We start from the raw sequence: 72,089 nt of genomic DNA on the forward strand, positions 1-72,089 counted from the left end.
GGCATCCAAATAAATAACTTCCCTGTCAATGTCTATTTTTTTGGCCGCCCCTTAAAGTGTATCTACTCAAACAAGAGGGCCATGATGGCGCTAAAACGCTCACCTAAGCAAACTCTGATAAAGCATTAATAAAAATGTTGCAATTTAAATGTTTCTTTACTGATGACAATGCCATGTTTTTTTATTTGTAAAGGGTCAAGTGAAGAATCTACCTGTAATGTTTCATTGTATTTGGCCTGGTAGTTTCAGAGATTTTTTTTTAAAGCAAAACAGTAAGTCGGCCATTTTGTTGTTGTTGTGGATGAATCTCAATGCCTTGTTGTATTTTTGTAGGGGGTCATGCAATGAAGCTTCCTGTAAAGTTTCAGTGAATTTGGCCTGGTAGTTTCAGAGGAGATGTTTTTTAAAGCAAAACAGGAAGTTTGCCAGATTGTTGTTGTTGTTCATTAATCGCAACCCCTTGTTGTATTTTAGTAAAAGGTAAACCAAGGAAGCTTCCTGTAAAGTTTCATTGAATTTGGACTGGTAGTTTCAGAGATGTTTTTTTAAAGCAAAACAGGAAGTCAGCCATTTTGTTGTTGTTGTTGTTGATCAATCGTGACCCCTTGTTGCATTTTTTGTAGAGGGTCACCTAAGGAAGCTTCCTGTAAAGTTTCATTGAATTTAAACGGGTAATTTCAGAGGAGATGTTTTTTAAAACAAAACAGAATGTCAGCCATTTTGTTGTTGTTGTTGATCAATTGTGACCTCTTGTTGTATTTTTGTAGAGGGTCACCCAAGGAAGCTTCCTGTACAGTTTCATTGAATTTGGACTAGTAGTTTTAGAAGAGATGTTTTTTTCATTTTTAGCAAAACAGGAAGTTGGCCATTTTGTTGATGTTGTTGTTGTTGTTGATCAATCGTGACCCCTTGTTGTATTTTTCTAGAGAGTCACCATTATGAGGAAGCTTCCTGTAAAGTTTCATTGAATTTGGAGTGGAGCTTCAGAGGAGATGTTTTTTTAAAGCAAAACAGGAAGTCAGCCATTTTGTTGTTGTTCCTGTTGTTGTTGATCAATCGTGACCCCTTGTTGTATATTTGTAGAGGGTCACCATTATGAGGAAGTTTCCTGTAAAGTTTCATTGAATTTGGACTAATAGTTTCGGAGGAGATGCTTTTTAAAGCAAAACAGAAAGTCGGCCATTTTGTTGTTGTTGTTAATCAATCGTGACCCCTTGTTGTATTTTTGTAGAGGGACACCCAAGGAAGCTTCCTGTGAAGTTTCATTGAATTTGGCCAGGTAGTTTCTGAGGAGATGTTTTTTAAGCAATTGTGGACGGACGGACGGACGGACGGACGGACGATGGACAAAGACTGATCACAATAGCTCATCTTGAGCACTTCTTGCTCTGGTGAGCTAAAATAATTGATAAATTAATTTATATTGGCCTCATCACAAACTACATGGGTTGTGTATAACTGAACTATTATCTCCTTTTTCTGAAGGACGAAGTAACTGAAAAGCCCAGTCTACGTGAAATCCATTTATAAGCCCTTAGTTAAACGCTGAAGGTTTAGGATTGTCAGAAATCTAGTGTATCAAGCCTTCAGATTTTACCTTAAAGCTGCACTCTCATAGATATACTGTTTTTACAACTTTTTCATTTTTTGTCTTGGAAAGAGCAAAATTTTTGCGTAGATATCTGGAAACCAAAGATTGCTGACAAAATATCAGTTCGCAGATTTTCATATTTCCGTTCGAAAATTTATGGCTTAAACCGTTACTAACGGTGTAAGAAAAATTCATAAAACATCAATTTTTGAGCTTAAATATAAAAATCTTAGATCTAATTTTTAGTAAGCAGTCTTATATAACTGGTTTCCATGCACAAATTGGCTGGTTCCAAGACAAAAAATAAAAAAGTTGTCAAAACGTTCAATCTGTGAGAGGGCAGCTTTAATGGGCCTTTGAATCTGATTATTCCAAAAAAACTGATCCTTCAAAAAACATTTTGCACAGACTTAAAAAGCCAATTTGGCAATCAAGTGATACATTTTTGCATTTTTGATTACAGAAATGAACATTAAATCAACCTTTAAGAATTTTGTAGCCAGTCTACCAGGCTGTTTCCAATCACCGTGGTAACTGAAGTGGAATCGTGCACACTGCCGATTCTGAAAAATCGCCCACATCACTGCTCATCCTTGTTGAATCCCCACAGCAGTATTTCTTCTATGATCGAATACAGGAATAATAAACTGTTTGGAACGAAATATTGTTATCCCTACTCAAGTTGTATCTTATATATTCTTCACAAACCAGTCATTCACGAAAGTCACAGTAAGCACTTTGATAACTACATTTTTACTTTACACTTTAACACCTGAAAATGGTTTTTAGTCATGAATGTAATAAATGTAAATAGGATTTATTCATGATCTTTGTACTTAAAAGTTTCCGTATAAATTCCAATATTTTCTTATATAAATCCAAGCATATGCCCCATTTTATTTTCAAGATCTAGGGTTATGAGTAAAACAATCTCAGGTCTAAGACTCACATTCAGAAAAGCATTTTTATTAAATTTCAAAGAATCATTTTTATTCTATTCATTTAACAAAAAAAAACATAGGTAATTGCGCAATTTAGAATAGTACAGTCGAATCCAGTTGGCTCGAATTCCTCGTTGGCTCAAAATAGAAGTAAAGGACCGATTTCTTTATACTGAAGGTAAAAAATCCTGCTTCAGGCTCAAATTTTTCGAGGCTCGAGGCATTTTCCCTGGTCCCTGGGAGTTTGATCGAGCCAATGGGGTTTGACTGTACTGATATTCTTCAAATTTCACTAGAAGGAATGTTACAATGAAATGCAGATTTTTGCAGTTTTGCCACTTCAGTCTGAGCTAAGACTTGGAATCTATTTTCTTTTATCTGGACCAATAATGAACAATTTCCAAAGTCAATGTAGTTTGACAATCAACACAATTCATAATTAACTGTCACCATGCAGGCATGGACAAGATTCCTCATTTTTCAAGCCACTGGTTTGCGAAAATGTTCTACTGGAGCACAGGATTAGTTGTAATCCAAAAGAAATTTGTGCCAATAATGAAAGCCAACCATGTGGACAATTAGCTCTGGCACTAATATACATGCCAGACCAACCGTAAACTCTCGACTAAAACTTGCCATTAATTTGGCCTCAATATTGAATAAGTAGAACGCAAGCAACATAAAGCAAATGCCAACACTTTTCTGTTTTTTCTCTCAGTAAAACAAGGTTTTAAAGGCATATGATACAATTGCAAGATAAAAAGAAAATTGTCAAAAACTTGCATCAAAATTGACATTGTGTACAACGCATTGAATCTTACTTACTGATATATCACATCGCTTACGGCACATATATCTTACGTAGTTTCTGTGAATTTTTCCAATTTGAAATTTATGGAGGTAGTCTACAACATAAATCCAAGTAAGTTTAAAAAAAGTGTCGGTATATTTATCTTTACTCATAAAAAGGAATCATTTAAAGTGGGAAACTATTATGCCCAGATATTCAAGATTGGTCTAAGAATGAAATACACCAATATACCAAAAAGAAAGATAACTCTTGAAATTGACCACCAAAGACAAGTTAGCTATTAGCTCCCTTTGCAGACAGCCTGAGCCATTTATAATGGCCGGCCGTTGTACATGTAGAATACAGTCAAAGTGTGAAAATAGCCCCGCAACCAGTACATGTATGTAGAATACTGTCAAAGTGTGAAAATAGCCCCGCAACCAGAGTTTTACATGGAATTATTTTATTTCAAGAATTCTCAACCATCATAAAAACATTCCTGTGAAATTTGGCTGTAATTGGTGAGTGGTTTAGGAGGAAAAGTTGTTTGAAGGAAAATGTTGATTACGGACGGACAAGGGACACGCACAGTACCCTTTCACAACTAGGGGTGGGTATTGCTCAGATTTTTTTCGATACGATACATATTGCAATATGGAGTTGGCGATACATGATACTTATTGTCGATACAATACAGCAATACTTATAGTACAAAATTGTTTAAATAAATAGTTCCAACACTTTTTTTAGTTTTAGAAAAAACATAAAACATGTGAAAAAAAATCAACAACAAAGAATGTGGTTTTGTTACACAAAACAACAAAATACTTCTTGTATCAAATGATACCAGAAAAAAGTAATTAAACTGTGAATATATAAACTAACAAGTCTTTTCTTTAACCTTTACATGACCATGCAGAACGGTTATGTTAAATTGACGAATATTTGTAGACAGTTAAAAATATTATCTAATTTGCCTGGCCAGTTCTATTGCCGCACTGGTAAAATAAACTTTTGTCTTCATCATGACTTATGGTTCAATGCCGCCATGTAAATTTATTTGTGAAAATGAGTTAACAATCATGATTAAACAGGCCTGTCAGCATGTAAGTCATATAACTCTACTAGCTACTTCTGTATTACAAATATTGCAAAAGGTCTTTATATAGTTTGAATTAATGTAGAGATTATTTTAGTTTTTGAGTTATGGTCAAGGTTAAATATTTTCTCACCAACAAGGACATCGACACAATATCTGACAATACATCGTGAGGCACCATGGGGTCACCTAGTGAGGCACCATGGAGTCACCGTCGTGAGGCACCATGGAGTCACCGTCGTGCGGCACCATGGGGTCAGTCATGAGGCACCATGGAGTCACCGTCGTGAGGCACCATGGAGTCACCGTCGTGAGGCACCATGGGGTCACCGTCGTGAGGCACCATGGAGTCACCGTCGTGAGGCACCATGGAGTCACCGTTGTGAGGCACCATGGGGTCAGTCATGAGGCACCATGGAGTCACTGTCGTGAGGCACCATGGAGTCACCGTCGTGAGGCACCATGGAGTCACCGTCGTGAGGCACCATGGAGTCACCGTCGTGAGGCAACATGGGGTCACCGTCGTGAGGCAACATGGGGTCACCATCGTGAGGCACCATGGGGTCACCGTCGTGAGGCACCATGGGGTCACCGTCATGAGGCACCATGGAGTCACCGTCGTGAGGCACCATGGGGTTACCCTCGTGAGGCAACAAAATTTAGTATTATTGCAAAAGGTTCAATGAAATACCAAGCTTATTCGTACATTGGAAACTTTAAAATAAAGGAAGCTTAAAATTAGATATCCTACGGCATTGTTATGGGATCTTCTTGCTTGGTACCCAAAACATTTGAACTTAAAACTGATGTTGTTATAGCATTCAGTACATTTTGGAGTTGTCTAAGTGATATTGAAAAATAAGGAGTCAAACAATTTCAAAATAAAAAAAAACATTTTTTTTTTCATATTAATTGATTAGGAATACATTTTAAGATTCAAATCTGTTAGTGAAGTTTTATATAAAGGTTATTTTTCTCATAATGATAATTAATTTTCTTAGATCCATTAAGTACAACATTTGAGATAACATTAAGGCATCAATTGCAGAAATTACAATAACACCTACTTAAACATGATTTCCAAACTTGGCATTGCATTTCAATATCAAAATTTAGCAAGACCCAAAAGAGCCGTCAATTTTCCCAAACAATTGTTCAATATTTCCCTGCACAGAAACTAAAGGAGCAAATAATCAAACAGACAATAAAAAAGCTCAATTGTATTACACTGTAGCTGTTTGATTGATTAACTCGTTTCATCCCTAAGTAGTTTAAGGCCTAAAAAAGAAAAACATTTGGTTGGGGTTGACCCGACCCTACATACAAAATAGGGGCTGACCCTACCGTTTTTATAATCAGCTGGTAAAAAAATAAACATAAATCAATAAATAAATGTGTTTTAATTAATAAGGCCTAAAAAAAAAAATGTTTGGTTAGGGTTACATCCTTTTCAAAAATAGGTAGGTAGGTAGGCTTTTTTTTTTTAATTATTAGGCTTTATATATTATTAAAAATGTGCCTGTCAAAAGAAATAAAAAAACACACAAAAAAACTCAAGGGACATAATTTGTATTAAGGGTTAAAATGGAGTTATGTTTCTTGTTGTAAGATGGTCGTAAATAATTTTGAATTTTAATAAGTGCATTGAATGAAAGGTATAGAAGTTTTTTTTTATTAAAATCCCAACTTGCCCTTAACTTTTACTTGCCTAAAACTTTAACCTAAGTCAATCAAGGATATGGAGGTATATGTTACCTCATTGGATGATGGTCCTGAACAATTGTGTGAAGTATTAAGTCAATTGAATAAAGGGTATAGAAGTTATTAATAAATATCCCAACCTGCCCTAAAACTTTAACCTAAGTCCAATAGTCAATCAAGGGCCATAATTTGAATAAAAGATAATATGGAGTTATCTAACCTCATCATGTGATGGCCCTTAACAACTGTGTGAAGTATTAAGTCAATTGAATGAATGGTATTGGAGTTTTAAGTGAAAATCCCAACTTGCCCTAAAACTTAAACCTAAGACAATCAGGGGCCATAACTTGTATTAAGGATAATATGGAGTTATGTAACCTCATTGTGTGATGGTCCTGAACAACTGTGTGAAGTATTAAGTCAATTGAATAAAGGGTATAGAAGTTATTAATAAATATCCCAACCTGCCCTAAAACTTTAACCTAAGTCCAATAGTCAATCAAGGGCCATAATTTGAATAAAAGATAATATGGAGTTATCTAACCTCATCATGTGATGGTCCTGAACAACTGTGTGAAGTATTAGGTCAATTGAATGAATGGTATTGGAGTTTTAAGTGAAAATCCCAACTTAAAACTTTAACCTAAGACAATCAGGGGCCATAACTTGTATTAAGGATAATATGGAGTTATGTAACCTCATTGTGTGATGGTCCTGAACAACTGTGTGAAGTATTAAGTCAATTGAATAAAGGGTATAGAAGTTATTTATAAATATCCCAACCTGCCCTAAAACTTTAACCTGAGTTTCATAGTCAATCAGGGGCCATAATCTGTGTAAAGAGTAATATGGAGTTATCTAACCTCATCATGTGATGGCCCTGAACAACTGTGTGAAGTATTAACTCAATTGAATGAAAGGTATTGGACTTATAAGTGAAAATCCCAACTTGCCCTAAAACTTTAACCGGACACCGACGCCGACAACGAAGCCGACGCCGGGGCGAGTAGAATAGCCCACCTATTCTTCGAATAGTCGAGCTAATAAATAGCCTACTTACACAAACTGTTTTTGGAAAAGATGTTATCTTACCAAATCATATCAGTTCAAATGGTCAAGACTTTTCTACGCTAATAACTTTTCTGTACATGTATTAGAGGCCTGTAACAGATCTTTAACAGTGTGCGAAACTAACCTTTTTTACCTGGTAGCCAATGGGGTTTACAGACTTTGAAATTTCTGAAGCCCAAGCCAGATTTACAGCCCATCAGATTACAGAAAAAAGCATCTTGAGCATCTTACATAGTTAAAAACAAGGAATGATATGATGATATGACATAATTATGTCTGGGAGTAGGATTGTTACTGGTCCCAGCAAGTGTACAATTTTTTATTTTATTTTGTATGAATGCAAGTATGATGGTCCAGGTGTGGTCCTGTGTTGCCAGGGGGCAGGGCAGCTAGTGAAGCAGGAGGGTGTCAGTCCAGCAACATGTGCTGCTTGTGACATGATTTTATTTAGGCCAACAAAAACAAAAAACCTTTGTTTTCGGTAACCCGACCAACCCTATTTTTTCCTCTCCAACCCTAATCTTTTTTTAGGCATAATAGTAAAAAATCAAAATTAAATATATTGTCGTTATTTTCGTTGTATGTCTGTCTCTGTTCCAGGAGAATAAACTTTCTTTCCTTATTATGTATTACCGATACGCTTTGTCAACAGGGAAACAAAATGGCAGAGTTCGGCGATCCCTGTCCGATATCTTCAAATTGGCAAACGCATGTGTTGGTCCCAGGTTTTTTTTCGGTATTTTGGGAATATGACCTATACCCGTGGTATTGGGAATTTTCGCGCCAATTTTGCAAAAATTGGGAAATTCTTCATAAATAATTACAAAGGATAAAATTTATAGAATATTAAAATGAATAGCTTTGGTATTTTCAACATAATACTCACTTACTAGATGTTATCACCTTATATTGTTTAAGCACTTGTTTTAACTCTTTGAAATAGTCAAATTGTTTACCCCCTTTATTAATATTTTTATGAGACGCTGTCATATAATAAAAGTACTTCATAGAAAATTATTTTTAATAGAAGACAATTTGATGGGCTTAAATTGGATACAAAATCTGCTTTCTATTAAAAATAGTCAGACTTTTTATGCAATTGATAAAAAGCAAATGAATATTTTTTGTAAAATTTCATCAAGTTGTTTCCTTTTGTCATTCATCAAAAATTAAGTCCACCATCATTATAAATAAATAAAGACTTGTTAATTTCTGACCGAGTTGTCTACTTTCAGTTTCACTTCTCAGTTCTGTCATATTCCGATATTGGCAATGAAGGTCAAGGTCATGTATGTGAGGCATGATAAAGAACAGCATTGTCTATTAGTAATTTTAATCCCCTTCTGCACCGAATAATCTACTGTCAACTTAAAATTATTAATCCTTTTGTTTACAATAACACATGTTTTTAACACAATGTGAAGAACTCTTTAATTTGTTACATGCTCTCTGATTGGATGGAAAATAAAGTTCAACCAATGAAAATCCACCTTTCACCACTGATCATTGTATGTCTCTGTGAATAGACGCTTGCATGCAGGGGAAATAACTGTGTTGTTTATATTTTCATTGTCAATTTTCTCATTTTTTCTTTCGTCTTTTTTGGATCTCCAGATTGGGAATTTTTATCGGAAATTGGGAAAAAAAGATACTTTTTGCCATTGGGAACATGACCGAATACCGGCTATAAAAATTGCCGAAAAAAAACCCTGGGTCCGAACACGTGGTTGATCACAGGAGACACATTTTGCTGTCTTTATAATGAAGATTTTTAGGCAATAGTTCGCGGTGTTATTTATCCATGTCCAAAATAGAACTTACTTTTTTTACATAAGGCTTTGCGTATATCATGCAGGCTTCTTACGATTAGGCTTTGCGAATTCATGCAAGCTTAACTGCGAGGTTCACATTTCATAAAACATTACATTAATTTATCTGCAGTTATCAATGGTTATTTATTTCGCCTTATTTAAGTCCCATCCACTGGAAACAAAAACCTGCGAAAGTTAAAACAACACATTTATAGGAATGTGTCGGCTGCAGATCGAACAGTACAATTTGTGACGTCAGAGCACGAGTGGTAATAAGATCAAAGGCGGGTGACTATGGTTTGTATTTAAATTGGTCGGTCGGATACCATATGATACCATTTGATTGCCAGGATTTTGTCTAGGCTGGTAAGAAAATACCATATGATCGAAAAAATATAATAATCAATACTCGTCGTCTGGGAATCTTAAAACAATGACCGAGATGTTTGAATGCACTTCGATTATGAATGAAACTTTGATTGTTACGAGAATAATGATAAATTATAAATAATAAAATACGTTAAATAAATCCGTATCCGCGTTTAGTTGTTCTATTATTAACCTACCTCTACATAAGAGAGCTCACAGTTGACAAGAAAATTCAAGCAAATTAACAAATTTAGTTGATAAATGACTGTTTCGCTAGAACATCATCATAGATTTGTAGAAATTGAAGTGCTGGATTTGTTATGAAAACTGATTGCATCTTATATAAAGGAGTATTGTATAAAACAAACACTAAATTTCATGGGCAAAATTGGCGAGAAAATATGGTAGTTGAAGGTAAGGAAATGATTTCAGACATTAACCCTTTAGCACATAGACAAGTGGCCAGATTACACCTCCCAGTCAATAGCCATCTTACTGATAAGCAGTCCTTATCTGTATAGGTACTTTTCTGGATATTTGAAAATGAGAAAATGAATACAGCAGTATGACCTTAAAATCAATGTTACTCCAAATAATTGTGTCCAAATCTTTTTTATGTGAATACATTTTTTATAGATAATTAAATTATCTAATAAATGGTGTCAATGATGAAATATTACATTATTTTATTTCAGCTGTGAATGTATTTTCAAGATGGAATTGTAACATTTCTTTGAAATGTCATAATTGCATTAAAGCAAAGGGTAATAAAATGCTGGGATCAATCTAATTTTTATTACCCCTATCATAAAAAAGACCCATCTGGATTAAAAAGCCGACAATTTATGTTCTTGTGTATAATACACAGAAATATGTCAGGAATATCCGGTGTCATCCAGCTGAGAGATCCAGTCCAAGGTGTCTGTTTAACTTTATTACCCCCTCATAAAATTGTTTACAAAAAAGAAAGCTGATAAATGATTTTCCGGTATGAATAAAAAGATCTAGATCAAACAAAACATGACTTATTTTACAGCCAAAACTATGATGGACATTATATCAGCTTCACAGAAAATTTACCCATCATTTTCTCATTTACTAATTGTTTCTTTTGTTTGTAAACAAAATATTACCTTTAAGTAAATATAATCTCAATTGATTTTAATGGTAAACTGAACTGACGTAATATATTTAATGATTTACGCATCAATGAATTTGGGGGAAATTCCATACAGTACTCAGCTCGTGGTCTTATTACGTCACAATGGGATATCACACCTGCAATTGGGAGCATAAACACCTTCTCAATTTAGCAGACGATATTTTCAAGGGAAAATCAATACACAAAAGGTTAAACTTTAATTTTATAAACATCCGGGATATTGTTTACAAAAAGAAAGATGCAAAATTGAAATATTGAAATGACCCTATTGAAATATGCGGGCCATGCGTTTACATCCAGTAATGGATACGGTCGGCCAGATGCGTATACATCTGCTAATGAGCTATGTCGGCCTATCTCGTATACATGCGCTAAAGGGTTAAACATTGCTGTTTTTTTCTGACTTTTTGTTAATTATGGAAAGCTTAGATATAATATAATTGATTTGATGCAACGGAATTTTGCATGAAATGGAAACTGTAAAAAAAAAGTCCCGACCGACCGACCCTATTTTTTTCCACCATGTTACCAGAAACAGGTTTTGTTTTTTTTGGCCTTACATCTATTTCATATTTTTTCGGTAACTAAATATTCTTGAGTTTATTTGAAAAAAAAAATAATCATCCACACTTCAATATCTTTCTAGTCACACATCAAAAAACATATAGAGATGATATGTATTGCAATATGATTTCCGTCAAAATAATTATTTTTAAGCAGTAAAGCATAAAGCTTTGCTTGACAAGGGAGATCACTGCAACAGGAAACATCAGGGACAATTAGTTTAAAATAATAGACGTGTTATACGGGATTCTTCCAATCCCTAACGTCTAAACGGGAATTTGCAAAAAACGGGGGTGTTTTAAAAATATTGAAATTGTTTTAAGTGAAGTATTTTATGGTTGAAATTGATCATAAAGAGTTATATTCATATTTTACCATGTAAGTGAAATGTTATTTTGCACTAAACAAGCATTTAATGCATTAAAACAAGTTGTTTACCTTTCCAATAAAACGAAAATTGACTGACACAGACAACAATTATGCAAAGGGGAACAATTCGATACAATCGTAATAGCTCGGCCTCCTCCGACAAAGCTTCGAGATAGACCTTGTTATACAACCGTAACAACTCGGCCATGGCCGAAATGTTCCGAGCAATTTAAAACTGTGCCCTAAAGCCTTGCAGGTGCCCTTCATGTATATATCGTTATGTTTGAAAAGAATGAAACGAAAAAAAGCCGTCAAACTCATAATTATAAGTTGGATATTTATTTTTTGTGTACGGAACTAATATAAAATAACATTATCTGGTAATATTTCTTGTTTTTATGATATTTTATAGACGCTATATGCTTTAACCCGGAATCCTGATCGGAACAACTACCCACTTTTGATACTAAACAATTTGTACGTGAAGGATTTGCCATATCAAAAATCTAAAAAAAATCCGTCAACGTACAATTATTTGGACTACAGGGACAATGAGAGATTATCTGGAAGTCGGTCAACAGTTTTGAGGTAAACATTCTCCTAACAATTTTTTATCCAACAAGTGCAATGATTTCATCGCCAGTCGGGCTATCTTAATATATAATCAAAATTAATATCACCAACGTTGGAAAATAAACAGGGGTGGATGTTAGTCCACCTAAATGGCCGTCAACCAGTCTTTTGACAATTTTTAGACTATGGCAGACTGGTTACAGGGATACACATGAAATGTCAAAATAATAAAAAAGTATCCCTGATCGCTCATTATTGTAGCTAGGGTGGATGTAAGATTTGACGTTAGAGGGGGTGTTACTTAGGGGGGTAAGCTTTTGACTTGCACCCCTGATACTCCAGTTAGAACCGTAATTGAAATATAAAGTAAACTTGGACAATTAAAGGGGGAGGGGTCTCACCCTGCACCCCCCCTCTGGATCAGCTAGTGATAAATACTATACATGCCAGCTATCGATAAATACTGTACATGTTAAATAGCCCCTAAAATCGTTTTAATTTCATGCTGGAAAGGGATAAATATTCAGGACATCAATTAAGCATTAAGTATTCTCCACCACTAAGTCAAGAGTAAGCGGGATGAAGTATGAATACACGAGAATTCACCATCAAGGACTAAAAATAGGCGAAACTTTTGGGGGGAAGACCTCCCCTTCTGCCGTTCAGTTAACTCCATTAAATAACTATATTTCCAGGAGGAGCGTATGTGAGTGAATAGAAAATACATTGATACAACTAATTACATTTGCCCAGTGTGATAAATGCATACTTACACCTATATATTTAAAGTCAAGCACTCAGCAGTCAGCATCACCACGTTGCTGCATCTGACAAGTGGCGGGAAATGGGTACAGGATTTTTATATCGAATTAACGTTCGATCAGACTCGAGTCAGAGTGGACAATTTCCTACGCAGTGACCTCCCTTACTTTATATTTCATCATAGACTGTAACTCATCCCGTTGGGTGTCTTGCTGGGATGAAAAAATACAACAACATTGGCCGATACAGATAAAAAACAACACAAAGCTTGTTCTAGTAATTATATACTTTAATCATTAAATGAACGTATCTTTCACACACGAATAGGCTATAGGCAATCAATAAATCAATAAATAAATCAATAAATAAATCAATAAATAAATAAATAAATAAATAAATAAATAAATAAATAAATAAATAAATAAATAAATAAATAAATAAAAAGATAAATAGAAAGATAAATAAATACAATAATTTAATAAATAAATAAATAAATAAATAAATAAATAAATAAATAAATAAATACTAAAAAAAATAATCAATCAATCAATCAATCAATCAATCGATCAATCAATCAATCAAATTAATAAATAAACAAATAAATCATTCAAAAGATCAATCAATCAAATAAATAAATAAACAAATCAATAAATCAAATCAATCAAATCAATAAATCAATCAAACAATCAAACAATCAACTAGAACTTTGCTCAAAGGGGCATTTTATGCTCTGACGAGTTCATTTGTTTACATTGACGGTTAAAAGAATGAATAACTGGTTAAGGTCTCTTTAGCTAGAACCTAAAACAAGACCATGTTTAATCATCATTTCATTACTTAATCTCATCCAAATTAATATGTGGTTATACACTTTAAGAACGTCACACTGAACTATAAGTTCAAAACACATATATAGACGGCCGTAAACAGTGAGCAATGTCTCGACTTCCACAGTGTTATTAACGTGTGGTCTATCGAAACCACTCGACCGATCTATAACGTTGATGCATGACAACGCGCAAAAGTTGACCAATCAACGGTCACTAAAATAAAGAATGTTTATTCATGTAGTCCAATCGGCTTGTCACTTGATTAAATATTATTTTTTAAGTTGTCCAATCCACGTGTCTTTTTTAAAAGTTACTGGTTTAAGTTGTCTAATCCATATTTATCAACTAATCTAAATTACTTTTTAAGTGATTGTCTAATCCACGTTTCAAGTGATTTGCAAACTCATTGTTAAAACAATTCAATCCACGTGTCGATAATTAAATTGTACTCATTTTAGCTGCCCAATTAATGTTTCAATACATTAAACTACCTGTTTAAGCTGGCATCTCCACGTGACGATAATTAAATTCTACTAGTTTAAGTTGTCAAATTCATGTGTCAGTAAACTTAACACTAATTGTTTTAACCTATCCACGTGTCGATAGTAAAACACACACTGTTCAAGCTGTTCAATTCAATTCATGTGTCATTTAAATTAAAGTCTGCTTGTTTAATCCACGTGCACATATATTAAGGAGATCTTCTTTAAAGAAAATGTTTAATTTAAGATTTACTAATTAAAAGACTTCTTGTTTAAGATGTCTATTTCACGAAAACCTAAACGAAACATAGGCCACAACATTCACGTGTCACGGTGACCTTGGTAAACGGATCACATGTCAGAGTCCGACGTTGTCCAATTCACGTGTCATTTGGCACACGGCGCACGGCTCACAGAACAGCGTACTCAAGAAATCCCCGACGATTGATCCCTATAAATATAGAACAAAATGTGTCGATATCAGAAACATTAGTTCATTGGCGGGGACACACCAGCATTCGGAACCCCTCGGCCATTTTCTATCAAAAACAACCTCGGACGTATATGGACGATTTACAATGTCAGATATCTGTACACTTTAACTACGCTGCAAACAGATCGCGTAGTAATTTTAATTTAGCAGTAAAACATAATGACTTAACTCTTGGGAATCTTAATTATTTTTGCATTAATACACCTCACTGGCAATCAATTTAAACTTAGGTATACAATTACAAGCTAAAACACTGCATTTAATTAAACCTAAAATTTTACGAACTACTTCTACAGATGTACCGGCATACATCCCAGGTTGTTTTCGATAGAAAATTGCCGAGGAGTTCCGAATGACAAAAAAGATGTTAGGCGCTATTCTTTCTTTTTCATGTACATGTCACAATGATCTTAAGTGATTTAAACCTCTCTTTTAAATCTCTGTAGCACCATGGCATAAAATACCACAGTGGGTTGATGACGAAGGCTCATTTAAGTCATAATAAATCAGTTCAAGTGGCCAAAATCATATTTTACACACACTTGAACATGTATATCATCAATATAATACATTGCGTAAAATGAAATTTGACAAAAGTTCAACTGATTTATTATGACTTTAATGAGGCTGTCATCAAGCGTCTGTGTAAAATACTGACACTTAAGCAGCTAGTTTGCTTCTCACCAATGCGCCCTAGTGTAATTCTAAATGTGAATTTGCGAAGTACACTCAAGTACAGATACAGTAACTTACATCGTCGGCTATACCCGGTACACTATAACGCTCTACTTCTTTGAGCTACTAGTGCAAAGTAATCGGAACTAGGAGCGCCGCAATGCGACGGAACCAGGTTTTCCATACGGGGACAAAGAAATGATAGCAATTTAATTTAGTGTATGGGTCAGAAAAAAGCAGCAGCCTTCCTCTTTAAGTTTATGTTTTAGTAACAGTGACAATGACTTTAAACCCACTTTTCAAAAGCAAAACCAAGCTAGCTCCTCACATATGCTGCCCATACGACTAGTCCCATCATTATCCACAAGTCCTAACTAAAGTTATTGGTCGAAAGCCATTTTTTCTACTTTTACAGTGACAAAGACCTTGACCGCACCCCCATCAAAAGCAACCCAAGCCAGGCCTTCACATAACCTTCCTACACACCAAGGTTCATAACTATTAATCAATCCGAATAAGAGTTATTTGCGGAAACAATTTTTCTATTTTTAGCAACAGTGACCTTGACTCTGACCCCAACATTCCAGGCTAGCTCATACGCGTCAAGTTTCTTCACTATCCATCAACGTCTTGTTATTTGGCGAAACATCATATAAGCTACCAACACACACGGTTTCTTCACTATCAATCCCTCCTAACTAAAGTTTTTGGGTGGAAACCAAGTTTCTATTTTAGTAACGGTGAACTTCACCTTGACCCCACCCCCTAAACAACAATCCCACTCTAGCTCTTTACACAAGCTATCTAAACATCAAGTTTCATCACTTCTAAAGTCATTGGACGGAAACCAATGTTTAACACTCGTCCGACCGCCCGCCCGTCTTACGACTTCCTGAGTCCCAAAAGCCGGTTTTCGTTGAACACCTGGTTAATTAAAAACCCAGGATGCCGACGATACACGATCATGTGACCACACTACATGTATTTTAATATCGTATCGACGAAGTAGATGAACAAAGATTTCAAGACGATCGAGTGTTTTAAAACCGTTGTAGTTAAGTTTAAACGTTTAAATCACGAAGCTTTGTAACTTACCTTTATTCCAAACTGGGTTCTGACCTTAACCCTGAGCCCAAACGTTGCACATGGCAAGAGTCCCATGAAGGGCGTCTCACCCATCCGGATAGCTAGCATGTACTTGTGATAGCACCAACAACATGCCAGACTTGCATCTGAAATAATATATATTGAAAATAATTAATGTTACTCCTATTAAACAACACTCCACGCATGCGATCGAAATAATATTCATAATAGTTGTACAAATATTATCTTGTACCGGATCAGGGCAGAGGTCACCCCGAACCAGATAGCTAGCTTTACCTAGAGGCTACGTGATACTTGACGGAACCAGGCTGTTGTGTAAACATTGGCGCGAGGGACTGATAACATGCCGAGACAAAGTTCTAAATGTATCTAAATGTATACACATATCAAAATATGTTTTTTCTCTCTCAAACATCATGCCTGATGCTGCCTACTACAAGTGTCCCATTAAGGCTCAGTAAATGCGTACCGTAAGTACCCTTTCTGACCTAGCACCCCGTCCTTTTCAAATCCTGACTGGAGCACTGAGGGTGCAACATCCTCATATAACTATTCAGCTTAAACCCTTTGTACTCATTGACTAGTTTTATTCAGTAAGGTGAAGCAACTTTCATAATTTGTCTGACATAACTTACTTTATATTTACGATGATTGCTCGTTTAAAGTTGAAAGGTAAGTAAATCAGCGAAATCAAACAATCAACACTCACTGGATGTCTGCCCCTGTTCACATGTACACAGTGGCGCCTTCCAATCCCGTTCGATGAGTGTGTCGTCAAATGCCGCCTTGGCCACGGACCTTCGCCATACCTCCTTCTTTTCTGAACCGTTCGTCTTTAAAAACGATAAACGGTATAAAACGTTCCACAAAGCTTTTATGACAGAGAAAGATCAAAGTATGAGACAGAAAAACACAAATCATGACTGAGAATGATACATGTCTTTGAGAATGGGTAAACCGATGAATTAGACCAATCAAATGCATGTTGCGTAATTCACTGCCAAAAACTATACGGCAGGTAGGTGAAGATACTTGATATATATATATTTACACCTTTACAGTTAAGTACACATACCTATGGTATAAGCAGCTAAACCTTTAAACAAACACACACATACATGATGAAGATTTCGGTTTATAAAGTCGTATTGAGTTAATACGCTACGTGATGTATTTTTCATTGAATTGTTTTTTTGACAATTTCTATACCTTAAGTCCGCTCGGCTGACTCGTGATAGTGTCGTCTGTTGGCGTCGTTGACGTAAACGAACCGCCTGTCATCACTACCGACTCTGCAAAGTATATGAAGGAACATGCCATTAAACAGAAAGTGAAACATGTCATATCTCATATCTTGGTCAACATGCGATCTGCAGCTCAGTACAGCTGGTTCATCTTGAACAAATTTGATTCGTATGGTCCCCCGCCATTCCCATCGAGTTAAGGAATCCGACTCATTGCTGAAACCATTATTCTTTATATTAGCTTGATGTCTGGTTACCATATACATTTATATTTTGGTGTCATTTGTAAGCTTTTTTGTGTTGTTGTTTACGAATATCTTCATAAATAAATGACCATTACAACGCTATACATTAAGTTATTACAGTGTGTTTTATCATTGCTCATTATTTGAGCTGATATGGGTCGTAACATAACCTTTTCTTGAAAGTCAGAAATGTACTCTTACTCCCAAATAAGATTTACCACAATTAATACAATTGTTTTGACATACACAATGTATTAAAAAGGATGAAAACATTTCGAACACAATAGTTCTAATGAAGGATACCGAGTTTAAATTTGAAAAAGGTGCAGAAAAGATGGTATTTCAACCTTATGATACTATAGTAGTTCACAGTAAATCTGCGTTTTCAGCTATTAAATACACGGTTACAATCTTGTTATCAGTAATTAATATTTTCCATAAATGCATTATATAGTAAGTAGTTGAAGGTTTATCACTCCAAATGAATGTTTGTTATACATGTGTATGTATTGATTTAGAATAAGAGTGTGACTTTAAACTGTTTTGATATCATATATTCAGGTCCTTTTAAATGATCCCGAAATAATATTGGATCACCAAGCATCGAAAGTTCACAAAAAATGTGTCGGATTCTTTCTTTTTTATTAAAGGAAGCTGGTCCGCGACTATCAACGTGCCTTTTTCATATACCTTAATCCAACCCTAAGATATTAACTTTCATATTCATGACAAAATGTAAGTGATAAAACAAAGATTTATATGACCGACTATTATTCAATGTAAACTCACGGACAAAAATGATTCTGTTTTAATAACAAAAACAGTCCTTACTTATCATGTGGATGCTTGATGCTTGTTTGTTGCCATGCTGAGCTTGTTTATGCATTTTTTATATAAATATTGCTATGCAATGATCATTTCCATAGATCACATTATTCTAGACTAGCATTTACAAAAAATGATTTTTTTCCATTCCTCAGATAACTACCATCCAGCTGGCAGAATTTCAATACTGATTCCTGGCGTGATTATTCGAAATCTATCTATCAGCATGAACATGATAAACATCTCATGCATGCTACTTCAATTTAATGACAAAAATCTTTTTGTTTCATATCATATTTTCAAATGCTTGTGTTCGTGTTTATGCCTCGCAACTTAAACATGTGTTTAATATTTTTGCCTCGGTGTTACTTTGGTCTATTCAAGTATGAGGTTTTTTGCCCTTTCCCCATCTGTCAATTTACATTAAGTAAACAGTTAAACTGTCTGATTTCCACCAATTAGGGCCATTCGTCTGTTTCTCGGTCCGTCCGTCTGTATATCAGTTTTCAGCATGTACATTATTTCTGTCGAATTCTGACTACCGTCCGTTTGCCTGTATGCCAGTCATTCCGTCCGTCCGTTTGTTGCATGCACTTCTAAACCGTCCGTGGTCTCGTAGTCATTCCAATTGCCTAGAACGTATGTTTGTCGATCTGTCCATACTTCGGTCTCTTCCTGGCCGTCAGTCCAAAGTCTTAATTTACCCCCCAAAATTGTCAATCCGTCAGTGTTTCTATGCTTGTTTGTATATGTAGTCCATATTATCATGACTATAACAGCCTTTTTGGTTCTGATTGATCGCTGTTTATGGTCATGTAGAAGTCACTGATGCACACCTACCCATGACACAGATAAGGATACGACTAGATTGAGATGCACGGTCTTGAAGAACTGTCTTGAAAACTGACATGTTTGAATTAATTGATCGACATAATGTTGCACTTAGTTTCACTTATATTTCATCATTCCAATAAATATGTTTTTGACGAAAAAAAATGCAGTTAACTATTAATATTACAAGCGTGTCCAGAATCCGGACACAACTGTGTTGAGTTTCAAAGAAGATCAGTCTTAGACCCGACGGTAGCCTAATGAGCGAAGGACAGTCATCATGGACAGTTTAAAGTGTCTGGTTGACCACTCTAGAAGTTCCGCTTAAAGATGCACTCTTACTGCCAGATAAGATTTACCACAATTAATTAAATTGTTTTAATATTCCTAAAAGGATGAATAAATGTTGAAAACAATGGTTCTTATGAAGTATACTGAGCTTAACTTGAAAGAAATAAACATAAAACACGGTATTTCTACCTTATGAGACCCTAGTAGACCACAGTAAATCTCTTAGCATTCACCAATCATTTTTTTGCGCTTTCTGCTAATAAATACACGGTTACAAATTTGTTATCAGTAATAAATGTTTTCCATAAATGCATTATTTAGTAAGTAGTTGAAGGTTTATAAGTCAAAATTGTTGTTTGATATACATGGTTATGTATTTAATTTGAACAAGAATGTCACTTTAAAATCATTTTCGGACTACAGATACACAGGTTATTAACATCAAACGACGACATACCACACATCAAACTAAGAAGGAGATCGAGCAACCAAAAATTACAACATAAACATTGCCGAGCCTTCCGGTGAGAATGTGCTAACAGGCGGCGCATGACTCACATGTCTATCTGCACAGAGAGTTACAGAACTGATTTTCTTCTGCCTAAATGCTTATCATCAACCAATATTGCTGACTTGTAAAGATGCGTGTACTTAGCATATGTTTTATATTCACATGTACGTATTTTATTTCAAGAATGTGATAGCTATAATGGGAAAATGTCCGGAACGTTGTGTTTATTATTGTGATTAATCGCTTGACCAATATATGATAAGACGGCTTTTCGAGCTGCGGTGTGCTTTATACTTTACTTGTTAGTGCATATGCGTGGATATGTTTCAAAGCATATTGATGCATAATTGTATATTCACAATCAGCATAAAGTATATATTTACTACCGTAATTATCAGCACACAAGTGTTTAAATCTTGGACAAGTTGTCTGCTGGTCATCTTTAGGCTTGGTTAGCATATTTAAATTATTTCATTGGTTAATATCAATTTTTGAATAAATATTGATAAAAAAATACTTTAGCCAACTTAAACCAAACAAAAGACTTAACCAGGTTTATACAATTGACTGCCGTACATTGATTACATTCCGATTATTTTATCTTATTGATTTGATTTAAACTAAACTTACCTTCCATTTTGACTTCAAGCAGACAATGATAAGGTTAATGTAACCTTGATCCTTCAAGTTCCTTGGTCAGACATGTTTTTTTTTAAACTATAAAAATATCAATGAAAATGTCCGAACAATGCCAGAGATAATTTCCAAAATATTTGCTATGACTACAAGACAGTTTTGCAAAGCCAATAAGCTTTTAAACAGAAAATGTCACTGCTATAGAAACATGTATTCAATTATGCTAATAATAATCTCCAACAATAAAACAAATTACGACAAATCACTACTGTAGATACGCCCGGTAGATAATTATAAGCCTAGTATGTGTTTTCTCAGTATTTCCACACAATGCAGGTCTCAAGTGCCAGGTAATGGATAAAACATAAGTTAAGCTGCTCTGCGTGCTACACGATTCCTGCAAGTAGCTTCTCAGAGAATGCGTCTATAAAGTCAGGTATGAACGAAATAAAGTGGATGAAGATGGCTTAAGTGCGAAGTATTTCAATCGGGTTCTTCCATTTTGCAAATCAACCCCGCAGGGCCATGTCTGAGACGTTCCATGTTGTTACGTGTAATTGCAAATGCATCCGTAAAATATATCTTCATATCGATGTAGAAAATATAGTCAGCACTCAGCAGCACCACTTATCTATGTGTAAATACTGCTCCTCAAGTTTCAAGTTTATTCAAAGAACAAAGTCCATGATAACATGACAGCATGAGTACAACACCTCGAAACCCGTGTAAAGTGGACAATACCAAGTAGTGACACTCTCGTTCACCAGGGTGATGATGCTATGCGTACCACAGTTACATTTATCATTGTCAAACCACTGATGAATGAGTGAGAGTAGTGAAGGATTGAGCTACTTAAAGGTGCACTCTCACATATTTACAGTTTTATTTTTTTTGCTCCGGAAATAGCAAATTTTTGCGTAAATATTTGCATACCAGTGATGAAAGACTGTTGACAAAAGATCAGATCGCAGATTTTCATATTTCCATTTCAGATTTAATGTTCTATGGCATAAAACATCATTTAGAGAGGAAATATGAAAATGTGCGATCTGATCTTTAGTCATTAGACTTTTATCGCTGTTTTTCAGATATTTTCGCAAAAAACTGCTCGTTCCAAGATAAAAAATAAAAAAAAGTTGTTAAAACGTTCAATCTGTTAGAGTGCACCTTTTTGCATGAACAAATTTGTATTTAAACCTCGGATTTTTGCGGATTTTTTTTTAACATAAAAAAGAAAAAAAATGTTCGATATATTCATTACCCTTTAATCCATTTAAACTCAATTATGAACTTTCGATTGGGCTAGAGAAACATGTTCCAATACATGCTATTTAATCTACCGTTTTGAGTAAGCACGAATTCTAAGATAATTATAACATACATGTATTCTAATAATGTTTATCATTCATATTAAAACATAGAACTGATTTTAGAAAAAAAAGGTTTGAAATAACGTTTCTACCTGAATCACCTTAACATCATTTGCAACTTTATTTAGTTATTTATTATGATTGATATTCGATATTTAAAAACTTTTACACAAACAGCATCAATCAATTTATGAGTTATCTGTAAAAGAAAACAGATAGATTCAAGATTCAAGATTTATTTACAGAACATCCAGAAGGTCATAGCCCATGTGGACAAATATATACACAATATAGTGTTTTCAGGTGATTCCATGCATACAAATAACAAAACTAGACAACCAAAAAACGACAAAAACAAAAAAAACATAAATATCAAATACGCAAATACATCAACTTCATAAGTTCAGTAAATCAAAATATTTTATAATGCAATCTATTAATTAAATTAACGTGTCAATAACGTTATATGTTTAATCACAGATAAGTTGTAATAAAGGATATACATGTACATATATACAATAGTTGTGCTATGATGAGAGTTATGTTTGCAAATATCTGTAACTCCCTATATCGGTCAACATATACAAAACGAAACTATAGGAAGCCTAAGGGAACAAGAAAACAGATATCAAGGTTATTAACTGAAGTAAGGCTAACCTATTTTTGGTCTGTCCGAGCGTGTTTTTTTTTGTTAGTATTTGGTCACAAATGACGTTGACACATAATTGTAGACCTAACAATTAAACATATTCCTGTTGATATAAGCTGTCTTCTTCAAAATCGACGTCATAAAGTAACATTCTAGTCATGAGTATTACAAATTAAATCGAATAATAGCCTTTAGGAAAATACTCTTAACAAAGTAAAAAGCTTGGACGAGCTAAGTCAATTTTCATTTCAGTGAGAATTCATTTTACCACAGTTTAAAACTTACAAAACATGTTTACCCACAGTGGCTTAAATTTTGGAAATAATTAAGGAATGAATTGCGGACTTGATGTCATTATCGGGGTATGAACGCAATTGGGTTGGTCAAAGTGTGTGGAGTCCGAAGGAGTCCGCGTTCATATCCCCGATAATGACATCAACCCCGCAATTCATTCCTTATATTTACACCAATAGTTCCTCATTTCATTCAAAAATTGTCAAAAAAGATTTCATTTCATTTACGAAACCCATTTATTAATACCATCATACCCATTCTGTAAATAGAACGACCCGACTGTAACCGGAAACATTTTTTCAAATGACGTCACAATAACGCGGGAAAAGATCAACCATTTGAAATCACTTTTAAATGTAAAATTCAAACACTTATCTCAACAGTACATTTAAAATATATACTTTCTAAAATGTTGATTTATATTTTACGGGACCTGCTGAAACAATACAAACAATAACAAAATCAATAGTTTTCATGTATACAGTTATCCGATGAATTGCGATCAGAACATATCCGAAGATGTTGCGTTCATCGATTGATGAACGCAATTGCCGAAAAGCAGTTCATTTCAGGAATGGAAGTTGAGGTGTAAATATAATATAATGATTGACAATTGATATGTTGCGACCATGCTTGAAGGCATTGATCATTATTCCAATTTCCACTCAGAAAATAAACACTTATTGTTACCAGTATGAGGTGCACATTTTTATATTGCATAATTAAAGTGACACTCTTATTCAAAATCAATACATACACATGTATAACAAACATCATTTTTGACTTATAAACCTTTAACTACTAAATAAAGAATGCATTTAAGGAAACTATTAAATTCTGATAACAAGATTATAACCGTGTATTTAATAGCTGAAAGCGCAGAAGTATTAAATGATTGGTGAATGCTAAAAGATTTACTGTGGTCTACTTTAACCTCATAAGGTAGAAATACCGTGTTTTTTATGCACATTTCTCTCAAATTTAACTGGGTATCCTTTAAAAGAACCTTGTTTTCGACCTGTATTCATCCTTTGTGGAATATTAAAACAATATTATTAATTGTGGTAAATCTTATTTGGGAGTAAGAGTGCATCTTTAATTATTATATTGTGGATTGAATGATGACCAATAACTCCGAGCAAGGTCACAATACATTTATTGTCATTAATAACTTACATTCATTTTCTATTCGACCCACAGTGTGATTACCTGAAGATGCCGTTTTGTTTGAATTAATTGAAACTAATGCTACACCGGTTAATATACGAGTACCCAACATGTTCAATGATAAACAATGTATAATTGATACACACCAATATGAATACAATCGTTTTAATGTTCAGTTATTCTTTTTAGCAAATTTGTCATCATTTCTGCAATTACTTCTTACAAAAGAAAAAGGAAAATTGACTTTTTGGGCGATTTGTTGTTGTTGTTTGTCTATAAAACTTCAAGCATTGGTTACTTCACTTTATAAAACACACTAGAACTGTGTAGGAAAATCATAGTTGATAATATATTAGCTTTAAAAAAGCTAATACAACAAAACATCTGGTTTGTGATAAAAATATAGGTGCGGTCGCGGTCGTTGTTGAGCTGTTCGAAATACTATACATATTGTGACAAATACCCTATGAAATAAATTTTGTAATGTAAGTAATTGCGATTATTTCAAAAATGTTTTATTGGAAGCATTTAAAGGTCATGAAGGCATCTTTTCCAGTGGTCGTGTTCTGCATCTTAATAAGAAGTTCCGTATCCCCGAACATGAACGTAGTTTCTATAACCTGCTGTTGAAATGGAATATCGGTGCTGTTTTCAAGCTGAACAGTGCCTAGCAGTTCACATCCTGAGTCTGTTGTGTACTCCGGGTTCTGCTTTGTCGTCCTGTAGATGTGTGTGAGGGATATTTCACTGTTAGGAATACATCCCCTGGTCACCTGTTGGTCCACTTTCACCTCTTCGTTCACCGGCACGAACACATCGAAACAATTATCAACCTTCCACTTTCCCTGCATAAAAAGTTTCTTCTCCGCTGGATGTTTGTTTTTATCAAATGTTCGTAATACTTCAGTCCCATACGTGTACTTCATAATCCTGGAGGAGACTATGGATGGGTTGTGTCCAAACTTCACGGCGCCTTTCAACACCGCGAGACCCGCGTCAGCAGGAACGATCACCCTCGCGCCGGGTATTTCCTTTCTCAATCTCTTCTGAACGTATGGGCTTTCGCTAAATCCGCCGACCAGAATAACTGTTTGCACGCGTTTCATCTTTCGGTCTGATAAAAGCGACTTGATGTGCTGGATCAGCAGATCAATTGGACCTTTGAACCATGACTGGACAAGTGTCTCATCGATCTTCAGTTTGTCCTTACCCCTCGGTGCTATGGCATTTTTCTGAATGTCCATGGCTGCAATTCTCTCCTCTAGGGATTTTTCAGAATGTTTATTAGCAATGTCAAGCAACGAAACAGACAAACGAATGACAAAATTCTCTTTTTTATCGGTATTAAATGTTCGTTTTTTTAGTTCAAAATCACGAGTGATATCAAAATAATCGCTCATTTCCGTCTTTCGCAGGTCAATTAGAGCTTCCTCCCCATACAACTGATCCAACATTTTCATGTAGTTTTTATCCACAAAGATGCCTCCCCAAGGACCGCCACTAGCTTTGTGGATTTCCTTCAAAGTTCCGTCTGATTTTCTTTCGTGTACGGATATATCTGCTGTCCCCCCTGGAGTAAATCGTTTAAACATGTTATGGTTAAAAACCCACGATGACTTAGACTAAGTTCTCATTTATAAAATGTTTCATATACTTCCTATTACAGCCTAATTAACGCAAGTATACTAAATATTAAAATTGCTGCTGTATCTACAAAATGTCTAACCTCCGAGATCGACGACCATATACTGCGACCCAGCAATGGCTACAGCGCCTTTCACGTCCGTACCCAACGTTTCACACCAAATTGAGGCGCACTCCGGTTCCAAGGCCAGCTTAAGGCGGTCTGGGTCTATTTTAGCCTTTGCAGAAGACAGTTGTATTATTTCATTTGCATTGAAAATGGGTTTTGTTGAAAAATGTTATGGGAATTCAATTAGAAGCGTGCAATATACGTGAATATCGTTGTAGTTTAACTGCACGCTACCTCAGCTTTCTTTCGTTTTAATACCCGGTTGAGGTCTCTAATGAAAACGCGTGTAATAATAGAACATGTAAAATACTAAGTTATCGATCGCAAAGCCTTCATTTAAGGTGTTTTCCAGGCTAGTAAATATATTGTTCTATGTTGCAATATTAAATCTAGATTAATAACCTTATTATGATACATACTATTCAATTATTCGAAAAAAAGAATTTGTATCTATGTAAAAGTATATGTCTCAGTGCATATCACAACTCAACAAAAAAGCCATTACGTACTGCAACGGCTGCATCTCTCATGAACCTCTTGGCATTGTCATCCCAGATAGCCGGGACGGTCAACACGTACAGTATTTCAGTCTCTTTGATTCCTCTTTTTTGCGATGTAACCTCCTCCAGTAAGTGTTCTCTCAGGTATTTGATCGACATGACGAAAAGCGGAAAAGCCGCCATCTGTTTACCGGAAAAGTCCTCCACCGTAATGCGTTTCGTCAAGTGCTAAAAAAGATATTAATTTTACTTTTAAATAGTATACGATCTCCACAAAGACTTAAATGTTTAATTTTGCACTTTGAAATCAGAACGCGGTTGACGACATGTAATGAAGTTTAACCCCCATGATTTCACTTACAGTTCCAAGGCGTTATAACCCCTACCTGAATGATAATGATATATTTTTATCTATAAAATATGTGGTTTGCTATAGTGTGTCATCGTATGATTCTCGTTAAACACCTGCTAGACATTTCACCCTGTATCTCTAAACAAGAGTAGATATATATTCTTGTATACGAATCGTAGTGCCATTATTGATAGTGTTTGTTAGGTAAAACATGTTCTAGTCATATAAAAACGTACCTCATTGCTATGCAAAACCATTTTAAACCTCCGAAACAACCTCCAGCCCTCGTGTTTATCGTCGAAAGCCAGGCTTACGTACTTATTTTCAGCCTCGAATCCAAATGAATCGAATTTTCCTTTAGGGTTTAAAAGAACGGAGGTAGGTGTCTTTAATGACACCAGCTGGGAAGACCCACCGCTTGCATACCAGTTGTGGTTTGTCTGAATCTTGGTTGGATCGTCTCGGAAGGAGAAAGCATAGCCGCTATACGTGGTCCCAAAGTCGAAAGCAGCAACCATTAAGGTATTGCTTTGGGCATTTCTTGGCATGATTATTAGATCTGCTAAGACAAGAAAGGCATGTTAGAGTTAGAGCGTTCAAGTGGCAAAGATTTCCCCTCCTTGCCCAAGACTAGGCTAAACTAGAAAAGTAGCAAAATTCGGGGATTGGTGTATGCATATTACTTTTGCAGTATTTTCAGCATTGTTGAAAACAGGAATCAATCAGTACAACATTTTGAAAAGAAATATATTTCAACCTGTTGATGTAACAAAATGCAGAATAAATCCTGATGTAAACGTGTGAAGCGTAACTCATCACTGAGGTCAAAATGTGATATTCAGTATAAAAAGCAAAACTCAACACTAATGTCAATATGTGATATTAAGTGTAAAAAGCAAAACTCAACACTGTTGTCAAAGTGTGATATTTAGTGTTAAAGGAAATCGTAACACTGATATCAAAATGTGATATTCAGTGTAAAAAGAAAATCTCAACACTGATGACAAAGTGTGATATTCATTGTAAAAAGCGAAACTCAACACTGATGTCAAAGTGTGATATTGAGGGTAAAAAACAAAACTCAACACTGGTGTCAAAGTGTGATTTTCAGTGTAAAAAGCGAAACACAACACTGATAATAAATTTGTTATTTAGTGTAAAAAGCGGAACGCAACACTGATGATAAAGTGTTATATTTAGGGTTAAAAGCAAAACGCTGATATAAAGTGTGATAATTAGTGTAAAAAGCAAATCGCAACACTGATGTCAAAGTGTGATGTTAAGTAAAAATGCAGCACTCTACACTGATGACAAACTGTGATATTAAGTGTAAAAAGCGAAACTCAATACTGATGTCAAAGTGTGATATTAAGGGTAAAAAGCAAGAACTTAACACTGATGTCAAAGTGTGATATTCAGTGTAAAAAGCAAGAACTCAACACTGATGTCAAAGTATGATATTTAGTGTAAAAGGCGAAGCTCAACACGGATGTCAAAGTGTGCTATTAAGTATAAAAAGCAAGAACCCAACACTGATGACAGAATGTGATATGTAGTGTAGAAAGCAAGATGTCAACAGTGATGTTAAAGGGTGATATTCAGTGTATATTACAAGAGCTCAACACTGATGTCAAAGTGTGATATTTAGTGTAAAATGCGAAACTCAATAGTGAGGTTAAAACGAGAGATTTGTGTGTTGAAAGCGTAACTCAACACCAATGTGGAATCGTGATAAGGGAACTTAACAATGATGTAAAGATGAGACATTTCATGTTGGAAAAGTAACTCAACACTGGTGTAAAAATGTATTAATTGGTGTTAAAAGTGTAACTCTTCGTGATTCGAGTAGTACATTGTCTACAGTGAACAGTTATTGTGATGATTGAAACTCGCCCTTATGACGTAACCAGCTCTCCCGGGTCCTGATTAATACCTTATTTAATTCGTTGTTTGTGTGCAAACTTCAATGGACGAACATCAAACTTAGGGGCAGACCTGCAAAAGATAGACCTCAATATGTTAAGGAAATTGAATTTATGTAAAACATAAATATATCAGTTCTGGCATATAGTAATCTTTACGTGCAAGAACTTGTGCAGATATTTCATACGAATTCAATAACATTATATTGCAGGTATACGCTTTCAATAGTAAAATGCCACTTTATATCAATGTTCATATCTAGTATCTCGTATTTCGAGAAAAACATGTAATTTCTTAGTATTTTACGTGGACAGAAGGTGTAAAGGAGCGAAACGATCAAATGTTATACTATTTTGTAATTAAGATATGACCTAATCATAAGATATAAAATCCTAATAAGAAAATACCACTTTTTAGTTGTATCTATGATGACACTCGATTGAAAGATATGTCGCAGACATTCCACAGACAAGTAAATCATAATTTTCCACTTATTTCAAGAGAATTCATTTCTTTGGACTTTATGAAGGAGATAAATCGCTAGAATGATTCAGAGCCAAAGCCGTAAAACCGGCAAACACCCATACGGCGAATCATACGCGGTAAGCCTCAAGCTATGGCAAATGCGCGAATCCTCTTGACAAGTAAGTACTTGTTAAGTAAAAGGTAAAATTGCAATTCTGATGAGAACCGATTTGTGTCTATCTCATATAATTTATTAAAATTGAGAGTATATGTCGGGGAACTTTTACGCCGTTTACAAAGTAAAACAAAGCGTAAATAACCGCAATAAAGTTATCTTTCAGATAAAACCATTCCACTGTTACCAAGAGGTAAGCAGATAAGAACATCGTGTGATCTGTTATAGAGCCTTTTAAATTGGTTTTATTAGATAAGTGTACAGACCTCATGTTATATCAGAGCATATACCATTAATCTCTTAACCCCCCCCCCCCCCCTCAAAGCATACTTTGGTGACAATTTTGGTAAGTGGCATTGAAAAAAACCCGATGTTAAATGCTAAAATAACACTCGTCTATTCACGTTCACTCCGCGGTGCTCTTGTCCTAGTTATCATTTTGTTCCATATCTTACATATTTAAATCACACAGCGGATAAGTCACTTTTTGGTGTTTACTACTCAATGTCACGAAAATCGAAGACGCAAAACTGAATGCCTATCAAAGTCAGACTTAAGCAATTTACGTACAAAAAAGATACTTCTTTCTTGTTTTCTCGATGTAAAACATTTCGGAATAGGAATTAAAACATCAGAGATATCAATATTTTAGGTTATCAATTACTAGGTTAGATTTAAAGATGAGGATATATTTTAAATGTGGGGAAATCATTTTGAATTTGATAATTGTTATCCTTAAGTTTGATAATGTGCACTTCACATATTGATCATTGCACACAAACATCACTTGTTACTACTTCAACGATATCTTTAAACTAGTTTATTGCGTCCAAGATGTAGTTTTATCATTGTAGAAGGAACACTAAAAGTTAACATCTCAATTGTTCGTCATATCTACTTACGAGAAAAAGGTCATGAAATTCAAGATAACCCCTTTGAAACCTTCTTGTATATGTATATTTTCACAAAAACTTGGACCCATTCGTTTTCACAAAAACTTGGACCCATTCTTGTAACAGTTCATTAAAACACAATCATGTGTCATATTCCAACAGTACACCTGTGCGAACAGTAACCAACTGCGTCTGAAATGATTGAGCATGTGCGTTATAAGTCCCTGTCACACCAAGCCACAATTTCACTGCGACTGCACGTCGTTGATAAATTTTTCAGAGCGCCGTGAGATCGCAGAAAAAACGATATTTTGCATGACGTTGGCGATGTCACGGTGGTCGCGAGACGACATTGGCGTTTCTATGAAGTTCCATGGCGTTCCTACGGAGTTCTATATGGCGATAGTCTGCGCTCTCATGGCGCTCGCACGGCGCGTCCACTGCGCGCATCGAGTTGTTCTCTTATGCGCACTGCATGTTCAGTGCGCTTTCACGGTGCTCACACTGCGCTGGCGGAGTGTTGTTTTGCACTACCTATAACAGCGATGTCTCAATCAGTTTCCAATTCCTCCAATTGCTTTCGGACAGATTAGACCACGCCCGAGGTGGAAAGGAGAAAAAGGCGGTGAAAGATAATTGCCTTCCGCAAACAGAAGCAAGTCGTCGTCTCTGGATGAGATTCACCGCGTCTGCACCATCCTGGATCAGCTGGACCTGCGTATAGGCAATCAGTAGCCCCACCTGCTGTTGCACATCACTCAAGGTGTTATGAATGTATAAAACTGTTTCGTTGGGTTGGTTCACTGTCATGCAAACGCCGATTGACGCGGTAGAAACGCATTGGGAAATGCAATGGTCACCATGGCGCCTCCGTTCAATAGTTATGAGAGCGCAATAATAATAAAAAAACTATAGCTGTAGACGTAGACGCGCAGTAGAGACGCAGTTTCGTCATAAGTACGCCGTACGATCGCAGTGCAAGCGCCATCGATAACCATTGTGACCTCTGTGCACGCCAGCGGCGATCCTGTATCGTTGTAGGAGACCGAGCTGCGCTGCTACGGCGACCTCTCGGCGATCCGTCTGCGACCTAATCAGAACGTCGAGCGACAGCGTTTGTTTTGCGCATGCTTTAAGTGCGCGCCGTAGCTCGTCGTCTTATACGATGCCGCCGCGTTCTCTGGCGACACCATTGCGTTGCCGCGGCGATGCTTGAGATTCCACTGCGCGCTGATCAGCGTTCTGGATTTTTCTTCGACGCCATGGGAACGCGGCCCCCGTGTGACAGGGGTTTTACCAACTGAGCGAACTTTTCAACTTGTTTATCTTACCCAACAATCTTTAAATTAACCATAACTTGCAATTTAAACCATCGGTAGTTATAGTTAATTTATAGCTATATTTTTTAATTAACATTAACATTCAAAACATAATAATTTCGAATAAAAATGTCAAACGCACCTGCAAAAGATCCTTTAGACAAAAGAAAATCTCCGGCGACAATATGACTAAGGACGATAACAAACCAGGTGATCGGATATCGATCTCAAAAGAATAATGCAGCGAGGAATTTACTTCCTTTTCCCGTAAAATTCATATTATTTTACAAACCATATCTTTGAGCCGTATCAAACAAATACGGGGCTTTGGACAGTATTTTTACAAAATGAATAGTCATTAATATTTAATATTAATATTGTTTTTTTTCAAATTGCTTTAATTTATTTCTTACATAGAATTGTAATTGACGAATTGACAGTCGATGACAATTTCTTACCCATGTTTGCATAACAACCAGGGATTTTGTCCCGACTTATTTGCTGCATTCATAGTGTTAGTTTCAAGCAGCTCCATTGTTTTAAAATACACATAATAAATGATAATAAATAAATAATTATAGTGTTTTAATATTCCAAAAAGAACGAAAAGGATGTCGAAAACAATGGTTCTTATGAAGGATACCGAATTTAATGTGAAAGAAAAGAGCATAAAACATGATATTTATATCTTATGAGACTATAGTAGATCACAGTAAATCTTTGATCATTCACCATTCATTTAATATTTTTGTGCTTTCAGCTATTAAATACACGGTTACAATCTTGTTCTCAGTAATTAATTAATTAATGCAATATTAAGTAAGTAGTTAAAGGTTTATCAGTCAAAATATATGTTTATTATACATGTGTATGTGTTGATTTCGAATAAGAGTGTCACTTTAAAGGCACAAATGCTTTGATTATATGAGAAAATATGATTTTATCACCAATCATATAATATATTGCTATGGATGTTGGGGGAACTGTTATCAAAGCATTCTTAGAAAATATGTGTCAATATGCACTGTAAGTATTGTTCTTTACTTAACTTGGAACTGTAAGGCGTGCTTTTACAATTCACACTTTGAGTGTTCCCAAGGGACTTAAATCTTTTGTTATAAATATTACCGCGTCTGCAAAAGTTAGCCCCCTTGGGGTGTTTAATGTTTTGTTTACTTTAGAACTGAATTTAACCTGGTGATACGATTAAAAAAAAACATTATTGAAAGCAATGATTACTTACATCAGAATTTGTTTACACGAGTATTTAAACTAGATAATTGCCTGCTTAACACTGAATGATTAATGCCTTTTGGACGAAAATGATAAGAAAGCTTTTGGATATACTAAAAAGCACTTGTGTTTCATTCCATTTACTCGTTTTAAATCAGTTTATAAAATGCCCAATTATGAAGATTTAATTTAAGTTTTAGATAGGGTATTGACATGTATAACACCGGTTTACCACCATACAGAAGCAATGCAACCTCGATCTTTACTATCACACAGTATGTAGACCTAGAACATGAATTTTATTGCTGTTTTGTGTTTTTTCAGCCCTAGCTATTTTTCCTTCAAATGTTTTAAAAATATTTGTACAAACCAGAGAAAAGACAATAAACGGTTACAAAAGTATATGAATTCTTGTTACAGAAGTAACAGTAATTTTAGTAATTGTTTCCATATGTTTCCATATGGCTCGAGGGCAATGTAGGCCATTGGAACACTTTCGTGTTGCGCGGCAAAGGCAATGAATCTTAAAACGTTGATAAAATAGATATGTTAAATGGCATCCGAAATGCAACGGATTATGACCCTAGTAGTGTGTACGCGTTTATCTTACTGTTACTGATTAGTCATGTGACAGGCATTCAGTATAGAGGCAGTGATCCTGCTTTAAAACATTTATTGTATGTCCATGCAAGGTTGTTTGACAGGATAGAGTTACTTTTAATTAAGTATTCCTTTTTTATATAAATACATAATTTCTTTATAATGATTGGTTCCTTATTTGTTTACCTTCAAAACGCATTTAAAACGTTATTACAATCTCATTTAAACATTTGTGCTTGACCAAACTCGTCTTCTTTCGTGAAATCGAAACATCACATATTGAGAATATCATGATGTTCAAAATAAAAAATATATATTGACGATATTTATAATCCCCAAAACAATTAAGTACTTTTACAGACAATTTCATTCATTTTTTCATTAGCATTTAAATATGTTTCTTTAAAGTAGATCTGCGCTTAAACTCTGAGTTTGGTTTCCTTCTACATCTAATGAAACAATATATACACAAGTTCCATGTTTATGATTGCGGCACGTTTAGTGAGGCTCTAATAAACTATTCTTGTACATTAATCTGTTATTATTCCAATGGCTGTTTGCTGTGACCATTGAATCATATTTTTTGTAAATGTCAATTATGTGAAACAGTGATTGGTGAACTACAGCTGATCCACGAGACTGTCTATGTTCCCTGTTACGGGGTCGGGCATTAACTGTGTTGCACAATCCGTCTTTTAGGATGTAGTTTCTGCTATTCAATAAATATACATATTTTTTAACAGAAGAACAAAGTGCGTTCAAAATTGTTCTCTTCACTGTAGACTTAGTATATTACACAGTAGGAATGAAAGAATACTTGACACCCAACATATCCTAACATGTACCATTTGAAGTGCATACATTTTATAACATGACACTCATCTTCAAATCATCCAAATTGAATATCAAAATTAAAAAACCCCCATAAATAAACCAATTCGGTTCTCTCTTGGAATCCTTTTATTTAGAACATTTTAAATTAATAGTTTGTGGCTAGAATACCGAAATCACGCTTATGATTTTGTCACATAAAAGGGTATGTTGATATTTCTGGATTTAACATGGATTTAACATGTGTACATGTGCCACATAGGTGTGGTCTCTAATATTTCCAAAACCATTAACATTTGCCACTTTTTACTTAACCAAACAAATCCAAACCCATGGCGGTATAGTACTTTCTGTTCAAAGGTAACACAATTTCTTCTATTTAAAACATTAAATATACATCTCTTGGGTAACGCATTTGAGACATGTAGAATATATTTACATGTTGATCAATACATAAATGAAACCTGTCGCATTATCCTACGGCAACACAAACACTAGCATAATTATTTTCTTCAGGCTGTTTTTACTATATTGGTGTTGAATTTTCTCATAAATATGAATTGTTTCAGTTCATTATAGTCCAGCTTCACAGCACAGACTTACACGATTTCTAAAATTTGACATTGTGTTTTAACCACGCTTCAACACCAATTAAGAAACAAAAACAAATTATAAATCACAGTGATTTATTTCTAAAAAAATGTACTGCAATTTACAGGAAAACAGCAAAAGTATTAACTATCCTCAATATAGAGTTAACTTCCTCCCTGCAAACAAAACATGATATAATGAAGCATATAGTAAAATGGCTCATTACACTATAGCTGTTTGGTAAAAAGGGATGATGAGTGCCTGCATTTTGCAACGATGCTTTCGATCCATCCAGTGTAAAAATATTATCTATTTTTGCGGTGCTTGAAGGTTTTGGGCCGATAATTTAATTGTTCTCCATCATAATTTCATCCATGAAAAAAAGTGATTTTAACAAACTAGTACATGTGACCATCTGTTACCTAATTATCCGATTGATGCATTGTTTCTTTGTCACCCGCAGTTATAAAAAATAATAAACGATTTGCTTGGAGACAAAATACAATGTTTTGGATAAGTTTTTGTTTAAAACATGTATTCCATGGTTGGCATTAAAATAAAGTCAAGTTTTGAACGATAATTTTTAAAATTTGAAGGAATTATGTTCTTTTGTAAGCTTAAAATTATGAACATCTTAAATTAATTAGTGATGAAGACGATATATTTACGCGGTGTTAAACAGATGCTACATCGAATTTATTTCAACATTATATGTCATATGTTTATCCCAAATGAAGGGGGAGTAACATACATGTAAAACAGAACGAAAATGACAATTAGTACATAGGCGATGCCAACGATAGCGTAAAGAACAACAATTAAACAACTTATGAGGCTTTGAGATACTTTGGTATTATCCGCGGTAACATAGACGGATACTGAATAGCTATTAATACTGTTGGCAGAATATTAATATACATGATAGTGAAAAGACATCAAACATGCCGAAGAGAAATTCGGCGGTGACAGCAGTTGCATGAACTACGACGATAGGTATTTCGGCGGAAAGAGCAGTGGAATTTAATATCACAATGAAGCAATGACGGACACGTGAGTTACTAGAAATACTAGAATCGAACTTAGACGGTTACGACAGTGCTATGAACATATGCCGATGGGAGTATCGATGAACGCGGTAGTGACATGACATATGGCTAATGAAGCAACGATAAGATTTGACAGTCACATACATACAATGACGAGATCATTGTCAGGCATGACAGTGGCATGTAATACAAAGACATGGTAGCAAAATGAAATACAAAGCCGAGAACACTGACATACATGGCATCGAAATGAAATGCAAAGCCAAGAACACTGACAGAAATGGCATCGAAATGAAATACAAAGCCAAGAACACTGACAGACATGGCGGCGAAATGAATACTAAGCCAAGAACACTGACAGAAATGGCAGTGAAATGAAATACAAAGCCAAGAACACTGACAGACATGGCAGCGAAATAAAATACAAAGCCAAGAACACTGACACACATGGCAGCGAAATGAAATACAAAGCCATGAACACTGACAGACATGGCAGCGAAATGAAATACAAAGCCAAGAACACTGACATACATGGCAGCGAAATGAAATACAAAGCCAAGAACACTGACATACATGGCGGCGAAATGAAATACTAACCCAAGAACACTGACATACATGGCAGTGAAATGAAATACCAAGCCAACAACACTGACAGACATGGCAGCGAAATAAAATACAAAGCCAAGAACACTGACAGACATGGCAGCGAAATGAAATACAAAGCCAAGAACACTGACAGACATTGCAGCGAAATGAAATACAATGCAAAAAACACTGACAGACAAGGCAGTGACATTGAATACAATGCAAAGAACAATGACAGATTTGGTGTGACATGGAATACGATAACGATAGCACAAACATACATGGTAGTGAAATGGAATAAGATGACGAGATTACTGACAGTTATAGTAGTGACATGAACTGCGATGACGAGAGCACTGACATACATCGTAGTGATATGAAAGCACCGCCAGGCATGGAAGTGACATGGAATATGATGACAATATTACCGCCTGACACTGCAGTGATACGAATTACGATAACGAGGACACCGCCAGATATAGCAGTGACTTGGAATACCATGAAACCGACAACTGACACTTATGCAATTGAGAAGAGAGAATCAAAAAAGCCATTTTATTGTTCTGGTTACTTCTCAATTTTGCAGAATATATACTATTGTAAGCATTACTTGTTACATTAATTCACCGTTTATAAATTGTTTAATTTATAACTTTCAATGTTAATGATTGGTGTATTACTGTTTGGAATAAATAAACCAATGAATATGGCAATTAAATAAAACACGACATCGGAACCAACTGCGGACATTGCAGTGACTTGATATACAACATACAACAAAATTATTGACAGACATGACAGTGAGTTTTAATACAACCACTTTGACCGACACAGCAGGAAAATCTGGGTCAAGCCACTGCAAACAAACAAACCTTTTTAAGGATGGTCATCAAATACGAAATCTTGACCTTTCGTGGGCAATCGCGGATTAGTTTGACTTTTTATTTGATTGAGTACGAACGGACTAGGCTATTATATGCCCAAAATAAACATATATGTAGACATCCTTAGTTGAACAAATAAATACATATATTGCTTTTATTCAGATTCCCAACATGGGACTCCGACATGAGACCAGTTTTACTTAGGTCACCGTGACACGTGAATGTTTAGCCGGCACTTACAGAGATCGACAAAAAAGGATACATTTTTAACATTCTTTAATATTTTAATAATTAACACACAAATGAAAACGAACTTTTCGAGGTAAAAATACTTCATTATATTGTCAAATTTAACAAGGTATAGAGAGATCGAGGATAAATATTTTATATGTCGTCCCTTGGCATCAATGCATAAATTACTATGCATCCGAATAGATCGGATAGTAACTTTGATATGTTCCTGTAGCAATGCATTCCGTTTTCCAACTGCGAACGTGCAATTCGGCTGCGTTAGACGATGGATTTTGACGTCTGCGTACTGCACGCTCCAACATACTCCAACTATTCTCAACTAGATTAAGGTCAGGAGAATTGGCTGGCGACTCTAGGACATTGATCTGCTCCTGTTGCAGGTGTGTCGCTGTGGCACCAGCAGCGTGCGGGCGTGCATTATCGTACTGCAAAATGTCAGGAGGAAAAAAAATGTCTCATATACGGAACAAAAATGATGATAACAACTGTTCTCTGTACATTATCACATTTAAATTCCCGTTTAAAATAAAAAGGTCAGTTTTACCGAACGCTGTTATACCTTCTCAGATATTAACCTTCAGTCCCCGTCCCACCCCTTTCCCCCTCCTGTCAACAGTGTTCGTGGTGCTCGCTTCGACGTCTCCGTACACTAAACCGACGATCTTTTTTGCTGACGATAATTTTCGACTCATCGGTGCAAAGTTGCGTGCCCCACGGTCGTCTCGTCCATCGGACATAACACCAAGCGCGCCGGTACTAACGATGCTTTGGACAGAGAACTTGACCGACATATGGACGTCTTGCGTGTAATCTCCTTTGTTAAAGTCGACGAAGGGCCGTCGTGAAACGACTGCCTAAAACAAAATATCAAGCATTACATGTGTTGAATTGGTTTCAAAAAATAGCTTTTTTCACATAAAAGATATGTTTTGGCTGGACAATGTTGAAAACTGATTGATTTGATAAAATCTTATTATAAATGATTATTGATGTGTCATGCAAATTCATGAGTTGTACAGTCCTTAAAGATGCACTCTTACTCCAAATAAGATTTACCAGGAAGTTGAAAAGGATGAATACATGTCAAACACAATGGTTCTTATGAAGGATACCAAGTTTAATTCGAACGAAAGGTGCAGAAAACAGGGTATTTCTACCTTATGACACGATGGAAGATCACAGTAAATCTTTTAGCATTCAACAATCATCTAATATTTTTGCGTTTTCAGCTATAAAATACATGGTTACAATCTTGTTATCAGTAATTAATGTTTTCCATAAATGGACTATTTAGTTTGTATATAAAGGTTTATCGCTCAAAATTGATGTTTGTTATACATGTGTATGTATTGATTTAAAATAAGACTGTAACTTTAATGATTAAGTCAATTCCAAGGTATTTCGGGCAAAACTAAATTATGATTTGTAAAAATATACCAACAACTTAAAAGTGATAAAAAGTGATAAACCTGAGATATAACAAATCTTACCCATGTGTACCAACATTGTGACGTGAGGTATCTGTCACTGGTTTGAACCAGCTTCTGAGCAGAGTCGTCTTGGTATTGGCGTCTTGTCACGGCGTCAAAACCCTTGGTCTGCCACATTTTAGGCCGTCTAATAATGTCGTTGTCGTGCAACAGCTTATTTATAGTCACTCTGGTACAATTGAAGTAGTACGCAACAAATGATTGCGATGCTCCGGTGCGCAACAGTCAAACCGCCTCCGACCTCTGATTTTCAGTGGATTTAAATAAAATTTAAATTATATATATTTGAATATGTTTTTATTGTCCCATAGTTTCACTTAATTCAAACAAAATAAATTAAACGTATGACTAGTGTACATGTCGGACATGAAAAGGGCCGTTTTCGGAATAATCGTGCCTTTTCTGTATTGAAAGTCATAAGCACCGAGAAATTGCGCTGGGCCCAATGACTGAGTATCGATTTATTCATGCAACGAAATAAATAACATTACTTCGATAACTTTAGGAAAAAAAGATCAACTGTATTCGTTTTTGTCGTTGAGTGTAGTTGATACTAGTGAATTAGAAATCTTAAACAAGAAGTATATAAATAAGTTAACTGTGAATCAAGCATGTTTTCAAAGAAGTAATACTTAGTAGTACCTTTGATTAACCAAGTATTCTTTAATTAAGTGACAACTGAATTGAACACTTTGAACAATAAGTCATTCATCTGTTGACACGTCGACACTCGGATTCGACTGTTGGAACATTTTTTTTTTCAATTTATTGACACGTGAATTGGCCAAATTAAACAAGTAGTTTTTAATTATCGACATGTAGATGTGACAGTTTAAACAAGTAATCCTAAATGAATCGGTACGGTAATTGACCAACTAAAACAAGTATTGTTTAATTATCGACACAGGGATTGGACAATTTTAACAAGAAGTTTTTGATTAATTGACACGTGGGTTTGGCAGCTTTAAAAGTATTTTTAATTAGGTGACCTGTGGATTGATTCACAAAATACAACGTTGTTCGTCAATGTATTTACACGTGGATAACTTAAAAAGTATTCAGTTGAGTGACATGCAAATGTTTTAGTGACAATGTACTTAACGCTTTGGTGCGTAGTTAAGTTAAGAAAAAACAACAACTGTATACAAACCGGTCGAGTTGTTGTCGCAAACAGACACGTAGATTGCACCGTGAACAATGAGACACTGCTGACTGATACATTTACTACGTTTACGTCTACATGTGCTTTGAACTTATACTTAAAGCCTCAGTGCTGCTTAAGTTTAAATAATTAGAGAAAAAAGTGAGCATATACCTATGATAGAACCCCATATAATGTCTGATAAACTCGCGAGGTCCACACGATGCTTTGGTAAAAAGAAATGTTTTGGAAATAACAACGAAATTCCAAACTGGATCAATGACTCACTATATGCTAATGGGATAGATAAGTGGGCGGGACATAGAGCTTTGCAAACAGCACTTGAGCAGTCGCCGAAATAGACTAGGGAAATAATTAGAGAAATCCTGAACATTTTAAATTAAATTTCACATGAAATTAAGCTTGTATTTCTAAAATAAATGTGATGCAAGTATTTTCGAAAGGAAAATATCAATGTTGTTAAGTGAAAAACAGCAGAGAAGTACTCGCTTATGTTTTTGTTGTTTACACTTTGTTGTGTGTGAAGAAATAAAGTGTGGCAAATCATTACCAGTGTTAAAACTAAAATACTAAAAGCTGCAATCCTTCAGCAAATGTCGATATTTGCTCAATGACTACAATTTCCATATCAACGTAACAGCTTTTCTGTTGCGTAATTGATAAATTTTATCAATGTATGGTTAAGTGTCAAAATATCACTTGGTTTTATGAAAGTCTCGTTTTGTTGTTGTTGTTTTTTTGTTTTTGTTTTTATATACTATTACTGTATTTTCTCTGCAATTTCGGTATCATAGAGTAACATAAAGGTAAAATAAGTCTTTTCAGATGCATAAACTGGAGAACTATTTGCATGTAAAGCAACATAGACTCTAAGGTGTTTAGAAAGTCGCGTGATATGATATGTTGTAGGGGATAAAAAGAGTTAAGAAAAGTCATTGACATATACATTAAAAAAATAAGCCTACATCGCTAAAATATAATAGGACTTTTAGTTTGACATCCTTCAAGTGTTTAAACACATATTAATTTGAATGAAATGAAGTAATGAAATGGTGACAAATTAGACACTTTTTTCGGTGAAATAAACATACTACAGAACAGAGCATAATCCGATTATCAGCCAATTGGAGAATAAGAAGAATTCGAAAGGTTATCTTGTTATTCATGCGCAAAAAAATTAACTTTCGCATAGTCAATAATATGATTCATACTTAACGCTCGCTCATATTGTATAACACCAAAGAAGTTGTGACCTCATTGTATATGTTAATATTTCGTTTCGATCGGATAAGCGCGACGTCATTTACCAATGATATACGACGCTACAAATGTAAGCTTTTATTTTATACAACATAATGTGGTCGATTGCATTTTTTTTAGAACAAATACTCAATTGCTGAATAAACTGCTTATTTAAAATCGTAATAAATAATTATTTAGAATCTAAATTGAAGTATTGGTTGTATTTTTTCTTCCGTTTATGCTGTATGAATGCAGTAGGGTAAGCGAACAAATGACCAAGTTTCGCTAACTCGCTTTATCGAATTGTTTAATGAATTCCCGCTGACAACTTTATGTTAAAAGAAAAGCATAGCTTGGTTAGTAAGATGTTATGAAACGGGATGTCCCATTCTAAATATATTTTTATTTCCAAACGAATTCCTATCAAACGTATCTCTTATTTCAAAACATTAAAAATTATCGCTTAAAAAATTGAGAAACGCTGACTAGTTTGATAAATTTATTGTTTTGCTTTCATACTACACGTTCGTAATCAAAATAATAATTATTTTTTCTAAAGTTGAATATATTTATTATCAAACCTTTATTGCCCTCAAGAAAAACGCATTAATAACCAAACTTGTCTTATGGGGTCACAATTAAATTGATAAACTTCTAAACTTTTGTTTGCTATCGGGATGAATATGTACTACAACTATGGAGAACATGATTCTCTTAGAACTGTATATACAGACACTTTCCCATTCAAATTCTGAATGATATTGTACGCTAAGATAATTTAAAAGCCAAAGAAAAAGAGATAAAAAACAAGTTTTATGAACACACAGAGTCTTAAAAGGCATCGAAGTAGTTGAATATTTTAAGTCACTACAGAGTTTGCAAGAAGGTAATAATCGTCATTTCGATTTTTTAAAATCGTTTTATGTGAAGCACTCAAAGGTCATATAGGCTTCTTTTCCAGTGGTCTTGTTCTTCGTTTTGACAAAAAGTTCTGTATCCCCGAACATAAACGTAGTTTCTAATCTCTGCTGTTCAAATGGAATATCGGTGCTGTTTTCGAGCTCAATAGTCCCTAGTAGTTCACATCCGGGGTCTGTTATGTACTTGGGGTGCTCTTGAGTCGTCCTGTAGACGGCGGTGAGGGATATTTTACTGTTAGGAGTACTCCTCTTGGTCATCTGTTGATCAACTTTCACCTGCTCGTTAACCCGCACGTACACCTTGAAACAAAAAGGCACCTGCCACTTTCCATTCTCCCACACTTTCTTATCATCTGGGTATTTATTTTCATCAAAGTATTGAAACACATTTGTCCCATACGTGTACTTCAAATCCTGGAGGAGACAATGGCGGGGTTGTGTCCAAACTTCACGGCGCCTTTTAACACGACGAGGCCCACGTAAGCAGGGACGATAAGTCTCACGTCGGGTATTTCTTTCCTAATTCTATCCTGAACGTACTGGCTTTCACCGAAACCGCCGACTAGAATAACGGTTTGCACGCGTTTCATCTTTGGTTCAGCTAAAAGAGTCTTTATATGCTGGATCAACAGATCAATTGGTATTTTAAACCAAGATTGGATAACTGTCCAATCGACCTTAAGTTTATCTTTCCCCTTTGGTGTAATGGCATTTTTATGACTGTCCAAAGCCGCAATTCTCTCCTCTAGAGATTGTTTTGAATATTTATTAGCAAGGTCACGCAGTGAAACAGACAACCGAACAATAACATGCTTTGTGTTCTTGATATCAACAGTTCGTTTCTTGTGCTCGAATTCACGAATGATATCGAAATAATCGCTCATTTCTGTCTTGCGCAGGTCAGTGAGAGCTTCTTCCCCATACAGTCGATCCAACAATTTCATATAATTTTCATCCACAAATATGCCTCCCCAAGGACCACCGCTGGCTTTCATGATTTCTTTTAATGATCCGTCTGGTTTTCTCTCGTGAACGGATACATCTGCAGTTCCCCCTGTATCAAAGTATAAGAATGAGTTTACAGACCACAATTAATTAGACTTACACCAGCGCCCACGTCCATTTTATCCTGATTTGAGATTATAACTCAGAAATGATAACTTTCAAATGTTTTAAATCACTTATTTTATATAAGTACTTCAAACAAATATGTTTGTGTTCTAAGGAAATGGTGTTTTACGTAATATATTTCTATAGTTACTCTTTCAGTAGCAGTTTAACAATTCTTACTTGAAGTTTACCTATATTTCAAGTGAAATTAACTTGAAATTGTGCATTTGATTCTACAAAGCAAAATATAATTCTAACCTCCAAGATCGACGACCATGTACTGTGATCCAGCAATGGCTACAGCACCCTTGACGTCTGTACCCAATGTTTCACACCAGATGGAGGCACACTCGGGCTCCAAGGCCAGCTTAAGACGGGCGGGGTCGATGTCAGCCTTTGCAAGAGTGAATACACAAGTTATATATATATGTTATGGTTATACTCATTTCAATAAAATACGTTTTCGAGGTAAGTCAACTTAATTTTGGTATCAAGTATCAAGTTGAGATATTATATGTTATGGTGATTACCCAACACAACTGAAAAAACAATGCCTCACATCAACAGCTGCATCTCTCATAAAACGCTTGGCATTGTCATCCCAAATAGCCGGAACGGTCAACACGTACAATATGTCTGTTTCCTCGATTCCTATCTTTTGCGTAGTTACTGCCTGGAGTAGATGTTCTCTCAGGTACTTGATCGACATGACAAACAACGGGAAGGCCGTCATCTGTTTTCCGCAAAAGTCCTTTACCGTAACGTCTTTCGTCAATCGCTGTAGATGACATTCATGCGAATTATATACAAACCGTTTTACGTTTTACTTTTGTTTGTTGTCTTCAAGAAAATGGTTGCCTTAATTTTTGCTTACATGATTAATTTTGCTGTAAATTATTATTGTAAGGTGAGTGTTCATAAACAAGCCTCCATATTAAATCTCCGTTATTACTGACATTTCCAAGTCGGTTATTTCTACTTTTATTGATAACGCTATTGAAATGTCTATGCAATTAGTGTTTGTGAGTGTCTACTAAGCATTGAACGTTGCGCCTCTAAATTAAGTCATCGTTAGTTAATGCTACATATATAAGACGTAACAGTATTTGGGGTTTAATTATAATATTTAAATTACTTGTTACACACATTTTGTGGACATGGCAAAGTGCTAGTAGTGATCATGTTTTTTAGGTTAACATATTATGTTGTTTATTTACAACATACCTTATTGTTATGCAGAACCATCTTAAACCTCCGAAAAAGCCTCCAGCCGTTGTGCTCATCATCTTCAGCTAGACTTGCATACTTGTCCTCGGCCTCGAAACCAAACCTGTCAAACTCTCCGTCTGGATTTAGAAGGACGGATGTAGGCGTCTTCAGTGACACTTATATCGAAGCCCCGCCGCCTGCGTACCAGTTTTGATTTGTATGAATCTTGTTGGGGTCGTCTCGGAAGGAGAAAGCATAACCGCTGTATGTGGTTCCGAAGTCGAAAGCTGCCACCAGAAGCGTCTTGCTTTGAACATTGCTTGCCATGGTTGATAAAGCCACAACCTTCTCTAAAACAAGAAATCTAAGTAAAGAAGAAAATAGTCCAGTGATATAGATTTTCGCCTCTTAACCAAGAGGCTGTGGTTAATTCGCATTTTCTTGGCTTTTCGAGAAAGACAGCAAGTGCTCGTTCCATCAAGAACCCTAGGAATGAAATAATTATTGAAAATTCCGTCGTTATTTATGTGGTTCAATAATCGAAAGAGAAATCAATCTAGAACTTAAACAGAATTTGAGTAATTTCTCGACACTAATATAAGTTATACTCAATTGTTTGATACATGATTAATAACTTTATTAAAACAGCACACATTAATCTGATATCATACGAGAAAAGAGTAAGATGAATTTTTAAATCGTACTTTGTTGTTATTTGGTAAAATGAGTTTAATTGGGAAATGCCTTTATAAGTTTTATGATATTGTGGCCAGTAATGATTATTACCTAGAAAACTGACTGGAAACATTTCATACAAGCTTAATAGCTTCTTAACATTCGAGCCGAAATAGCTACGTATTACTCAGAAACACAAACATAGAAAAATACACTTCAAAAACAGTTATTAGTCATTTCAAAATTTCAAACTTATATACGTTTTTCACCTCCTTTTCAAATTAGAGTCAATATTAAAAATGAAATGAAAGCTCTGGCGTTAATTGTTTCAGTTTATGTGGATCATATTGATGCCATTACAATTGCAGTCTGTTTCCTTCGGCCTACAGTAAGGGCGTTTCTCAAGGAAAATGTGGACGTTCCGTTCATCCACTTTTATGTAACGAACGTTTATATACGCCAATTTTAAAGTTCTGTTCAGCAACTGTTATGTAATAGACGTTTATAACGGCCAATGCCGACTTTACCTTCATCAACTGTTACGTAATAGACGCTATTACGGCCAATGAGGTCCTAGGCCTTATATTTTTAATAAGTGTACATTTTACTTACAATTACAAATTTATTCCTTCTTGTTTTAAACTTGAATAAAAATCGTATGGTCAATGTACAGGTCTTTAACAAAGTTAAAGAATAAAATAAATTAATTACCTATAAAGATCCGCTAGTCAAAATTAAATAATTACCTACATAGCCGACTTTTGTAATCAGGTCTTTTCTGAAATTGTGTAATATTGTTTAAGTTATCTACTTTTTGTCCCGTGAAATTATCTACTTTCTGTTTCGTGAAACAATCATACGAGTTTGATAAGATATTGATACCATCGTCCTTTTTTACTGAGTGTTTGCATCTGTTATGATATCGTTAACATTAATCAGTATCAGAAAATAATAAATCAACAACCAAATGAATTATGGATGTTTACGTTGTAGATATGTTGCACCTAGCACAACGGTCAGTGTACATAATCACCCTCAAGTGGGAGAGATTGGCGACCATCTAGTGATCACTTGAATAAGATAAGATGAACGACCATCTAGTGATCACTTGAATAAGATAAGATGAACGACCATCTAGTGATCACTTTAATAAGATAAGATGAACGACCATCTAGTGACCACTTGAGTAAGAAAAGATGAACGACTATCTAGTCATCACTTCAGTGAGTTAAGATGAGCGACCCTCCAGTGATCACTTGAATTGGGAAAACTGTTTGCCCTCATTTGATCACTTCAGATGGTTAGGATGAGTGAACTTCTATAGATCACTTCAGTGAGGTAAAATGTTTGACCCTTCAACTTGGGTAAGATGTTTAACCTCGATTTGATCACTTCTATGTGGATATGATGAGTGTGATTCTCAATTGTTAACTTGAGTTGGATAAGATGGTTGACCCTCAGGTGATCACTTTTTTGTGGTAGCATGCGTGACCCTCAAGTGATATATCTTTTTAGTTTTTACAAAACCTCGTTTACTCTCAACTTTTCAAAGTCATGAATTGTGATTACCTCGAATGAATGTGGCGATAAAATGTACATACAGAATGTTTGAAGATCTGTTTAAGCTTTCATGGCATTAAATAAAACGATCCAATTGATAAATAGGGCATACAATGGCAGTTTTGTCCACTCTCACCTCCTCGTTCACCTGCACATACACATTGAACCACTGATCATTCTTCCAAAACGTCTTCTCCTCTGGATGTTTTTGCACCAATCTTTTTATACGCATTGTTTCTAATACGTGTTTTTCATATGTTTTTCTTTTTTTTCTGATCGTAAGGGCTTTCGCCGAAATCGCCGACCAGAATAACGGTTTTCACCAGCAGATTTATTGGTCTTTCAGACAAAGATTGGCTAACTGTCACATTGATCTTTAGCTTGTTATTACCCTTGCATGTTATGGCATTGTCCTGAATTGCCAAAGCGGTAATTATTTCCTCTAGAGTTTGTTTGGAATGTTTATCAACAAGGTCAAGTGTCACGGTACCGATGCCTACGCATGTGGTGAGGAGGTGTGTAAGCGGTCCTGTAGCTCAGTCGGTAGAGCTCTCGCCCTGATAGCAAGGGGTCCCGGGTTCGTGCCCCGGTCTGGCTGCACATTTTTCTCACCATGTGACATTTGGCGCTCAACGCGGGGTCTTGGTGGCACTGTTTGGCAGCATAACTCGCTCTCAGTGTTAATTATGTATATTCCTTAGCACTGGTGTTCTATAAATTCGAGGACGAATTTCCAGTTTGCTGTGAAGTATGTCACGGTACCGATACCTACGCATATGGTGAGGAGGAGTGTAAGCGGTCCGGTAGCACAGTCGGTACAGCACTCGCCCTGATAGCGAGGGGTCCCGGGTTCGTGCCCCGGTTTGGGTGCATATTTTTCTCACCCTGTGACACACACAATGAAAACGACAAACGAACAACAACATGCTTTGGGTTCTCGGTATCAAAGGATCGTTTCTTGTGCTCAAATTAACGAGTATAAATATCAGAATAAACGGTCATGTTTGTTAAATGAGAAGCTACTTCCCCATACAATCGATCAATCATTTAAATATTGTTTTCATCCACAAATAATGCCTCCCCATGGACCGCCGCTGACCTTGTGAATTTCTTTCAAGTTGCTGTCTGGTTTTCGCTCGTGTACGGATACATCTGCTGTTTCTCATGGAGTAAAGCGTTGGAACGTGTTTTGTTTAAAAGACCACAATGAATAAGACAAAAACCTGGGCCCGTATCCACTAATGTCAACAAATATTTTTGAATCATATTAAAACTATTTATTTTAACGTAAAAGAGCTCATTCCACCGACTTTACTCATCAATTTTACAATACAATCTTGAAGTTTAGCCCTCTTTAGTCTTGAGTGTCAAATTTATAAGTTTGTGAATGGTCACTGATTTATGAGATGTAAGCCAATACTCGTATATGCTATAGAGTATCACACCTATTACTTGAAGCCAGTGGTCTTAACACAAAGACGTACACAAAAGCATTTTAATTAAATTACATAGAATTCTCTTTATTCTATTCGTTTTACCAATATATGTTAATAAATGTACAATTTCGAATAGTAATAAAAATATCAAATTGTAAAACCCTCCTAGAAAGAAAGTTTCAATGAAATGAAAAATTGAGGTTTTGTCACTTGAGACTGTTAGTAATTATGGTCACAGAAGTCCCGGTATGGAATCCTGTTGTCGATCTAAAAATATACTTTTCTTTTATTATTGTTATATTATTAATGTGTATACTTGTGAATGAATGCTATTATTGTCGATAATGTTTTATGTTTCGTTTAAGTAATAAGGCTGATTATGAGTCTTTAAATGAAAATATATGTTTTTGGTCGGACTTGAAACTACAAAATGAATATCAGTCAATTAGACACGCAAACCACGGCGTTATAACATTGAATATATTTTAGTAACACATTTAACATGTAAGGCTGTTTAAAGCATAGTTTAAATTACGCTGATACCCAATTGTTTTCAATATAAATTAATTATTCATGTACGTGACTAGTCGATATGAAGATAGGACACTATTCAATCAGCAAACAATGCAATGTTAATCATTATTGTCAAAGGGATTGCAAATCTACCATAATTGGGATATAACAATGAAGAGGAATCTACAATAACGTATTTAAATATCTGTTTAATTATCTGTTAATTAATCAAAGTTGAATGGCAACTTAACACCGCCAACTTTACAAACTATTTATCGTATTTAGTTGAAAATTATTTTGATTTAAACTTTTAGAATCAATGCAGTCTTTTTAAAACAATACTGCACTACAGTATCATTTTGATACGCGAGCTTTATTTTACTACCAAAATGAGAACCCCACATATGGGCAAATTTGGATCTGAAATGACATCGAAGTACGGAAAACCTTATAATTATAACGTCGATGACGTTATCATGAAAACAAATAATTGATGCAGTAGCCAATTACAAATTTGGATAGCATTTTGCATATGGTAAATAAACTAGTACGCATCAGCGAAACGGCATACACAAATATGCTTAAATGAAGAAAGTATTTCGAAACAATTCTTCTTAACACAGTATCCACTACACTGACGTATGCTTGCAGTGTTTTGAAATACATGTAGCGAGAATCTTTATTATATTCAATTATTTATTTTTATGTCAATGTTCAGGAGGTAGTTTTGGACACATTTTTGAACAAAGTTCTCAATTTTGTCGACAGATTTCGTTATGATTCAGAGGTTTAATGGGAAGTGTCCAAGATTACTTATGCAATCAGTAATGTATGTCTTATTTAGTACATGTTAACATTTACACAAGTTAAAATATAGTATCCGCCTTTAACAGCTATAGAAATGAAATCAGTCTAGTTTTCTATACCTACAGTTTTTGTATAATTTCCCTAATGGCGCAAATGATAGGTTAGTGCACAACAAATAAATGCATTATTATGTTTAAATGATCGGACTGTATTTACCAAGATAAAACATGATCTGTGTACATATTAAACAATTATGGCGCTTTTAAATTGGGGAAAATATGGCCACGAAGTAATTATTAAAAAAAATATTTTATAGGACAATATGTTTTTATCTGTACACATATCATTTGTTTGTTGTTGTTTTTTTGTCGACAGTTATATTTTTACCCCACTCAATCAATCACTATTCTTACATTTCCAGCACATTAAGTCTTCTATCTGCCTTATATAAGTATCGCGCTTAATCGCTAATAATTGTAACTATACGACTTAACGGACATTACGTCACAGTTTGGTTTCGCCTCTGCTGAAAACACGTAGTAAACATATCAGTTCACCATATAATGTAAAAAATAAGAATGGGCCGCTCGCACCGTCCTTCTAAATCATAACATCAACTGTACAAAAACGGCGCAACTATTTTATTAGAAAGCGAAATAACGCTTTCGTTCTATACGTGTTAAGTTTATACTCAATTCTTAAAGATCGATTGTGAAAATCCGGAGAGCTCGAGTACTTATTTCCATCTTGAGATTTCTTCAGAATTTTTTCATGTTGGTGATTTTACATCGGCCACTCTCACCATTGAGATTGTACGCAGATATCTAAAAAGATATGTGATAAGCGTTTATACTTTAGATATAAACTAGTCTTTTGTGTCTTCCCTCATGATTCCGCCAGCGATATCAACGGTAAGATATACATTAAATGATTTAGAGAACCTCGGACGAAAACAATCGCCACATTCCCATTTAATCCTTAATTAATTTATAAGTGTGTTATTGAGAAGTTCGTTTATGCGCACTGGCTAATGTGGACTGTCTAGAATGGAGGCATTTCGCGCAAAACACAAAGAAAGATAGATTATTTTTTTATTTTATAAAAATCGGTCTAAACCGGTCTAAACACCAAGCATAAACTCAAATAATAACTTATATAAATAATAAGTTTTCTGATGATTAAGTTTCAACTGTTTTGTGGTTTATTTCATGTTTTTTTGAAAATGTCTATACAAATGTTAACACTGTTCACAATAGAATTTATTGAACCTAATTATTCTATTCATATAATCAACAATCTCATAGATTAGAACACAGATGGTTTCACAGACCAGGAAGTTAATTATTTTCAAAAACAGACAAAGACCCACAGATAAGTCTCAGTGGATAGTAACAGGATCGTTACAGGTAAATGTTTCCTTTACGTTGTTTTATTCCTTAATACTGTTTATATCAATTGAAACAGATATGTTAATATAAAAGTTGCATATACGATCTCAATAAACATGATAATATGATTCAATTTGTTTAAAACCGATCAATGTTTCTTACTAATTGTGTATAAGTAGGGCAATGATCAGAATTTAACAACCATGGAAATAGTTAATTTTCATTTTTTACAGCCCTGTTTATTCCTCATATACATGTCGAAAGAACATTCCATAATCAGTCTAACAAAGCGAACGAAACGAAAGAGGTTTTTGTCATTCTCTTTTTTAAATATTTAAATCCGTACTTGATTTTCTGAACGATAAAAATTAAGTCTATTTTGCATGAACCGGTCAACCTTTCCTGACCTTTGTAGGCGGAGTTTCGCAACAAAGCAACGCTCTGATATGGCGCTGGTGAATCACTGCGCGTAGTAATTTTACTATGATTTAATTTATTGCTAAATGTTCTGTTGAATGCCGGCTTGTTTAAATGTTTCTTCTGATGTTTTACGAAGAATTTAAATAAAAGACATTATTTTCTTTAAATATCATTTGGAAAATGCTTTATTTTGCATTTGATAACAAAAGAACACGCATTGAACAAACAAATTAAAACTGACACGGTTTTTACTACGGTTCGTCTGCAACAACTGTCAAAACAAACATGGCTGATGATTCGCAGTTCGGCGATTTCAGTCTAGGACAAATGTATGATACATTATCGGATTAAGACAATGATTATCTTTCTACGATAAAATTAGGCGATATCTTCGTCTATATTTAAATACATGAAATGATTAGAGACTTCCAAAGTGTCATGTATTTTTGTGAGTTCAAATATTGACAATTCGAGAAGACTAGCACGACACAACACTTCAATATCTTTGCAAAAGTTAAAAGACAACAAAAAAATGAAACCTGGAAGTTATCGATTAAATCACCATGACCACAATTTTTTATGCCCTCTCACATGGGTCATGCATAAACATGAGTTAAAATGCATCGGAAGTTCTCTTGATTAAAATGAACATATTACAACAAAAATCATTATTACCTCAACATATTTAACAGAAACTATTAAATGATTAAAAAAATCTTTGATTCTTTATTTCTTTCTGAAAATTACTTATGGACTATTCATTATGCGGAGGATAAAAAGAACGCCCAGCTAAAACACCAAGGGCGACAAATGCTCTTACCATTTACATTCGCTCTTCACGTTTTGTTCCCCTTTGTTGTAATTAAAGGCTTATTATCAAACACTATGATGCCAAATAAAAAGGGAAAATGTAAATATAAGTATTGATTCTTATTTTTTGTGCTTTCATGCAGTATGAACGCTCGGCCGCGATTTTGCATATTTTCAAAAACAGCTAGCGCGGTTAATGCATATGCAAAATCGCGGCTGAGCGTTCATACTTCATGAACGCACAAAAAATAAGAATCAATCCTTAAGTGTGGGGAATGCATGAAATAATAAATACTAAGCATATGACAGTAGCTTTTTCAGGTTCATCATGTTTAAGAATATTATTGATTACGCTTCCCTTGAATTACAACATCACAGACATAAGACGTGTTTACTTGTGGCACTGGTGGAGTTATTAAAAATAGTTTATTGCCAAATTCACACAATATATTTTTGAAAATAGTTCACTATTTATCATGCTTCAAAATGAATAATGCACTCTCACCATCAAGGATAACATTTAAAACATATTGGATATATTAAAACAATAAAACATAATATGTATTCCTTCATGAATCATATTTAATTCCAAAGAAAACGGAATCCAACCATATATCCTTATCCTAACATTTCATAGGCTCAGATTATATACAGCGACTAAATAGAGGCCGTAAGAAACGTCCTTCATAGTAATGTGAAACCTCCATTGCATAATAATTTAAATAAAACAATAATATGGTGCCGAAACATGGGCGAGTCCCTTTAAAATCGTAACGCTATTATTTGTTCTGTGCTTTCGTAAAATATTGAATAGTTTTGCCTAAAGAATACACATTCAAATAGTAGGGAGGGTTCATACATCGATGTATTTGAAGATCAGAGAGTACAGAATGTTAAAAATAAATTTCTCAGTGGCTAGGGAATGTCAAACGTAATTTAAGAGTCATGACAGATACGAAAAGTCCGAAACAAATATTTGCGATTGGCATGATGCATCCAAAATATCTTGGTATTTCATGGTATAAAATTTCCTAGTTTCGTATATGAATATATTTTTATAAACTTTTTTTTCAATCTCAAAATCATACTCACTATTCCCTGTAAATTATTTTATTCATAGTAACAAAGTTTGCAGTTGTTAACATTTCTGCGAATGTATATTTTTTTCGTCTTTATGATTTCTTTTCGGCAGAGACAGGTGGTTGTCAAAAATATAGAAACACCATCCACTGCCAGACAGTGGTAAATACTCAATAAACTGCTATGGGTTAAGTACAGTTTCACACTGAAGTTTGAACTGCCACACAATTTCAAATATTTATAAACACCTGGGTAAAATCAGTAACTGGCTGCCATATCACAAAACTATTTAAGTCATTTTCCAATCTCAGTATAAAGTAACCAAAACACAGCTGAGCTTCAAAATAATTTCCCGCCATCTTTTTTTAAAAAATGCATTCTCTCGTAAATGAGACAATGTTTGTGTTAATACTAAATAAGGTAACAATTATGTTTAAAACAATTGAATATAACTTTTTTTTCATTTTTGATCAATTTTGTGCTCTAGAATGGTTTCGCTTTATGATATTGACCAACGATGTGTTTCAAGACTATCTTCGACAGCATCCGCTTGTCAAGAGAATAAAACATTCGATTTTGAATCAAGTTAGGTTGGTATGTGGTAAAATAAGTTATGAGAGTTATGCGGTATTGGGGTATGGTGGAAAGTTCATCAATAATCATAGGTTCGAATTCATCCCTAGCAGAGATTTTTAACATAGTGTTTAATATCTCTCCGTAGAACGAATTTAAACCTAGGTTTCTTGAATGAACGAGAGCCTGCTGTCTTTGTTGAGGACAAATAGGAAACCAAGACCTCTTAAGTGACGGCGGGAAACATTACCACTAGACAACTCTCATTTCCACAGCTCTGTCTTCGTTTAGAGCAAAGCAACCATGGCCAGCAATGCTCAAAACAACACTCTCCTAGTTGCTGCTTTCGACTTTGGTACGACATACAGCGGCTATGCATTCTCTTTCCGAGACGATCCTAAAAAGATTCAGACAAACCAGAATTGGTATGCAGGCGGTGGATCTTCCAAACTGGTGTCATTAAAGACTCCTACCTCCGTTCTTCTCAAACCCAAAGAACAGTTTGATTCGTTTGGATTCGAAGCTGAAGATAAGTACGCAGACCTAGCGGAAGACGATGAGCATCACGGCTGGAGGCTTTTCCGGAGATTCAAAATGGTTCTGCATAGTAATGAGGTATTTTATTAATAATGTTATCCTGTACTAGCATTGTATGTTATTATTATTTCCTTTTTTCCCCTAACTATTTGTTTTACTTTCGTGCTTGTCTCTGTAGGTTTCGTTGTATTATATATGTTATTGATTATACAAATATTGACCTCATATACTAAATTGATATTGCAGGGTGACTTTCAGTGGTTTTAGGGGGGTAGGTGGTACAAAGAGTAGAACAACAAATGAAATATACCAAACTGTTTGGCAAAGTATGTAGAATATAAAACAGTCAGCATAATTTTTTCTTATTCGACTGATTTTTTTGCGACTTTGATTTTAAAATGTTCAGTTTGGTGTGTCATTTTGTTACAATATAGTCATTTCAATACATTATTCAAAATGTAGTGGTTACACGCTAAATATTTAAGCTCTCAGAAACAGCATCTTTTGTCAACAGCCTTGGGACAGGCTAGTATGACGCCTCGATGTGTTCAAACGATTTTACTGAAGGGTAGCTGAATATGGAGGGAAGTATTATTTACTGTGTAACAATCATTTTTATAAGAAAAAAAGAAGTTATGTACAAAACAATTACATAAAAAGAAGATAAAAAAAACAAAAAATCTCGTGTATGCTTGTGTGGGTATTTTGAGCTTGAAATTGCCTTGACCTTAACATGTTAGTTATGTATGTCAACACAAAGCACATTATGAAACAAATACATGACAGTCATATTCATATAATTTGAAGAATTAAGCATTCACAACTTATTGTACAATTCTGAATAAACACCTTACTTGAAATGCATAATTAATTTGAACAGACCTTGAGCATTACACCAAAGATGTCAGTAATGATTGCCGACATGGAGCAAATTATGAAATAGTGACATGACACACATTTAGATAAACTTAGATATACTTTAAATTGTACAACATACAATTATCACGACAATAGCAATTTTCAGACACCCCTTTGTTTCATGTGTTTTAAATCCGACAAATGAACCTAACAGTATGTCTTTAATTGAAAACACATATTTTTAACAAAGCTTGCACCACTTTTCTATCCAAAATAATCATAATAAACTTTTAGATGTGACCTTAACATTGACCTTGAAATGGTGAATGTAGTATGCCAATATCCGACAAGTAATATCCATGTAAGTATTCATTCAAATCTATTGAATAATTATACCATTTTCAGAAAGAAACCTTTTACTGAAAATTTATGGCGGACATTTTGGACGCAGTCTTGGAGTTTTCAACCCGCACCACAGGCTGGCAATTTATGCCGGCAGTTTCAAATAATACAGACTTTGCAAAACATGTTGTTTATAACTTTTAATACCGTCTCATCCTTAATACAAGTAAGATACGTTTTTACTGAAAATCACCCTACTATCAATATCAGCTTGGTCTTTCTACAATAATATTATCTAGAGACACGTAGTTTAATGCATGACAGACAATCAACGGGAATCACGCGGCGGCATGATAGATATCAAGATATCGGTATCATTACATATAAGGGTAACCGCTTTGGAAATATAAAGTAGTCAATCTGTTATGATTTCTAGCATTGATCAATAAGGAACTAATTAAATAAGTTACATACTTGGAGCCTGGAGCCAACTTCAGCTAGATGATGAAGACGTAAAACGTTTATAAAAGTAAAATTAATGTCACCTCTAGCACTTGACGAAAGAAGTTACGGTGGAGGACATTTGCGGAACACAGATGAAGGCTTTCCCGCTGTTTGTCATGTCTATTCAATTCCTGAGAGAGCACTTACTAGATGCGGTTAACAAGCAAAAGATAGGAATGAAAGAGACGGACATATCGTATGTGTTGACCGTCCCGGCTATCTGGGAAGACAATGCCAAGAGGTTCATGAGGGATGCAGCAGTTGGAGTATGTCATTTTTTTTTTTTTGTTGCGTTGCATTATGAATGAATTTGTTTTTTATATGTACATCAAAGACTTGGTTCGAATAACTGACTGATAGCTTAGGCCTTCTTCTTTATATACATGTTAGTATTTTTAAAATGTAAAATGGGCCATTGAATATAGATTAAGTGGTCCAAAGTAAAAACATAAATATGCTTACTAACTTTGAAAACAACTTAAATTGAGGCTTTGTGATCAATAACATAAACACTAACATTATGGAAATCGTTATATTTTATAAGCTCTCATAGGAATCTCACCATGATAATCAGAACTAACGATATTCACATAAAAGTATGCTTCTAATGGAACGATATCCATAACGTCACGTTTCAAAGCAGTTAAAACAACCATTAACCTCGTTACTGAAATAATACCTCCAGTGCTTCAAGCTCATCAATGAATTCAAAACCTCCGGTAGAGGATACAGTAGCTCGTATGTACCTAGGTCTATACTTAGCTGCTGAATCGACTTTTTCAAAGGCTGGAATCGACCCAAACCGCCTTAAGCTTGCCTTGGAGCCGGAGTGTGCCTCGATCTGGTGTGAGACGTTGGGTATGGACGTGAAAGGCGCTGTATCGATTCCAGGAGCTCAGTACATGGTTGTCGATCTTGGAGGTTAGAAAAGTTGCTCTATATTAAAATTTAAAAGTCATACCTACTTATAACCGTCCGTCTTTCATTAACCATAGGATAATTGGCTACAAAAATAAGTGCGCATATTATACATGGATACTATAGGTAAGCATTTTAGAAAAAAATAATATCTTAACAATTTTTTCAGGGGGAACAGCAGATATCTCCGTACACGAAAAAAAACCAGACGGAAACTTGAAGGAAATCCACAAAGCCAGCGGCGGTCCTTGGGGAGGCATCTTTGTTGATGAAAATTACATGAAAATGTTGGGTTGTTTGCTTGGGGAAAGGGCTCTCCTTGAACTGCAAAATACGGAAATGATTGATTATTTTGATATCACTCGTGAATTTGAACACAAAAAACGATCCTTTAATAGCGTTAAAACAAAGCATATTATTGTTCGTTTGTCTGCTTCATTGCGTGACCTTGCTAAAGAACATTCCAAACAATCGATTGAAGGCAGAATTGCAGCATTGGAAAATTCCATAACACTGACTCGGGACAAGCTGAAAATCGACGGGACAGTAATCCAATCATGGTTCAAAAGTCCAATCGACATGCTGATCCAGCATATAAGGTCACTTCTAGCAGAAGCAAAAATGAAACGCGGGCAAACTATCGTTCTAGTTGGTGGCTTCGGTGAAAGCTCGTACGTTCAGGAAAGAATGAGGAATGAAATACCCGCCGTGAGGATGATCGTTCCTGAAGACGCGGGCCTCGCCGTGTTAAAAGGCGCAGTGAGGTTTGGACACAACCCAGCCATTGTCAGCTCAAGGATTATGAAATACACGTATGGGACAAAAGTGTTGGTCGAGTTTGATGAAAAGAAACACCCAGGTGATAAGAAGGTATGGAAGAATGGAGAGTGGTGGGTGCCTAAGTGTTTCAAGGTGTACAGGCGGGTGAACGATAAGGTGGGAGTGGACGTTCAGGTGACCAAGATGGGTACTCCTTACAGTAAAGTTTCCCTCACACCCGTCTACAGGATGATACAGGAGAACCCCCAGTACGTGACAGACCCTGGATGTGAACTAATTGGGACTATAAGACTGGAAAACAGCATTGACATTCCGTTTGAAGAACAGGATATAGAAGACACGTTCGTGTTCGGGGATACTGAGTTGCTGGTGAAGACGAAGAACATGGCCACGGGGAAAGAGGCCTCAATGACATTTGAGTGTTTCAAGTAACTAGTGTGGAACAATGTGTAAATGCACATCAGAACGTTTGTACAGTATCGCATACGCATGACACAAAATATGCAAGCGTTCTAACGTTTCACAAAACTATTCTATAGAATGTTTCGAAAGTGTTTGCTTGTACATATATGCTTCGCGTTTCAATATATTATTTTGCTGTTTTCTTTACTTGATAGATACTTAATTCTACTTCTGTATCCACAGCCTGATAGATACTCATATTTACGCCATTACTGATAGCCTTATACATTCTAAAGTCCACTCGTCTATCCATAGCGCGATAGATACTCATATTAACGTCATTACTGATAGCCTCATACATTCTCAAATCTACTCCTCTATCCATAGCGCGATAGATACTCATATTAACGTCATTACTGATAGCCTCATACATTCTCAAATCTACTCCTCTATCCATAGCACAATAGATACGAATTGTTACTCATATCAGTTTCAATGACCTAAATAAAAATTACCTGCAATAAAAAAAAACATCTACATAGTGTGAAATATATATCCCTAAAACACAAAATAAACGAATGTGGTGCAATAAAAATAATCTGTTAGTACTAAAAGTTTTTCAACAAATGATTCATTCTTGAAACAGGCATCTAACCTTTCTAAGCCTGAGGTCAGAGTCATTGAACAATACCCAAAGGGTTAAGCAGATGACAGTTGGCCTATCAAGCTTGGACAAATGTATTGGAAGGAATTTATGATCAAGTCCCTATAAATTCCTGTCAATTCCTTAGATAAAAATATACATCAATAGATAGCCAAATATGCAATCTTGATGGTATATTTATAAGTCATACAATCAAATCAAAATAAAAAAATGTGCTTGTCACAGTAAATATGCTTTAACAGAGCACGTATCAACTTCCCACTGTCTTTTACAATATCCCCTATGAAGAAAGGGTACTGAAAGGGGCAAGCTCCCTATTAGGCACTTATAAGCATTTCACTGATACGGGTGCGGTTGGTTGCTTATTTGGTCAATCATCTATCAGGGAAAGGGTTAAATGTAGAACAAACATAACGTGGATGATATCATGTCTGTATATACAATAATTAACATGTATTGCATTGTTATAGTACCTGTTTATTCGCATTTCAATTATTAAAATAATAATTAAAAAATTAAGTTATTAACTATTTAATTACGACACCAAAATACAGTTAATGAAAAGATTCATGTAGTTATATCCGATTAGCTACATCAATCTAAAATCCAATTAATCCAGTAGTAGCAGCAACAACATAACTCACGTCAACAACGCGGCAAAGAGGAAACATCATTAGAATAATGTCGTATTTCTTAAAGGATATGGTAAGATGTTGTAAAGATGTTCATCTTATTGTGAAACATAGCGCCATTTTGTGTTTTTAAATTCAATAAAAACTATGTTTTCACACGATTCTCGAGACAATGCTGTGCAATCTGGTAGCAACCTCAACTGTTTCATGGGTATATGTTCATTTGTGATTAATGCTTGACTGTAATTAGCGACCAATCAGTATATTATATTAACACCTCTACTTCGATTCATTAAATGAATTACCCTTCAGCAATTGCAAACATTTCCCAATGAACGTAACATCTAACAATATGTTCGGTTCGCGAATCACTGCATAACAATAAACATGTAAATTGATTGTTTTTATCTTGTCATTGTTTTATAATGTCAGTATGGCCCGAAAAACAATAATTCCTATGCAAGCAAGTGTTTTATTATATGTTTAAGGTATTGTTATCATTATTGTTTCAATTTAACGTTTCAAAGTGACTTAAAGTGTTCATTTTTGCCGCGAAATTGTGTCGTAATTTGATAAACTGTTTCCGGTTACGGCCGGGACCTTTTTTACAGAATGGGCAAAAAAACATTACTGTAAGGTTTTCTTAAATGTAATAACGTATTTATAACAACCATTGAATGAATAATTAACTTTTAGTGTAAATATAAGTAATGAATTGCGGGATTGATGTCATTATCGGGTATATAATGCTGTTGGACTGGTTAAAATACGGCTGGAGTCCTTTGGACTCCACACACTTGAACCAGCCCAACTGCATTCAAACTCCGACGATAAAGAAATCAATCCGGCAATACAATTAATTCCTTAAATAAAGGCTATTTTATAAGGATAACCTCGAGTAGTTACATACAAGCATAGATATAGTTCAGACATCCGAGTGAACGGTCGAGGTCACGGTTTGAAAACGAATGAACAGATCTAGCATCAGGAAATATTTGTTTCAGACTTTGGAACAGGCTGATGGACCAAGACTGATGGACGAACGACAACCAAACTATTTACTTATCGTACATGATCTGATGGTCAGTTGTTCAACAACTCATTTTGTGTATAGAAATGTCTAAACGCAGAATGAATATGTTTTTGTTCCAAAATTGTCAGTACTAACCGAATTAACAATGTCTTGGGGCTTGGTGGTGATTGAAGCTATTTAAGACATTTATTTGCTTTCTATAATTAGGAAATAAATCCAATTGCCTGTTTTTCATTATTTTATTGACTTTCTTTCTTATATGAAAATATTTTATAAAGATCCCACAAGAAATTGTTGATTTCCAAAAAAAGTGTGAATGCTTTTTGAGAAAACATCTGATAAAATCTTTTTTAGTAAAATTTGGTCAATTCCCTTTTACCCCAAAATATCTCATAAAGAATGTACGTTTGTGTACGTTTATTACAATCTTTGAAAATCAGTACCGTCAAACAAATACAAAACAGAATTGAAAAATAGTTTTCAATTTACTTTTGTTACGCCGAAGTTGATAGATGAAGCTTAACCTAAAACTGTACGTTTATTACACACTTTGAAAATTAGTCCCAACACACAAACACTCCGACTTGATTAAGATTAATAATTTTAGAATTCGATGTCTTATGTAACTAAATAACATGATGTTATTATGATAAAAACGAATGGTGAAATGATCATTTAAAGTGTATTAGTAATGTGTATACCATAAGCCTCGGCGCACTCAGGATGGCCTCCTCTATTGGCGGCGTGGACGTAAACGAACCACCTGTCATCAACACCGACTTTACGAAGTAGGTGTAGCAATAAAAATAATTTTATATTAAAGAGGCAGTGCAGTCTGCCATATCTCAAAATCTGATATGCATTTGGTCAGCTCACATGGCTCGTCATGTCCGGCTTTGATTCGTATGGTCAGCCACCGTTCCCACTGCGTTTAAGACTCCGACGTTTAACTTAATGTTAAATGTTTGGATGACCGTTGACCACATACATTTATGGTGTGATTTGAAAGGTACTTCCTTGCCGATTACGAATATCATACCAAATGTTCAATGTTATTCGTAAAAGTACTACAGTTTTCACAAGCTCAATGATGTATCTATTTAATTAACACATACTTTCAGAACATATCTTGTTGAGAGAGATAACCCGATTACGGCTTAAGTACACAATACAATATTATAGCTAAATTAAATGCTTTGTAATTGGAACTCACTCTTATATAATCTTTTTTCGTAAAATTTGCTCATCTCCAAATTACAGCTACACTTCTTGCAAAGGATATATGAACAGTACTATGCTTGCTCAATATCAAACTTAAAAGTAGAAAAATACAATGTATTTTGAAACATTTTAAATTTGGTTTTTGTATGTATCCGACTAATATTTCTTTGTAAGCACGTTAACAACCGACATTAAGTCGAACGATTCACTTTGGAGGGAATTGTGACGAAAGTCCTTGGCGATATTTGACGACACGCTTATTAAACAGGATTTCAAATATAAATATGAAATAAAAATGAGACTATTTTTGCAACATTTTATCTTCAATGAGCTATACACCAGATGGTCTAAATCTCGGCAAATGCATATTTTCTTAAAAAAAAACACACCTAGAATTGTCAATTCGAGCTAGTAGGAGGCCGATAATACACCACTTTATATGGAAAAAAAAGATAAGCGCAACGATCATGTTGCTGTTTCATCTGGTTTTCGCCGTTTAAAATAAAGTGTTCCTCGGTGCTTCAATTTTCGTAGTTGATTCCACTGCTATTTACGTTATTGTTCCCCTCGTCAAAGTTCATGTCCCTGCAGTCACCGGGTATTCTCTCGTTTGCATTTTTATAGCACTACCATGTCTATCTTACGGCACTCTTCCTAACTATGCAGTGGCCGTTTATGTTAGTTTTGATATGACCATAGTATTTCGACGCTCCTGAGAGCATTCTTCATATCTTTGTTGTGGTAGGCGATTCTCCCTTCGTCATCAGTGTATTTTGACATTACTGTACACACATGCACTCCTGCAGAGGATATCAATGAGTTTATTCAGCATGCCTTTATCGGTTCATCAGAATGGGTGATAGCAGGGTAAAATTAAAAAAATGTCAATATCTAAAGTGCTCCTAGTTGAAAATAAGGACGCCAATCTACAAAACGCTTAAAACGGAACAGGAATTTAACAATAAATCGTTCATTTAAGATCTTAATCTTTTGAGATACATTCAATAAAAGTAAGTAAAGTTGAAGTGCTATGAATTGAGTTGGAAATGAAAAACGAATATTTACATTTCCCATTGCACAAAGCAGGAAGACGCCGAGCCTCGAAAGCGTCTAAATTTTGAGTCCATCATGCATCGAATTCGTCCACTGATTGTGAATAACATATACATGTACATATATTGGTACATTTCGATAGGTGATAAATGTTTCAACAACTAGTGGTTAATATAAGTTGAGAAAGTAAAGGCTATATCGGATCAACCTTTATTTCCCTTTGCAGTATTAATATTGTAAGGTTATAGATGCATATCAAGTATATCAATACAAAGCAAAAAAATTCATTGTCTTTGGAAGGAGGTAACCAATTCCGTAATATGATTTTACTGAATTTGTCGTCCGAAATTGATAGATTATCGTCAGATCAAGTGTTACATATTGAATAGTATCGTAATTTAGTCCGAGAATCAGGATATTAAAACTGTGGCAAATGTTGTGATGCGTCTAATGCACATGTTGAATCTCTTCCGGAACAGAACGGAAGCAAATAATTGATATAAACATCCGCTTTAAATTTTCGGAAGGATATGCATTTATTATATATACAATTTACAAGCACTTTTCGGGTGTAAGACAAAGTGTTACGTGCTGATGTTGACACTATCCAGAGCATATGTATACGGAATGTAGTGTGATTAAAACATAATCTGCATATGACATTTGTTTAAGTGTTTCCTTATGAACATCGTTTAATTTATCATCTTTAGTGATAGTGATCATTAAGAATTATCTGACTACAGCGGGACTTCGAATAAACAGTATGTAGTGCCATATAAGTAGTAAGTAAGTTTAGTAATGACATAAACATATTTTCATCTTTGTTAACATTTATTTATCTTTTTTAATTTTAATATGATTATGGTGTGATGACAGGGGCACACCACAGCATTCAGCACTAACCATTCCGGGTTCTAAATTACCAAAAAAGTGTTGGTGAGTATTTAATCACATATAACATTGAAATTAAAAATCTGATCATTCATAGTCCTTTGAATTTATTCTTTTAACACTATTTTTGTGTTGCAGTCAATAGTTTCTGTGTGTTCATGGTTCTCCTGTGTCCCTTCAGGCCCAGGTGTAAAAGAGAAAAAGCAAAACGGTTAATATTCAATGTTAAATATACTTTTTGGAACATATTTAGACGTTTTATACATGCCAGTGTTTTAAATTATATTTCAGAGTTTAGTAGAACATTTTGTTTTACGCAGAGAATTAAAGAGTGTAGTTTGTGTTTATAGTAATGCAGACGGTTGGCAGGTCAAGGAAAATGGTGTTTAAAAGTGTTATACTGTGTTTAAATTTGGAATTAAAGAAATAGTATATTTTGAGCTTTGAAGAATAGAGATATTTGGTGAAGGTGTTTGAATTTATCGCATGTTTATTTAGGTTTGCTATTTTTGATAGCTGTATACACATATTCAGAATATTTGCATTTCTACTAAAATCCAAAAAAGGTTGTTTGTCAGTCATTGCTGACTGATTTCATAGCAAAAGTGCTGGGTGAGCCATTCCGAAACCACTTTTATTTTCCCCTAACAATCCATTTCTTGATATAGCACCGCATGCTTCGCCATCATGTTCAACCGATTGTTTTTCAATCCGTACCTTCTGCCGATTCTTTTCAGTTTTGCTGGACGGACTGTCAAGGTATCAAAACTTCTCGGGTTTTCTGCTGAGAAGCCAGATGTGTTTGACTAATAGTTATTTGTTCAACATATTTTAAAAAGCTATATGTACTCCAACAGATAGGGCGCGCGTTGTTCTGTTGAATCTTTGGTATTCGGCTACCCTAAATGATACTGTCGAGAAGTTGCAGGCTGTATGTGGTAACATTCACTCTAGTGATAAGGTCAGGAAGCGCTTTAACAATGATCGACAGGAGACCGTGGAATACAGTATTTAGAATATATCATTAACCCCGCTCCGATCCAGTGATCAGTGAAAAGATGTTAAGCAGGTGGTTGGCTTGTTAGGGAAACTCAGAACTACATAACATGGTTCGATATAAATACGTCTGCTTGTAGTTTCAACCAATTCCGGAAAGTGCCATTTGCTAATAATTATGATTATAAATAGATAACGAACAGGCCAAACTTTCGAACTGTCTTAAGTTCCTTATAGCAGAATCAAGTTTGTTTTGAAACCAGTTGTGAATTCGTACTTGGACACGGCACAGGCATTTCCGGTAAATTTGACCGTGTTGAAAAAGTCCACCAAGACTCTCATAAACTCGCTTGTGACATCACGGCTAGATTATTCCAATGCTCTCTTATATGGCGTGCCGAAATCAACAACGAACAAACTGCAAATTGTTCAAAACACAGCTGCACGTATCATTACGAAAACAAGCCGTTTTGAACACATAACGCCAATCCTTAAAGACCTTCACTGGCTTCAAATACAAGATAGAATTATATATAAAATTATCATTCAAACTTTCAAGACCTTGCATGGTCAATCACCGGTTTACATTAGCGACTTAGTAGAGGTTTACGTGCCAACTAGAAACCTGAGATCAGCAAGTGCAGCAACCACCCTTGTGCCACAAAAATGTCGACTGGTCTCTTACGGTGATAGGAGTTTCAAAGTTGCTGCCGCAAAACTATGGAATTCTCTTCCGGACACTCTCAGAAAAGAATCATCACTTAATTCATTCAAAAGAGCTCTCAAAACACAACTTTTCAAAACTTCCTACAACGTATAGATAACAACTGTGACTGTTTTTATCCTTACTAATTTTTACGATACAGAACTACAGTAACTATATATATATATATATATATATATATATATATATATATATATATATATATATATATATATATATATATATAATGTTGAAAACTCATAAACATGTTTTTATTTTACCCAAATCGAAAGCGGTAACCAAGATACATGTATTAATAAGGATGGTTTTAAATCATAGTGATCTGTGTTTGCAGTTGCGTAACCTTACGAGTGTATTACTTATTTAATGAAGGATATTCCTTTTTCTTTGTTCCTCAAAATAAAAGCATCGTTCTATTTGTGTTTGTTTTCTTGGCTAATTTGGCTAATTTTTGCTACTTGGTTAATGTGTTTGATTACTTGGGTAATTTGTGTTTGGCCACTTGGCTACCCTGTGTTTGGCTACTTGTTTATATTTGGTTACTAGATATATATTATATATAGGATACATTTTATTAGTTACTTACCTCATTACTATGCAGAACCATCTTAAACTTCCGAAATAGTCTCCAGCCGTGGTGCTTATCATCTTCAGCAAGGTTTGCGTACGTGTCTTCGGCCTCGAATCCAAACTTGTCAAACTCTCCTTTTGGGTTAAGAAGGACAGATGTAGGTGTTTTCACCAGCCTTGAAGCCACACCCCCTGCGTACCAGTTCTGGTTTGTCTGAATATTGTTAGGGTCATCTTTGAAAGAGAAAGCATAACCGCTGTATGCGGTTCCGAAGTCAAAAGCGGCAACCAGCATGGTCTTACTTTGAGCATTTCCTCCCATGGTTGGACACGCTACTCTAAAACAGGAAAGACAGTTCACGTTGACAGTTAGAGTGATTGTGTAGGCTCCGCCTCCCTATTTGTGGTAAAGGGTAGTTGCACGTTCTCTAGGATTTTAAATTTGTACTTTATCCTGGAAAAGGATTCGTTAGTGATTTACATTGTGTTTTTACGATAAATCTGAAATACTTTTGTATAGACTCTTAAACACTCTGCACTTGAAAAACGTAGAATTTGATGTCTTAAAAACGATCATTATTTCAAATTAATTGCTTTCACTTCATGTGAGTTTTTTGCTAGGGGGCTTGTATCTGATATACTTTTTACCATGTTTTTAAAGTCTTCTCTAAAGGTTAAGGAATTGTTTGTATTCGAGATAAAAAAATGTAGATTAAAGTCACACTCCCATTGACGGTTAGAAATATCTAACAAAGGAGGATTCATGAACCGGCGTACATCCGAGATTGTTTCCGTAATAATTAAAAAGATTGAATGAAGACAGTGGAAATGTTTAGATAGAGACGCAAACGTTCTGAGTATCTTTCTCAGGTTGCGTCTTCATGTAGATGCTGCATTTATAGATTACTTATTTTTCTTTAAAAATTTAAACACAAATATACAAATACATTGTTAATTCAAAAAATCATTCCTTAAATCCTTTTTTCGTTTTTTGTATGTTTTTTTAAATGGCAGGTGATTAATTTTATATATTCATATTGTAAGTGAAATTGGTCAAGTGTGTCGGCTATGTTGACCGATTGTACAAGAGTAAATTAACGTGTATTTTAGGAATAAATTAGATTTTAAAGAATTTAAAAAAAACTTAACCACTTCCTTGTTTCGTAAGTATTAATCGAAGATTCGTAACCTTAATCTCGATATATTAATTAAATAACACTGATCGTTAGCTCGTTATTTTATACAAAGTTGTTAAACAACTATTTGTACATGTTTTGAAACAAATACTAAGAATGAAAACGCAAGTAAATGAATTACCCTTAAAAAATTCGAGACAAGAAAATATCAATATTTGCTTGGGTGTCTTTGTAATCCGTTATCTGTCAAAATTTGACACTATATTCTGTGAACATATCTTGTATTTCAATTAAATATAAATTGACAAAATTATTTAAGGGACTGTGTCACAGATTGGCACCAAATTTTTTTTTTCTGTTACGAATCTCAGGATAATTATCAAATAGAATTTGTTAAGCTTTGATATCATAATTGTAAAGAAAGTACCAAAATGTAAAACGAAATTGTGCCGGAGACCGGGTTAGAACCCGCGTCGCCAAAATTGATGTCCAGCGTCTTACTCACTGAGCTACAAAGGCTTTTTTCTAATAGGGTGACATAATTAAGCTATACACCTACCCCGGTAATATCACGTGATAACACCGACTAGCCAATCACACATAAGGAATGAATTCTACCTGGTAGACATACCCAGTAATCTTTTTTAATGGAAAAATACGAAATAACTGCTAAACTTAAATAAATTGTACTATGTGGTACTTCAGTTAGTAAGTTTCAATGCATTGTACACATCGATGCCAAGTTTATTTCAGCTTTCGACAATTTTCTTCTTTTTTTTTCGCTATTTTATCATATGTGAGACAGCCGCTTTAATGTGTTTAGGGAAGTACGTTTTTGGCAAATTATGCGACTGTATATACCATTTTTGCGAAAATAAACAATGAAATAAAAGTATCGTAGTGTTGTCAATATAACACTTTTGAACCGCTTAGTACACCATAGTCGAGCAGCCCAAACCGAAGTTTGCCATGTGTCCTGGTCGTCTCAGAAGGAGAACGCATAGTCATTGTATGCTAGAGTTTTGCCCCTACAATATTTGATGAAGTTACTCTTTTGCATCAATTTTTAAAACCCTATATAGCAATGTTCTAAAATAACGTCTGCAGGTTGACCCTTAATCTGTAAAATATTGCTGTTAATATTTTTTATAAGATCAACATAAATAGTGAAATTGAGTACAAAAGGTGCTTTTTAATACTGCACCACAGTTGCGTCACCTAAATAGAGTAGAATATCACAACAGTTAATCATACATATGAGTGTGTTATCCGATAGTGGTTATCTTAATTGTATTGGACGTCTTTATTGTTGCGCGTAATTTAATATCATGCATGTGTTGCATACATGTTTAATATTCGGAGGTCTAATTTTCTTGTTTTCAGCACAAGACGTCCTATAACATTGGTAATTTGGAATTTATAGCTCAATACAAATGCGGAGAATCGAAGTTTATAGCTAGTTTTACAATGATTTTTGTTCAGAGAGTTGCACCACGGACTTCCCGAAAGAGTGTCGTATATCCCGTTAATGTAACATATAGGTAGTTTGGTCAAAGGGATGATGTAAATGACATAAAACCGACAGAAAGTTCGTGATTACGTATATTTAGTGCAATATCTGTTCATTTCGACCCTATATGCAAAATTGAAGAAATAAACATTTTTATTGTTGAACAAATTCTATATATGTTATGGGAAGCACGCAAGTGGTGAAGTAAAAAGGGCGGAAAATTAAAATGATCTTTATCAGTATACCAACATCTCCAAAACATACGGCCTGACTTGTGTGTTATCATTTATGCCAAGAATTAGGAATATGTACCACAACCCCATGGCTTCGAAAGTTGTAATAAAATCACATGGACTTCCGGACTAATTCGTGTCCTGCCATCTAGCTAACGATCACTGCAGTTCCTCTTCTTGTTTCAAGTGTTTTACAGCCATGCTTATGTAAAAAACTACAGAAACAAGCTCAGTAGAAAAAAGGTTAACACATTTATATTCATTTGTATCTAGTCTAGTGTAATAGAACTCGAATTGACGTCATTTGCCATACTAGTTTAGCGCCAAATCTGTAACTCATAATAAATGCAGTCTTTACAAATGTGTAATGGGATAATAATTCGTTATCATTTGTTGCAATTCAATACAAAAAAATACGAAACTATTTATAGAAAATTTATATATCTCGCCAAAGTCTCGCTTTGTGACTTTTCTTAAATATAGTTCTTTATCGGATTCTGAAATAGGTGTATTTTTAATTTAAATGCATTTTCAGGTTTAACGGATTTAACTTTAATGACAAAACAAAAAATAAACATATGATATGTGTACCGATAAAAAGAAACAATAACATGTTGTCCTTTATAAATGTGTTTTTAATAAAAACTTCGCGACCATATTGCCCCCCAATTTAAAGCTGTACACTGCTCATGTGTTTTTGTTTAGATAAAAACATATCATTTATACTTAATAATGCATTAATTGTTTTTGCACCAACCTATCATGTGCGCCTTTAAAGACTTTTCAAAACAGGGAATAATCAATTTTACAAATCTTTTAGGCATAGGGAACTAACATGTTTTCATTTCCATAGCTGTTAAAGGCGCATACTATTTGTTTTTCTTTTTGGAACTGCTAAAGTATAACAGTCCGTTTATTCGATCATAAAAGCAACAATGTCACAGGTAATAAAGACATACATAGACACAGATTAAAAAATATATATACTCAAAGTATCTATTGAATTCACTTAAGGTTTTGTATAAAGTCATTCAGAAATCAGTTATTGACATTTTTTGTTCGTAGGTATGTTTCTAAAGCAATCAGATCGTAATATAAATAAGTCAATATATTTATGGTTTTCATTCTCCGGTCGCATATAAAGTATGTTTTATAAACACAGTAACATATTTGACTTAAAACAATATTAACACAGTTGTATTCTTTTTGGTGTATCTTATATCCTATATATACAATATATTTGATGTCATTAAACATTTTCTTTATACCGCATACCATATTTTAACTTGTGTATATGTTAACATGTACGAAAAAAGACATTACTGATTGCTTTAGGTATATTGGACACTTCTCATTTACCTTCTGACTTTTAGCGAAACCTGTCGACAGATATGAGAACTTTGTTCAAAAGTGTGTCCAAGCGACCTCCTGAACATAAATATAAACATAAATATTTGAATGTAATAGAATATTTCCGTTGTGAAGTGGATACGGTCTCCCCTGCAGACCGAGAGCAGCCCGGCTCGATTCCTGTTGTAGGCGTAACGTTTTTATTTAATTTTGTATTTTTATTTGTTATAAATATTGTTTAATAAAAATTATTTCATAACATCGAAACTTGTCTTCAAGAAGAAATGTTTTGTTTACCTTAAGAGAGGTCAATCTATTCAAAATCCAACAATCGGAAATAAAAATATTAAAAATAACTGTGTTAAGAAATGACAATGTTTTCGAAATACTTTCTACATTTAAGCATATATGTGTAGGCCGTTTTTCTGATGCGTACTGGTTTAATGGCCTTATGCAAAATGTTATCCGAGTTTGTAATTGGCTGCTGCATCAAGTTATTGTTTTCATGATAACGTCACCGACGTCTTAATTATCCGCCAATATGCGGGTTTCGTGTTTTGGGTAGTTTTAAAAAGCTCGCATATGAAAATGATATTGTAGTGTATGTGTATGATGTAACATCGCATTATTTGCTGGTTGAATATTGTCATTTAAATCTTCTAGACTAAGAAATCTACATGAGTTAACTATTTAATTTAAGACAATCGGGTGTCGGCTTACTGAAATATCTTGATTAAAACAGACTTACATGTTTTGTGTGTTACTGAAATAATAATATTAAATTTTATAAGGTCTTGTTTGCTTGTCTGACTGGTACTACATGTAGTGTCATTTGCAGAAACATATGTTATTATTTGAAGGCTCATAATCCGCGGTTTTACAGAAACTATGAATACTCAAAACTATCGACAATTTGGCCTGTAATCCACAAGCATACACGTGAAGAATATAAATAATTCTAAAACAAAAGAGCATACATAAATAAAAAGAAACTGTATATTTGTTGATTTGTGGATTCAATACCGGGGCCTCGAAACCATAATTACAAACACTATTACCAGACAAAACCGCAAATGTTCATTTCATTGTCACTTTCTTTCTAGTTGGGTTTTATGTTGAATAAGTTATAATGAAATTGATTTTTTTATTACTATTCGAAATTGTACAATTATTAACCTATATTTGATAAACAAATGGTATAAAGACATTTCTTTGTATTATTAAAGTGTGAATGAAGCTAAATATGTACACGTTTACCTCTGAGATATCCTGATACGAATGTACTTCACCACAAGTTTTGTTATATAAATATCTGCACTACAGGTTTGTTCATGTGAACATCTAAACTTTAAGATATCCTAGTACGAACTGTCGTCACAAATAAGCTTTATGATGTGAACACTCCTACCTCTGAGATATCCTAATACGAAAGGTCTCCACCACAAGCTTTGTGATTTGTACACTTTTACCTCAACATCTAGGAGT

At 34.8% G+C, this 72,089-nt stretch overlaps 4 protein-coding genes across 5 annotated transcripts; 1 reads left to right on the forward strand and 3 right to left on the reverse strand.

Annotated features, from left to right (window-relative positions):
* Positions 1-13,096: 13,096 nt before the first annotated feature.
* On the reverse strand, positions 13,097-21,421 carry LOC128203180 (cornifelin-like). The gene is made up of 5 exons (XM_052904475.1): positions 20,968-21,421; positions 17,600-17,682; positions 17,100-17,223; positions 16,379-16,515; positions 13,097-14,566 (listed from the first exon to the last, which is right to left on the reverse strand). The coding sequence occupies exons 1-5, from the start codon at positions 20,972-20,974 to the stop codon at positions 14,474-14,476; spliced, it is 444 nt and encodes a 147-aa protein (XP_052760435.1). The 5' UTR covers positions 20,975-21,421; the 3' UTR covers positions 13,097-14,473.
* A 3,533-nt stretch (positions 21,422-24,954) lies between these two features.
* LOC128203614 (heat shock 70 kDa protein 12B-like) lies at positions 24,955-32,051 on the reverse strand. Of its 2 annotated transcripts, none has more exons than XM_052905102.1 (6): positions 31,976-32,051; positions 28,992-29,053; positions 27,295-27,617; positions 26,716-26,934; positions 26,180-26,315; positions 24,955-26,023 (listed from the first exon to the last, which is right to left on the reverse strand). In XM_052905102.1, exons 3-6 carry the CDS (start codon positions 27,604-27,606, stop codon positions 24,969-24,971), a joined length of 1,722 nt encoding a protein of 573 aa, XP_052761062.1. In that variant the 5' UTR covers positions 27,607-27,617; positions 28,992-29,053; positions 31,976-32,051; the 3' UTR covers positions 24,955-24,968. The 2 variants fall into 2 exon arrangements, with proteins under 2 accessions (XP_052761062.1, XP_052761061.1); XM_052905101.1 differs by having other exon boundaries at positions 27,295-27,620.
* Positions 32,052-42,669: 10,618 nt separating this feature from the next.
* On the reverse strand, positions 42,670-47,455 carry LOC128245783 (heat shock 70 kDa protein 12A-like). The gene is made up of 7 exons (XM_052964013.1): positions 47,360-47,455; positions 46,414-46,441; positions 45,004-45,125; positions 44,339-44,557; positions 44,038-44,173; positions 43,173-43,723; positions 42,670-43,083 (listed from the first exon to the last, which is right to left on the reverse strand). Exons 1-7 carry the CDS (start codon positions 47,453-47,455, stop codon positions 42,670-42,672), a joined length of 1,566 nt encoding a protein of 521 aa, XP_052819973.1.
* Positions 47,456-51,292: 3,837 nt separating this feature from the next.
* Positions 51,293-58,621, forward strand: LOC128245784 (heat shock 70 kDa protein 12A-like). The gene is made up of 5 exons (XM_052964014.1): positions 51,293-51,385; positions 54,542-54,865; positions 56,539-56,757; positions 57,277-57,412; positions 57,579-58,621. The coding sequence occupies exons 1-5, from the start codon at positions 51,296-51,298 to the stop codon at positions 58,619-58,621; spliced, it is 1,812 nt and encodes a 603-aa protein (XP_052819974.1). The 5' UTR covers positions 51,293-51,295.
* Positions 58,622-72,089: the final 13,468 nt, after the last annotated feature.

The sequence above is a fragment of the Mya arenaria genome, chromosome 9 (assembly GCF_026914265.1).
Source record: "Mya arenaria isolate MELC-2E11 chromosome 9, ASM2691426v1".
Lineage (NCBI taxonomy): Eukaryota > Metazoa > Mollusca > Bivalvia > Myida > Myidae > Mya > Mya arenaria.

What these genes read in the sequence shown, in the direction of transcription:
- LOC128245783 (XM_052964013.1), bottom strand. Translation starts at nt 47,455, where the DNA reads ATGCGTATAAAAAGATTGGTGCAAAAACATCCAGAGGAGAAGACGTTT. An exon ending in TGATTACAAAAGTCGGCTAT is followed by an intron (nt 45,126 to 46,413) that starts GTAGGTAATTAT and finishes TTCTAAATCCAG; the next exon opens with ACGGAGAGTTTGACAGGTTT. An exon ending in TGGTTCTGCATAACAATAAG is followed by an intron (nt 44,558 to 45,003) that starts GTATGTTGTAAA and finishes TGTCATCTACAG; the next exon opens with CGATTGACGAAAGACGTTAC.
- LOC128203614 (XM_052905102.1), bottom strand. Translation starts at nt 27,606, where the DNA reads ATGCCAAGAAATGCCCAAAGCAATACCTTAATGGTTGCTGCTTTCGAC. An exon ending in TGAGAGATGCAGCCGTTGCA is followed by an intron (nt 26,316 to 26,715) that starts GTACGTAATGGC and finishes TCTTCTGCAAAG; the next exon opens with GCTAAAATAGACCCAGACCG. An exon ending in TATGGTCGTCGATCTCGGAG is followed by an intron (nt 26,024 to 26,179) that starts GTTAGACATTTT and finishes GATTTACTCCAG; the next exon opens with GGGGGACAGCAGATATATCC.
- LOC128203180 (XM_052904475.1), bottom strand. An exon ending in GTCAGCCGAGCGGACTTAAG is followed by an intron (nt 17,224 to 17,599) that starts GTATAGAAATTG and finishes TCGTTTTTAAAG; the next exon opens with ACGAACGGTTCAGAAAAGAA. An exon ending in GAACCCAGTTTGGAATAAAG is followed by an intron (nt 14,567 to 16,378) that starts GTAAGTTACAAA and finishes CTATATTTATAG; the next exon opens with GGATCAATCGTCGGGGATTT.
- LOC128245784 (XM_052964014.1), top strand. Translation starts at nt 51,296, where the DNA reads ATGGTTTCACAGACCAGGAAGTTAATTATTTTCAAAAACAGACAAAGA. An exon ending in TAGTAACAGGATCGTTACAG is followed by an intron (nt 51,386 to 54,541) that starts GTAAATGTTTCC and finishes GTCTTCGTTTAG; the next exon opens with AGCAAAGCAACCATGGCCAG. An exon ending in TGGTTCTGCATAGTAATGAG is followed by an intron (nt 54,866 to 56,538) that starts GTATTTTATTAA and finishes TGTCACCTCTAG; the next exon opens with CACTTGACGAAAGAAGTTAC.